The sequence below is a fragment of the Bombina bombina genome, chromosome 1 (assembly GCF_027579735.1).
Source record: "Bombina bombina isolate aBomBom1 chromosome 1, aBomBom1.pri, whole genome shotgun sequence".
NCBI lineage: Eukaryota > Metazoa > Chordata > Amphibia > Anura > Bombinatoridae > Bombina > Bombina bombina.
In genome coordinates, this window is record NC_069499.1 from 1,245,025,003 (window position 1) to 1,245,097,091 (window position 72,089).

Genomic DNA, 72,089 nt, shown 5'->3' on the forward strand with positions numbered 1-72,089 from the left:
TCGCCGCCACCTACCTTAAAGGGACAGTCTACACCAGAATTTTTATTGTTTTAAAAGATAGATAATCCCTTTATTACCTATTTCCCAGTTTTGCATAACCAACACAGTTATAATAATATACTTTTAACCTCTGTGATTATCTTGTATCTAAGCCTCTGCAAACTGCCCCTTTTTTCAGTTCTTTTGACAGACTTGCAGTCTAGCCAATCAGTGCCAGCTCCCAGATTACTTCACGTGCACGAGCACAGTGTTATCTATATGAAATATGTGAACTAACACCCTCTAGTGGTGAAAAACTGTTAAAATGCAATCTGAAAGAGGTGGGCTTCAAGGTCTAAGAAATTAGCATATGAACCTCCTAGGTTAAACTTTCAACTTAGAATACCAAGAGAACAAAGCAAAATTGGTGATAAAAGTAAATTGGAAAATTGTTTAAAATGACATGCTCTATCTGAATCATGAAAGTTTATTTTGGCCTAGACTGTCCCTTTAATTTATTAACCCCTAATCTGCTGCCCCCAATGTCGCCGCCACTATAGTAAATTTATTAACCCCTAAACCTAAGTCTAACCCTAACCCTAACCCCCCTAACTTAAATATAATTAAAATAAATCTGAAGAAAACCTACAATTAATAACTAAATAATTCCTATTTAAAACTAAATACTTACCTGTAAAATAAACCCTAAGCTAGCTACAATATAACTAATAGTAGGTTAGGCGTGACGTAGGTGTAGGCGATCAGGGGGAATTAGCTGGGCGCAGCAGGTTGAGATTAGGTTAGCTGTGATGTAGGTCTAGGCGGTCAGTGGGAGGTAGCGAGGTGGAGCAGGGAAACGCAGCTTAGGCATGATGTAGTTATAGGCGTTTAGGGGGCGTTAGCAGGGCATGCTAGTGGGAGTAGCCTGCACTTTGGTTCAGAGACATCGACACAAGATCAGTATGTTTAAAGAAGTGAAGAACAGGTTACGAGGAGGGTAGTGGCTATGTTTGTCTTGTCAGCTATCAGCTGTCAAGACTACATCACCTAAGCTAGTTAGGTGTAATTAAACTTAGGGCCCCAAAGCAATATTTGAAGTGTGCCTACACAGAAACTATTTTTAGTTTCAATGAGTGCACTGTCTGTCGCCGCCATTGCTCGGACACACCCCTTTTCTTTGAATATTGATGCTTTGAATATCTGGGCCCCAGTGAGGTATGGCCGTATTTTTTCAAAAGAATGTGTGCACATACTCACCAGATGGAGGGAGGTGCTGCGTCCTGTCACAGGTGTTCCTTATTGGTTTCCCAATAGCATTATCATGTAAACTTTTAACACTCTGGCCTTGATGATCAAAAGTGCTACAAAGCGGTGAGATAGTCTAAGGGATCTGCTGCTATGTCGAGTAAACCTAATATTAAAAATATTCCAAACTCCCAACATAGATACTAACAGGCCTCCTTGATGAGAGACATCTACTATACATGCCATTGGTCGACAATGCTGGCGATAGATAACACCCAGCATCACCGCCCATATTGGCGAAGTATAGTAAACTATCCCTTGGAACATAACTGCTGTGCCTAAACACTAATCCTAACACCCCTAAACTGATCACAAACTAACACTACATTAATAAATATTTAAACCACCTCAAGCACCTATCCTGTTAACTCCTATACTGCCACATATCCACCGCAAGTACCCATCTAATCTATAAACCCCTCAACCTCCACATACCCATCTCAAGTATCTATCCTGTTATCCCCTATACTGCCACAGGCCCATCACAAGTACCCATCTAAACTTTTAACCCCTATACAGCCATTAGCCAACTGCAAGTACCCATCTAAACTATTAACCCCTATACCGCTACTAGCACATCACATTTACCCCTTCACTATTAACCCCTAAACTGCTACTAGCTCACACAAGTACCCTACTCTATCAACCCCTAAACCATGAAAAAACCCTATGCAAACTAACCATAGTCAACCTAACCCCCCTCTAAACTAAACCCCCTCAGTTAGAGAAAAATAAAAGAAATTGAAGTTACAGTAAAATAAAAAAAATCTGTTACAAAAATAAAAGACAGTATCCAAAATAAACCCCCCACAAAAGTGTATATAGATGTGATACTGTGTGATGCTGCTCATTTCCTGCACTTCCTTTTATGGCCAGACTGGTGTACATCATCCATGTGAAACAGGATGCAGTCTAAGAATTGTGATGTCATCACTTATTATTTAAAGGGCTACTGTTCAGTATGCTTTGCCCTTGCATTGTCTCAGACTTGTTTGTGAGAGCTAAAGTGTATTACCTGACTGTCTGATGTCCCTCCTAGTTCCTGATTCCTGGCTTGTTCTTGACTCTGCTGTTCTCCTTGTTCCTGATTCCGGCTCATCTGACTACTACTCACTTTGGCTCCTGACTCGGCTTGTCTGACTACCAGCTCTGGTTTTGATTCCTGGCTTGTTATTTAACTTGTGGACTTTTTATTATTTTTTGCTATTAATAAAGGTGTGATTATTTTTGCTCTTCTCGTTTCCTGGGCCATGAATACTGATGGTGCTAATAATCCATCTTTACCTGCCATAATTTCCAGGATGGATGAACAGGATCACCGCTTGGATCAATTTGCACTAGCCCTGCAAACCCTGCTGACTGGCACTGCACATTTGGACCAAAGTGTCCCGCAAGTTATGGCTGTTCCTGTTTCCGCTGCTGCACCTAGTCCTACCAGGAGCATGTCCGGTTCTGCACCTCTACCTCAGCGATATGGAGGCAATCCTAATCAGTGCAGAGGGTTTTTGAACCAGGTGGGCATTTACTTTGAGATGTTACCTCAGGCGTTTCCCTCTGACAGAGCTAAGCTGGGATTTCTCATTTCATTACTATCTGACACAGCTCTTGCCTGGACTAATCCCTTGTGGGAGACTAATAAACCTACCTGTGATTTCAAATTACCCTGAATGTGTGGCCTCCTTTCAAAGTGTATTTGATGTTCCGGCTCGCTCCTCCTCTGCTGCTAAATGATTCATGTCCATTCAGCAAGGTACAAGATCTATTGCTCAGTATGCCATTGAGTTACGTACACTTGCCGCAGAGGTAGGTGGGAACAATGAAGCCCTTGTTGCCATCTTTTTTCATGGGCTCTCTGATGCGATTAAAGACGAAGTTGCTGCCAGAGATTTACCGGAATATCTGCATTGGTGTCTTTTTTTATCCTAAAACAACACAAAACTACTCAGCGCTAGGTATTGATATTATGCCTAAGATATTAAAATACAGAATAATGATATATCAAATTTAAATACTATGCAATTATAATTGATGTTAAAATAGGTATGCAGCTTTCATAAACTCTGCAATATAGTCCTCCATAAAAGAAATGGATATGATCAAAGTCAAATTGGCCAGACAGTACCTTTAGCTCACAAAAATGGAGCAATATTACTTCTGTTGAAATCGTTTTCAGTTATGCTGTCAGCTTCCAAACAGATCCTTGATCTTTTCTTTTCCTCCTCTATGCAGCTCCTTTTAAATCCCTTCTTTCTCAAGGGATTATGGGATCCAGGATCCAGAGTAGATTTAGCAAGAAAAACAAAGCGCAAAAAAAGAGAGAGGATTCAAGTGTAGTTTTAACACAACATAATAGCGCAATAAGTGATAAATCTACTCACCAGATGTAAATGATAAAATGCCTTTATTGGTTTACAAAGATTAAAAACTTTTTTTCCGTGCACAGCACCCGGTGGTCACAGATAACTGGTAACTGGAAGGTCTTTGAAAAGCAGGTCTCAGCCTGCTGCGGGGTTTCCGGACAGCCCGCCCTCAGTGAGTCAGTTCTGTTATCGGGTGCTCCTGACTGGTGTGAACCCCAACGCGTTTCCCCCGGTACTCGCCGGGCTTTATCAAGGGGATATTGTCCAAAACTGATGTTGGGTTGTAGGAACATTTACTCCTTAAATACCCGTATGTATTACAACCGTAACATAGGGGCCGGTCCTCTAACTGATTCGTGATTGGTTTGTATACACCAATAAAAATAATGCATTTCAAGATAGACTCATTTACAATTTCAACAATCATTTCATTAATAACTTAAACAACATTAAAATGTGAAATAAAACCTAGTTGCTGCATATCATATATATATATACACAATACCGGATTTGCTTCATTCTATAAAAATTATCTTATGTGTGTTTAAGAGATCTGTTCATGAACATGTATGCTGTTTAGATGTGCTGGCTGTAATGACGCTACTCTGTGTTGGGTTTTCAAGATATCCCCGCCCACTAAAGAGGCTCGACATTTGGCTCCTTTTGAGGATTGGTAATTTGCATGGCCTCTAATTCTACTCGTTTCGTGATAGGTCCGAGTCACACAGTTACGTGGGTGGGGAGTTTCCCCACCTATTACGATCGTTTGGCCCTACATGTTTGCTGCTACAAATATTGAGTTTAATGAGGAAGAACTTTTAAATATATCTGTACATGATTCCAAAGTTGAAATCAATCATTCAGATTTCAAGGCCCGATCAACTTTCAACCCGGTAGGTTTTCAGGGCAATCAAATTTCAATGTTTTCTAAATGTGTTCTCAGGGATATAGAAAAAGTTTTTGAAAAGGAAGGTTCATTCATTACCAAACATAATGACAATTTAACCATTCTAGAAAGAAAATCACTCCAAAAATTATCACAAGATTCTAATATAATTATACGCTCAGCAGACAAGGGGGGCGGAATTGTGATCCAAAATAAGGTGGATTACCTAAAAGAAGCATTCAACCTACTTGAAGATAAAAACACATATATAGTTATCAAAGATCCAACAGATCAATACATTAAAGATCTGGGCCTATTACTTAAAACAGCTAAAAATGATACCATTATTAATAATGATGAATATAAATTTTTATTTACAACACAACCTAATACTGCCGTGTTCTACCATCTGCCTAAAATCCACAAGGACCCGATATGTCCCCCTGGCAGGCCTATTGTGTCAGGTATCGGGTCCTTGTGTGATAATCTATCAAAATATATAGACTATTATCTTCAACCAATGGTTAAGAACACAAGAGCATATATAAAAGATACTCAGGCAGTAATACGCATGTTTGAAGGAACAAAATGGGAGAACGATATGAGCTGGATAACATGCTATGTGTCCGCATTATATACATCAATCCCCCACCAGAAAGGTGTACAGGCTATCAAAAAGAATTTGATAATTGGAATATACCGGATAGCCATGCAAAGTTTTTATTGGATAGTATTAATTTTGTCCTGAGCCATAATTATTTTTTATTTGAAAGTAAACATTATCTGCAGATTCACGGCACAGCGATGGGGACCACGTTTGCCCCATCCTATGCCAACCTGTATGTTAATGCATATGAGCATGATTACATATGGAATAATAATCCCTTTATAGATAATATCTTAAAATATGGCCGGTACATAGATGATATCATTTTACGGCAGGGTGACACTTCAAAAGTGGATAAGTTTGTTTCTCACATGAATGAAAATTCATATAATTTAAAATTCACCAAACAAACCTCACAGACATCAATAGAATTTTTAGACTTAGTACTTTTTAGTAGTGAAAATTCTAAAAAGGAGAAAAGTATCTGTGTTAAAAATTATAGAAAACCCACAGAAAGAAATGGATATATCGAAGCGACTAGCGCACATAAAAAATGCTGGATAAATAATGTACCTTACAGTTTTTAAGGATAAGAAGAAATTGCACACATTTTTAAAATTATGAAGAGGAAGCTGATATTTTAGAGGGCAAGTTTTTAGCTAAAGGATATGATGTAAATAATATAAAGGAAGCTAGACAAAAGGCTGGTATGAAAGATAGAAAATAATTAATTTCTTCAGAAAAGGTTGGTCACCCAAAAAAGGACAATAACAATGAATGTATAAGATTCACAACTACATTTAATGAAGGTGCAGGGGCAATTAAAAGTATCATAAATAAACAATGGTCAATTTTAAAAGCAGACCCTCTCCTAGGACCACACCTCCAAGATAGAGCCAACATATCATACAAAAAGGGCATGAGCTTAAAAAATTACTTAGCCCCAAGCAAGATACGCTGTAAGATTGATAATAAGAATAAATCTCAGGAAACTTGGCTGAGCACTTGGAAGGGGACACTACGGTGCTCTAAGTCTAGATGCACGATGTGTCCTCATGTAGATAAATCAAAACTCTTCAGTAACTCTAGTAAAACTAACCACTATGAAATTGATTTTAAAAGCAATTGTGAATCTACATATGTAGTCTATCTTTTACATTGTGGGTGTGGCCTAATGTATGTAGGCCGCACAAAACGCCAAATAAGACGCAGAGCCTGTGAACATATTTATAACATAAAAGAAAAACTAATTAAACACAATGTGGCAAAACATTTTTTTGAGTATCACAACAGTGATCCTGTCTCTTTAAAAATACAGGTAATTGGGTGGATTCCGCCAACTAAACATAATAGATTATTGGAATTAAGGAAACTTGAGACATATTGGATATATAAATTAAGGACACTACATCCTCAGGGTCTCAATATTGATATTGATGTGGCTGCTTATATGTGAATAGGAATAAGTTGAAAGTTCATAAGATACATTTGCATTCATAATTTTACTGTTATTTTATTGCAAGTTTTATTACTATTGTCTAGTAATTTTTAGATTAGTTTTAATAATATGTATTTATAGGTACCTAATAGTAATAATAATATCCTTTATAACTTTTAGTATATATTATAATTCACCCTCTGGCCATTTGTTGAAATCCCACCTATCAAGCCATCAGAAATTACACACATCAAGTCATCATAAAGCAGTTAGTCTTCTTCACGCAGTGTCTCTAACAAGTTTTTATTCACAACAAATGCAGTGCAATTTTTAGATTTTTATTGGTATTCTAGTTCAATAGATATTTACATATCAAAACTTAATTAAAACATTATTTAACAGCTTTTGAATATCAGAAGCTGGGAGATTGATACCTGTTTGTGTACTAAAGTAAATATAAAAAAACATGTAGGGCCAAACGATCGTAATAGGTGGGAAAACTCCCCACCCACGTAACTGTGTGACTCAGACCTATCACGAAACGAGTAGAATTAGAGGTCATGCAAATTACCAATCCTCAAAAGGAGCCAAATGTCGAGCCTCTTTAGTGGGCGGGGATATCTTGAAAACCCAACACAGAGTAGCGTCATTACAGCCAGAACATCTAAACAGCATACATGTTCACGAACAGATCTCTTAAACACACATAAGATAATTTTTATAGTATGAAGCAAATCCGGTATTGTGTATATATATATGATATGCAGCAACTAGGTTTTATTTCACATTTTAATGTTGTTTATTTTTATGAATGAAATGATTGTTGAAATTGTAAATGAGTCTATCTTGAGATGCATTATTTTTATTGGTGTATACAAACCAATCACGAATCAGTTAGAGGACCGGCCCCTATGTGAGGAGGACGGTTGTAATACATACGGGTATTTAAGAAGTAAATGTTCCTACAACCCGACATCAGTTTTGGACAATATCCCCTTGATAAAGCCCGTGAGTACCGGGGGAAACGCATTGGGGTTCACACCCGTCAGGAGCACCCGATAACATAACTGACTCACTGAGGGCGGGCTGTCCGGAAACCCCGCCGCAGGCTGAGACCTGCTTTTCAAAGACCTTCCAGTTACCAGTTATCTGTGACCACCGGGTGCTGTGCACAGAAACAAAGTTTTTAATCTTTGTAAACCAATAAAGGCATTTTGTTATTTACATCTGTGAGTAGTTTTATCACTTATTGCGCTATTATGTTGTGTTAAAACTACACTTGAATCCTCTCTCTTTTTTTGCACTTTGTTTTTCTTGCTAAGTCTTTTTTTTATCCTAATTGACATCAGACTAAGTGAGAGGCCCTCTTTCAAGGAGCGCTTGTCTCCTACGTGTTCGTTCCCACCCATGCCTCCCTCTCCTCCCATGCTTCCTGGTCCCGAGTGACCAGGTACTGCTAAACCAATGCAGTTTGGATTCACGCGTCTCTCCACAGTGGAGAGGGCCTTTAGGAGGAGGGAGGGACTCTGCCTCTATTGTGGGTTACGGGGCCACCTCTTGAAGTCTTGTCTTACACGGCCGGGAAACGCTCACACCTAAGGTCCTGTCGGGGGCAGACCTTGGGTGGTTTATCCTCGTCCCTGGAACTGCTAAAGGAGAAACCTTTGGTTATGGTTGTCCTTTCCTGGGTGGACTCCTCCATAGTCACCCAGGCTCTTGTTGATTCTGATGCTATGGGCTATTTCATTGACAGTGCTTTTGTATCAAAGCACTCCATTCCTCTTTTGCCTCGGTCCGTTCCGCTTGCTATTAAAGCCATTTATGACAGGCCCCTTCAGCCCGCACTTGTTACTCACGAAACTGCTCCGTTATCAATGGCTGTTGGGGCTCTCCATTTTGAAACCCTCCAGTTCCAAGTGATAAACTCGCCACATTTTCCGGTTATTCTGGGTTATCCCTGGCTCCAAAAGCACAATCCCAGTCTCGACTGGTGCAGGTCCGAAATTTTGTCGTGGTCTCTGCAATGTATTTCCATTTGTCTTCAGAAACCAGTTAAAGTCTTGTGCACGTCTTTGGTATCTCAATTGCCAGAGAGGTACCAAGAGTCCCTAAACGTTTTGACAAGATGTGTGCCAGTGCGTTGCCCCCTCACCGGTCTTACAATTGTGCCATAGACCTGCAACCTGCAGCCATTCCTCCTTGGGGCCGGGTTTACCCTCTGTCTGTTGCGGAGAATTGTTCTATCGAGGAGTATGTTGCCGATGCTCTGTCGCGGGGGATCATCCGCAAATCTTGCTCTCCTGCAGGGGCTGGCTTCTTCTTTGTGAAGAAAAAGGGTGGCAAATTAAGACCATGCATCGATTATAGGGGTCTTACCATTAAGAATGCTTACCCTATTCTGCTCATAACGGAACTCTTTGACCACCTCAAGGGAGCTACGGTCTTTACTAAACTTGATTTGAGAGGAGCGTACAATCTCATTAGGATCAAGGAGGGCCATGAATGGAAAACAGCATTTAACACCAGGAGCGGGCATAATGAGTATCTTGTAATGCCTTTGGCCTATGTAATGCTCCTGCTGTTTTCCAGGAATTTATTAATGATATCCTACGAGATATGTTGCAACAGTGTGTTGTGGTGTACTTAGACGACATCCTCATACACTCACCCACACTTGAGGCTCATCGTTCCAATGTCACACATTGTGATATCCCTTTAAGGGCTATCCCCTCCCACCTTATTCTCCTCCCTTTATAAGGCGGCATTTACTATCATTCCTTGCCTGAAAATTGAAGTGTCTTGTTTGCTAACACTTGTTAGTTACTAGTCTACATCCTTCAGGTCATTCCTCGACAAGTTAATAACTTGTAACTCTAAAGATTCATTGGATTCAACTACAGTTCCTTCTGAACTTTCTATTTTTGAACCTTATCACTACGCCACCGGATCTTCTTTCTCCGCGTCCCGGAACTAATCCGCACACACACACTGCCTCTGACCGCAAACGGCTGTGAACACGCAGAGCTCCTCTTCAAAGTGGTTGGGTATCGTATACTATACAAGTTAACAACTGGGAACATTTATATGTTTATGCCTGTCATACTTACCTCTGTCAATACGCATACTTTAATCATATGACCGGACCTGCTTTGAACTTTCATAATCTCTCATACAGCAGTACCTGTTACCAAACTCAGTATCGTATCTCAGCTTGCTATAATTCTTACTTAAAGATTTACCTTACATATACTGGATTACTTGGATTGTGTGTTTTGACTGGATTTGTATATATTTTAGTTTGAGTGTGTGTGTGCGTGAAGACAGGAAGTGGAATACCTTAAACTTTGTCTCCGTACCTGAGATTATCATATGTTTTACTGCACAAGCATTCTGCCTATACAGATTCAAACTCCAATCTGAACATTTACTTATGGTCTGTAATAAGATTTTATAATAATTTGCTCACATTGCCTATGCAGGTAATTTAAAACTTTATTTTCTGCTTAGATCATAAAAGAGCAACATTACCTTTATTTCATATCAAGTTACAGAATCTTATTAACAAAGTCTTTAAATTAAGACATAACATAATTTTCAGGCCCGTAAAAGACATAGAAAGTAGTCATCAGGGATAATTCTGTATTACCTGCAAAATGAATCCTCAGGAGGTAAAAACTGAATTAACCCCTTAGTGACCAGAGCACTTTTCCATTTTCTGTCCGTTTGGGACCAAGGCTATTTTTACATTTTTGCGGTGTTTGTGTTTAGCTGTAATTTTCTTCTTACTCATTTACTGTACCCACACATATTATATACCGTTTTTCTCGCCATTAAATGGACTTTCTAAAGATACCATTATTTTTATCATATCTTATAATTTACTATAAAAAAAATGATAAAATATGAGGAAAAATGGAAAAAAACACACTTTTTCTAACTTTGACCCCAAAATCTGTTACATATCTAAAACCACCAAAAAACACCCATGCTAAATAGTTTCTAAATTTTGTCCTGAGTTTAGAAATACCCAATGTTTACATGTTCTTTGCTTTTTTTGCAAGTTATAGGGCCATAAATACAAGTAGCACTTTGCTATTTCCAAACCATTTTTTTCCAAAATTAGCGCTAGTTACATTAGAACACTGATATCTTTCAGGAATACCTGAATATCCCTTGACATTTATATATTTTTTTTAGTAGACATCCCAAAGTATTGATCTAGGCCAATTTTGGTATATTTCATGCCACCATTTCACCGCCAAATGCGATCAAATACAAAAAATTGTTCACTTTTTCACAAATTTTTTCACAAACTTTAGGTTTCTCACTGAAATTATTTACAAACAACTTGTGCAATTATGGCATAAATGGTTGTAAATTCTTCTCTGGGATCCCCTTTGTTCAGAAATAGCACACATATATGGCTTTGGCGTTGCTTTTTGGTAATTAGAAGGCCGCTAAATGCCACTGCGCACCACAAGTGTATCATGCCCAGCAGTTAAGGGGTTAATTAGGGAGCTTTTAGGGAGCTTGTAGGGTTAATTTTAGCTTTAGTGTAGTGTAGTAGACAACCCCAAGTATTGATCTAGGCACATTTTGGTATATTTCATGCCACCATTTCACCGCCAAATGCGATCAAATTAAAAAAAACGTAAAATTTTTCACAATTTTAGGTTTCTCACTGAAATCATTTACAAACAGCTCGTGCAATTATGGCACAAATGGTTGTAAATGCTTGTCTGAGATCCCCTTTGTTCAGAAATAGCAGACATATATGACTTTGGCGTTGCTTTCTGGTAATTAGAAGGCCACTAAATCCTGTTGCGCCTCACACGTGTATTATGGCTAGCAGTGAAAGGGTTAATTAGGGAGTTTGTAGTGAGCTTGCAGGGTTAATTTTAGCTTTAGTGTAGAGATCAGCCTCCCATCTGACACATCCCACCCCCTGATCCCTCCCAAACAGCTCCCTTCCCTCCCCCACCCCACAATTGTCCCCGCCATCTTAAGTACTGGCAGAAAGTCTGCCAGTACTAAAATAAAAGGGTTTTAAAAAAAAAATGAATTTTTTTTTAGCATATTTACATATGCTACTGTGTAGGATCCCCCCCTTAGCCCCCAACCTCCCTGATCCCCCCCAAAACCGCTCTCTAACCCTCCCCTCTGCATTATTGGGGGCCATCTTGGGTACTGGCAGCTGTCTGCCAGTACCCAGTTTACAATAAAAAGTGTTTTTTTTTTCTTTGTTTTTTTTTTCTGTAGTGTAGCTTCCCCCCAACAACCCCCCAGCCCCCACAGACAAACCCCCACCACCTTGCTGATTATTTTAATTTTCGATTTTTTTATCTTTTTTATTGACATAATTTTGGGCAGTGTAGCGGTTCCCACCCGCTCCCTCCCCGTGCACGCGCCCGCCCCCACCCTCCCGTGCACGCGCGCGCCTGTGCGTGCCCCCAGCCACCCCCGCCCACGATCCCGCCCCCCTTCACTTCCACAGGGCCATCGATGGCCGCCACCCGCCTCCCGGTCCGGCTCCCACCCACCAACACAGGGAGCAACCGATCTCCGGTGCAGAGAGGGCCACAGAGTGGCTCTCTCTGCACCGGATTACTTAAAAAGGTTATTGCAGGATGCCTCCATATCGAGGCATCACTGCAATAACCGGAAAGCAGCTGGAAGCGAGCAGGATCGCCTTCCAGCTGCTTTCCACACTGAGGACGTGCAGGGTACGTTCTCAGGCATTAACTGCCTTTTTTCTGAGGACGTACCCTGCACGTCCTCAGTCGTTAAGGGGTTAACCAATGTCTACCAAAAACTTGATTACTTAAATAAAGGTTTAACAGAAGTACAAGCTGAAATGGTTGCACTAAAAGCTTTAATAAAAGAATGCTTTCCTACAAAAACCACAGAATATCCAGAACCTCATATTCAATATCCACAACCATTTTCTGGAAAACGTAATGAGTTTATGGATTTTAAAAATGCATGTCATCTGCTTTTTTCCTTAAGGCCCCGCACGTACCATTCAGAAAGAATTAAAGTGTGTACAACTATCTCTTTTTTACAAGGAGAACCCAGAACTTGGGCTAACAGGTTTTTGAAAATAACAATCCCATTCTAGACTCATTACAGGATTTCTTTTTTGCTATGGCAAATTTATATGAAGATTCAAACACACAAATTACTGCAGAAACCAAGGTACGCTCACTAAAACAAGGGAAACGCACGGTTGAGGAATATATAACCGAATTTCAGATGTGGTCTAATGATTCACAATGGAACGAAATCAGCCTCAGAAATCAATTTCGTTTGGGACTTTCGGAAGGATTAAAGGATGAACTCTCACGTTTAGAGATCCCTGATACTCTTTCAGCTCTTATAAAGCTGAGTACTACGGTGGACCGCAGACTCCGTGAAAGAAAAGCAGAAAGAGCCTGATATGAGACCACACCTAAAAGATACCCTGTCTACTCTCCTTCATATGAAAAACCTTCTGTCTCCAGTACTCCCATGGAAATAGGAGTCATCAAAGGCCCTCTCACTCCAGAGGAGAAATCCAGGAGAAGACTAGAGAAATTGTGTCTCTATTGCGCTCACAAGGAGCATACAGTTGCTACATGCCCTCTACTTCTCAAACAAAAGAAGGGTAAGCATTTTCAAAAAATTCAATTATACAATTTAACATTAGATACCCAAATGACTTTATCTTTCTCATTACAGTGGGATCAGAAAAACATCCAATCTAAAGCCTTGATTGATTCAGGGGCATCAGGAAACTATATTGATACAACTTTTGTTAAAAATAATAAAATTCCGATTGTGTGCAAAGCAAAACCTGTATTTGTTAAATTGATAGATGGTTCACTTACACAACATGGACCCATCACCCATCACACTATTCCACTACTCATAACCACAAAAGATGGGCACACTGAGTATATCACATTTTATCTAATTCCCATTTCATTACACGTTTTTATTCTTGGTTACATATGGCTACAAAAAACATAATCCCAGCATTGACTGGACGGTGAACGAATTAAAGCTAAACTCTCCATACTGTTTAAAGACATGCTATCCACATTGTATTCTAGCTTCATTGGAGAATGCTCTATCCAGACCTTATCAGGATCTGGCAGAGGTTTTCGACATGAAAGAGGCAGAGAGTCTACCTCCACATAGGGAATTTGACTGCCCAATTGATTTAATACCTGAAAGTCAGATACCTCATGGAAAGATATACCCCCTTTCTCAAAAAGAATTAACTTTCGTAAGGTCATATCTAGATGAGAACCAAGTTAAAGGGTTCATCTCTCATTCAACCTCTCCTGCAGCAGCAGGTATGTTTCTCGTTAGAAACAAGGACGGTACTATACGTCCAATCATAGATTATAGAGCTCTAAACAACATAACGGTAAAAAACAGATACCCCCTTCCACTAATACCGGAACTCCTTGAACGGCTACATGGAGCCACCATTTATTCCAAACTAGATTTAAAAGGGGCTTATAATCTAATAAGAATCAAACAAGGTGACGAATGGAAAACTGCTTTCTGAACAAGATATGGCCTTTATCAATACAATGTAATGCCATTTGGGTTAAGCAACGCACCAGCAACCTTCCAACATTTCATTAATGAAATCTTCCGTGATCTAACTGATGTATGCGTTATAATATACTTAGATGACATACTCATTTATTCTAAAAATTTGGATGAGCATGTAAAACATGTATGCTGGGTGCTCACTAGGTTAAAGGAACATAAATTGTATGCTAAAATGGAAAAATGTTCTTTCCATGTTCAGGAGATAAAAATTTTAGGTTATATCATTACACCGAATAAGATACAAATGGACCCAGAAAAGGTAACTTCTATACTTAATTGGCCAGTTCCAACTACTATAAAGGCTTTACAAAGATTCATCGGTTTCTCAAATTTTTACCGAAAGTTTATAAATAATTTCTCAACTATTGTTAAACCACTTACAACACTAACTAGTAAAAAACTAAAATATAAATGGACAGATGAAGCACAGTTATCTTTTGATTCCCTAAAGAAACAATTTACAACAGCTCCAGTACTTGCAATCCCAGACTTCGAATCTCAGTTTATACTCGAAGTCGATGCTTCTAATACTGGAATAGGAGCTATTCTTTCACAGAAGAATAAAGAAAATACAGAGACTCATCCTATCGCTTTCTAACTCAAGCCGAAAACAACTATAGTATAGGAGATAAAGAACTCCTTGCAATAAAATGTTCCTTAGAACAATGGAGACACCTACTTGAAGGATCTAGTCTCCCATTTATTATTTACACAGACCACAAAAATCTTGAATATCTAAAGATGAGCAAGACTCGCTGGTCTATATTCTTAGACCGATTAAATTTGCTTATTAGCTACAAACCCGGTAATTTAAATACAAAGGCAGATGCCTTATCCAGAATATATGATAATAACCATTATATAAAACATGATTCTATAATACCTGAAGAAAGATTCATAGGAGTTCTGACTACTCTAGAAAGAGAAATAAGTGAGGTATTAAAAACTAACATTGAGATACCCCCATCCTGTAACAAGGATACAAAAACTGTATTATATTATCATAACTCTCAACTGTTTATACCCCTAACACTCAGAAGCTCCATCTTGAAACAAACCCATGATGGAACCCTATCTGGTCATCCTGGTATTCAAAAAACCTTTGAAATAACCAGAAGAACTTTCTGGTGGCCAGAGATGAATCACACTATTTACAATTATGTATCTAATTGTGACGTGTCTGCCAATTCCAGATAAGCCATGGAGTACCATTTCCATGGATTTTATTGTCGACCTCCCTAATTCACAACATTTTAGCACAATTTTAGTGGTAATTGATCATTTAACATGTCTTGCACATTTCATACCTTTGAAAGGTTTACCTTCAGCATTAATAACTGCTAAAACATTTCTAGATTATATAGTAAAATTACATGGGTTACCCAATATAATCATCACTGACAGAGGGAGACAGTTTACCTCTTCTTTTTGGAAATCTTTATGCAAACTAATCAAAGTTGACTCTAGATATTCCACAGCATTTCACCCACAGACCAATGGATTAACTGAAAGAGTAAATCAAACATTAGAACAACCTAAGATGTTTCATTACTCACTTACAAGATGATTGGATAACTTATCTTCCAATGGCAGAATTATCGTACAACAATTCTCTTTCAGCTTCCATTAAGATGACACCCTTTTTTGCCACTTATGGGTACAACCCGAACACCATATCTATTACAAAGACTGAGGTTAGTTCACCTTATGTCAAAGAATTTACAAACAACCTTCAGGAAAGGTTAGACATTCTAAAATCTCATTTATCAAACGCAAAGAACTATCAAAAACGTTACTATGATCAACATCACCGGCCAAGTCCACCATACCAAATAGGGGATCAAGTTTTATTGTCTGTAAGAAATCTCAAATTACAAGTTCCTTGTAAGAAGTTAGCTAATCAGTTTATTGGACCGTTTTCTATTGACAAAATTGTTAATCCTAATGCTGTTAGGTTACTATTACCTGAATCTTATAAAATCCATCCTACATTTCATGTATCGCTTTTGAAACCTTATACAGCTGACCCTACTACTCATGGTCAGACTCATCCATCACCTATTCTTGTTAAAAATCAGGAAGAATTTGAAGTTGAGTCTATTCTGGACTCTAGACTACGACGGCGTCGTCTAGAGTATTTGGTTCAATGGAAGGGTTTCGGATCCGAGGATAATTCCTGGCAACCCTCTACTGACATTCATGCTCCCCGATTGGTTAGAAAATTTCACCTACGTTATCCTGGGAGACCTTATTTGGGATCCTCGGGGGTGATTCCTTGAGGGGGGGGAATGTGATATGCCTTTAAGGGCTATCCCCTCCCAGCTTATTCTCCTCCCTTTATAAGGCGGCATTTACTATCATTCCTTGCCTGAAAATTGAAGTGTCTTGTTTGCTAACACTTGTTAGTTACTAGTCTACATCCTTCAGGTCATTCCTCGACAAGTTAATAACTTGTAACTCTAAAGATTCATTGGATTCAACTACAGTTCCTTCTGAACTTTCTATTTTTGAACCTTATCATCTTCTTATCATCTTCTTTCTCCGCGTCCTGGAACTAAGCCGCACACACACACTGCCTCTGACCGCAAACGGCTGTGAACATGCAGAGCTCCTCTTCAAAGTGGTTGGGTATCGTATACTATACAAGTTAACAACTGGGAACATTTATATGTTTATGCCTGTCATACTTACCTCTGTCAATACGCATACTTTAATCATATGACCGGACCTGCTTTGAACTTTCATAATCTCTCATACAGCAGTACCTGTTACCAAACTCGGGCCTAGATTTAGAGTTTGGCATTAGCCGTGAAAACCAGCGTTAGAGGCTCCTAACGCTGGTTTTAGGCTACCTCCGGTATTTGGAGTCATTAAAAAAAGGGTCTAACGCTCACTTTTCAGCCGCGACTTTTCCATACCGCAGATCCCCTTACGTAAATTGCGTATCCTATATTTTCAATGGGATTTTTATAACTCCGGTATTTAGAGTCGTGTCTGAAGTGAGCGTTAGACATCTAACGACAAAACTCCAGCCGCAGGAAAAAAGTCAGTAGTTAAGAGCTTTCTGGGCTAACGCCGGTTCATAAAGCTCTTAACTACTGTACTCTAAAGTACACTGACACCCATAAACTACCTATGTACCCCTAAACCGACGTCCCCCCACATCGCCGCCACTCGATTAAATTTTTTTAACCCCTAATCTGCCGACCGCCACCTACGTTATACTTATGTACCCCTAATCTGCTGCCCCTAACATCGCCGACCCCTATATTATATTTATTAACCCCTAACCTGCCCCCCACAACGTTGCAGCCAGCTACCTACAATAATTAACCCCTAATCTGCCGACCGCAAAGCGCCGCCACCTACGTTATACTTATGTACCCCTAATCTGCTGCCCCTAACACCGCCAACCCCTATATTATATTTATTAACCCCTAATCTGCCCCCCTCAACGTCGCCTCCACCTGCCTACACTTATTAACCCCTAATCTGCCGAGCGGACCATACCGCTATTATTATAAAGTTATTAACCCCTAATCCGCCTCACTAACCCTATAATAAATAGTATTAACCCCTAATCTGCCCTCCCTAACATCGCCGACACCTAACTTCAATTATTAACCCCTAATCTGCCGACTGGAGCTCACCGCTATTCTAATAAATATATTAACCCCTAAAGCTAAGTCTAACCCTAACACTAACACCCCCCTAAGTTAAATATAATTTTAATCTAACGAAATTAATTAACTCTTATTAAATCAATTATTCCTATTTAAAGCTAAATACTTACCTGTAAAATAAATCCTAATATAGCTACAATATAAATTATAATTATATTATAGCTATTTTAGGATTAATATTTATTTTACAGGTAACTTTGTATTTATTTTAACCAGGTACAATAGCTATTAAATAGTTAAGAACTATTTAATAGCTAAAATAGTTAAAATAATTACAAAATTACCTGTAAAATAAATCCTAACCTAAGTTACAATTAAACCTAACACTACACTATCAATAAATTAATTAAATAAAATATCTATAATTATCTACAATTAAACCTAACACTACACTATAAATAAATAAATTAAATACAATACCTACAAATAACTACAATGAAATAAACTATCTAAAGTACAAAAAATAAAAAAGAACTAAGTTACAAAAAATAAAAAAATATTTACAAACATAAGAAAAATATTACAACAATTTTAAACTAATTACACCTACTCTAAGCCCCCTAATAAAATAACAAAGCCCCCCAAAATAAAAAAATGCCCTACCCTATTCTAAATTACTAAAGTTCAAAGCTCTTTTACCTTACCAGCCCTGAACAGGGCCCTTTGCGGGGCATGTCCCAAGAAGTTCAGCTCTTTTGCCTGTAAAAAAAAACATACAATACCCCCCCCAACATTACAACCCACCACCCACATACCCCTAATCTAACCCAAACCCCCCTTAAATAAACCTAACACTAAGCCCCTGAAGATCTTCCTACCTTATCTTCACCATACCAGGTTCACCGATCGATCCAGAAGAGCTCCTCCGATGTCCTGATCCAAGCCCAAGCGGGAGGCTGAAGAGGTCCATGATCCGGCTGAAGTCTTCATCCAAGCGGGGCAGAAGAGGTCTTCCATCCGATTGAAGTCTTCATCCAAGCGGGATCTTCTATGGTCATCCATCCGGAGCGGAGCGGCAGGATCCTGAAGACCTCCGACGCGGAACATCCATCCTGGCCGACGACTGAACGACGAATGACGGTTCCTTTAAATGACGTCATCCAAGATGGCGTCCCTCGAATTCCGATTGGCTGATAGGATTCTATCAGCCAATCGGAATTAAGGTAGGAATATTCTGATTGGCTGATGGAATCAGCCAATCAGAATCAAGTTCAATCCGATTGGCTGATTGGATCAGCCAATCGGATTGAACTTGATTCTGATTGGCTGAGTCAGACGAGCTGAGTCAGGAGCCAAAGCAAATAGTCAGACCAGCCGGAATCAGGAACAAGGAGAACAGCAGAGTCAGGAACAAGTCAGGGATCAGGAACCAGGAGGAATGTCAGACAACCAGGTAATTCACAGGAGCTCTCACAAACAGGTCAGAAACAAAGCAAGGGCAAAGCATACTGAACAGAGGCCCTTTAAATAATAAGTGATGACATCACAATTCTGAGACTGCATCCTGTCTCACACAGATGATGTACACCAGTCTGGCCATAAAAGGAAGTGCAGGAAATGAGCAGCATCACACAGTCAGCAAGAGAGGTGAGTAAAATGGCTGCCAGCAGCATATGGCAAACAGATCAGGGAAAAAACCCTGACAGTACCCTCCCCTCAATGACCCCTCCCCCACGGGAGGACAAAAGGCTTATTGGGGAAACAGGCATGGAAGGCACAGAGGTAGGTGGGAGCATGAACATCAGAGGAGGGAACCCATGAACGCTCCTCCGGACCGTAGCCCCTCCAGTGAACCAAATACTGTTCGCAGCCCCTGGACATACGAGAGTCAATAATGCTGCTGACCTCATACTCCTCATGGTTGTCAACAAAGATAGGGTGGGATGAGGCAACACAGTGGTAAACTCATTACAAACCAATGGTTTCAAGAGGGAGACATGAAAAACATTGGAGATGCGCATTACAGGAGGAAGGTCAAGAGCGTAGTCCAAAGGATTGACCCATCGGAGTATTTGAAAAGGACCAACATAACGGGGAGCCAGTTTATTGGAAGGCACATGAAGGTTCAAGTTGCAGGAGGACAGCCAAACTCTCTCACCAACCAGGTAGGAAGGCGCGGGCAGACACCTATGATCAGCCTGGAACTTTTGGTGCTGCATAGAACGATGGAGGCAATCCTGAATCTGCACCCACATGGAACAGAGTTGCCAGAGATGCTCCTCCAAAGCTGGAATACCCTGAGACATGAATGAATCGGGCAACAAGGATGGCTGAAACCCATAATTCACCATGAACGGGGATAACTTGGAGGAAGCATTAATAGCACTATTACGAGCAAACTCTGCCCAAGGTAACAGTTCAGACCAATTATTGTGGTGATCTGAGACATAGCAATGGAGGAACTGTTCCAGAGCTTGATTAGACCATTCCTCAGCCCCATTGGATTGAGGGTGATATGCAGAGGAGAAGGAAAGCCGGAAGCCCATTTGAGCACAAAAGGAATGCCAAAATCTGGAGACAAACTGGCTACCCCAGTCCGACACTAACTCCTTGGGTAACCCATGTAAATGGAAGACCTCCCGGGCAAAAATTGAAGCAAGCTCCTGAGCGGTAGGCAACTTCTTCAAGGGAATGCAATGTGACATTTTTGAAAAACGGTCAACCACCATAAGGATAACAGTATTGCCATTGGAAACAGGGAGCTTGACAATGAAGTTTATGTAAAGATGTGTCCAAGGATGCTCACCATTAGCAATAGGTTGAAGAAGACCCACAGGAAGACATTGAGGAGTCTTATTCTGTGCACAAACTGAGCAGGATGCAACATACGCAGCAAGATCAGAATGAAGAGCTGGCCACCAGAATTGTCGAGTGACAGACCAAATCATTTGGTTCTTGCCTGGGTGACCTGCTGCTTTAAGATAGTGGTAAGTGTGCAAAAGTTTAGTTTGAAGATTCTCAGGAACAAAACACTTACCACTAGATTTCTCAGGGGGTGCATTGGTTTGTGCAGCCAGGATCTCCTCCCCCAAGGGAGAAGTCAAATTAGTATGTATGGTAGCAAAAATATGGTCAGGAGGTATAACTATAGTAGGTACAGAATCCTCCTTGGACAGAGGCGAAAATTGTTGAGAGAGGGCATCAGCCCTAACAATCTTACTACCAGGCAGGTAGGAGACCACATAATTAAACCGAGACAAAAATAGTGCCCATTTGGCCTGTCGGGGCAACAAACATTTTGCTTCAGATAGATAAGATAAATTCTTGTGGTCAGTAAGAATGAGCATTGCCACACTAGTACCGTCTAGAAGATGCCTTCATTCCTTGAATGCCAAAATTATGGCTCTGTCGCCAATTTCATAATTGCACTCCGCTGGAGACAATTTCTTAGAGAAGAAACCACAAGGCTGCAAGGAACCGTCAGATGTAGGACATTGAGACAAGAGGGCACCTACTCCAGTCTCAGATGCATCAACCTAAAGAACAAAAGGCAGTAAAGGGTTAGGATGAGCCAGAACTGGAGCGGCAGCAAAGGCAGTCTTAAGACTATCAAAGGCCTTAATGGCAGTAGGTGACCAATGGAGTGGATCATTCTCTTTATGGGTCATGTCTGTGATAGGTTTGACCAAGGACAGTACCCTCCCCTCAATGACCCCTCCCCCACGGGAGGACAAAAGGCTTATTGGAAAACAGGCATGGAAGGCACAGAGGTAGGTGGGAGCATGAACATCAGAGGAGGGAACCCATGAACGCTCCTCCGGACCGTAGCCCCTCCAGTGAACCAAATACTGTTCACAGCCCCTGGACATACGAGAGTCAATAATGCTGCTGACCTCATACTCCTCATGGTTGTCAACAAAGATAGGGTGGGATGAGGCAACACAGTGGTAAACTCATTACAAACCAATGGTTTCAAGAGGGAGACATGAAAAACATTGGAGATGCGCATTACAGGAGGAAGGTCAAGAGCGTAGTCCAAAGGATTGACCCATCGGAGTATTTGAAAAGGACCAACATAACGGGGAGCCAGTTTATTGGAAGGCACATGAAGGTTCAAGTTGCAGGAGGACAGCCAAACTCTCTCACCAACCAGGTAGGAAGGCGCGGGCAGACACCTATGATCAGCCTGGAACTTTTGGTGCTGCATAGAACGATGGAGGCAATCCTGAATCTGCACCCACATGGAACAGAGTTGCCAGAGATGCTCCTCCAAAGCTGGAATACCCTGAGACATGAATGAATCGGGCAACAAGGATGGCTGAAACCCATAATTCACCATGAACGGGGATAACTTGGAGGAAGCATTAATAGCACTATTACGAGCAAACTCTGCCCAAGGTAACAGTTCAGACCAATTATTGTGGTGATCTGAGACATAGCAATGGAGGAACTGTTCCAGAGCTTGATTAGACCATTCCTCAGCCCCATTGGATTGAGGGTGATATGCAGAGGAGAAGGAAAGCCGGAAGCCCATTTGAGCACAAAAGGAATGCCAAAATCTGGAGACAAACTGGCTACCCCAGTCCGACACTAACTCCTTGGGTAACCCATGTAAATGGAAGACCTCCCGGGCAAAAATTGAAGCAAGCTCCTGAGCGGTAGGCAACTTCTTCAAGGGAATGCAATGTGACATTTTTGAAAAACGGTCAACCACCATAAGGATAACAGTATTGCCATTGGAAACAGGGAGCTTGACAATGAAGTTTATGTAAAGATGTGTCCAAGGATGCTCACCATTAGCAATAGGTTGAAGAAGACCCACAGGAAGACATTGAGGAGTCTTATTCTGTGCACAAACTGAGCAGGAGGCAACATACGCAGCAAGATCAGAATGAAGAGCTGGCCACCAGAATTGTCGAGTGACAAACCAAATCATTTGGTTCTTGCCTGGGTGACCTGCTGCTTTAGGATAGTGGTAAGTGTGCAAAAGTTTAGTTTGAAGATTCTCAGGAACAAAACACTTACCACTAGATTTCTCAGGGGGTGCATTGGTTTGTGCAGCCAGGATCTCCTCCCCCAAGGGAGAAGTCAAATTAGTATGTATGGTAGCAAAAATATGGTCAGGAGGTATAACTATAGTAGGTACAGAATCCTCCTTGGACAGAGGCGAAAATTGTTGAGAGAGGGCATCAGCCCTAACAATCTTACTACGAGGCAGGTAGGAGACCACATAATTAAACCGAGACAAAAATAGTGCCCATTTGGCCTGTCGGGGCAACAAACATTTTGCTTCAGATAGATAAGATAAATTCTTGTGGTCAGTAAGAATGAGCATTGGCACACTAGTACCGTCTAGAAGATGCCTTCATTCCTTGAATGCCAAAATTATGGCCCTGTCGCCAATTTCATAATTGCACTCCGCTGGAGACAATTTCTTAGAGAAGAAACCACAAGGCTGCAAGGAACCGTCAGATGTAGGACATTGAGACAAGAGGGCACCTACTCCAGTCTCAGATGCATCAACCTAAAGAACAAAAGGCAGTAAAGGGTTAGGATGAGCCAGAACTGGAGCGGCAGCAAAGGCAGTCTTAAGACTATCAAAGGCCCTAATGGCAGTAGGTGACCAATGGAGTGGATCATTCTCTTTATGGGTCATGTCTGTGATAGGTTTGACCAAGGAAGAAAAGTTTTTAATAAACTTTCTATAATAATTGGTGAACCCCAAAAAACATTGAATAGACCGAAGACCAACTGGACGAGGCCACTGCAGAACTGCATATAACTTGTCAGGATCCATGGAGAACCCTGCAACGGAGATAACATAATCTAGGAGGGTTACTTTAGTCTGATGGAACTCACATTTCTTGAGTTTACAAAACAGGTCATTCTCACGTAGTCTCTGAAGAACCTGTGTGACATTAGAACGATGAGCCTCAAGTGTTGGTGAGTGTATGAGGATGTCGTCTAAGTACACCACAACACACTGTTGCAACATATCTTGTAGGACATCATTAATAAATTCCTGGAAACAGCAGGAGCATTACATAGGCCAAAGGGCATTACAAGATACTCATAATGCCCGCTATTGGTGTTAAATGCTGTTTTCCATTCGTGCCCCTCCTTGCTCCTAACGAGATTGTACGCTCCTCTCAAATCAAGTTTACTAAAGACTGTAGCTCCCTTGAGGCGGTCAAAGAATTCCGTAATGAGCAGAATAGGGTAAACATTATTAATGGTAAGACGATTAAGACCCCTATAATCGATGCATGGTCTTAACTTGCCACCCTTTTTCTTCACAAAGAAGAAGTCAGCCCCTGCAGGAGAGCAGGATTAGTGGATGATCCCCCGTGACAGAGCATCGGCAACATACTTCTCCATAGCACAATTCTCTGCAACAGACAGAGGGTAAACCCGGCCTCGAGGAGGAATGGCTCTGGGTTGCAGGTCTATGGCACAATCGTAAGACCGGTGAGGAGGCAACATACCGGCACACACCTTGTCAAAAATGTCTAGGAGCTCTCGGAACTCCTCTGGCAATTGAGATACCAAAGACGTGCACAAGACTTTAACTGGTTTCCGAAGACAAGTGGAAATAAATTGCAGCGACCACAACAAAATTTTGGACCTGCGCCAGTTGAGACTGGGATTGTGCTTTTGGAGCCAGGCATAACCCAGAATAACCGGAAAAGGCAGAGAGTTTATCACCTGGAACTGGAGGGTTTCAAAATGGAGAGCCCAAACAGCCATGGATAACGGAGCAGTTTCATGATTAACGAGTGCGGGCTGAAGGGGCCTGCCATCAATGGCCTCAATAGCAAGCAGAATGGACCGAGGCAATACAGGAATGGAGTGTTTTGATACAAAAGCACTGTCAATGATATAGCCCGCAGCATCGGAGTCAACAAGAGCCTGGGTGACTATGGAGGAGTCCACCCAGGAATGGACAACAGTGACCAAAGGTTTCTCTTTTAGCGGTTCCGTAAACCACCCAAGGTCTGCCTCCGACAGGACCTTGGGTGTAAGCGTTTTCCGGTCGTGTAGGACAAGACTTCAAAACGTGGCCCTGTAACCCATAATAGAGGCAGAGCCTCTCCCTCCTCCTAAAGGCCCTCTTTGCCGTGGAGAGACACATGAATCCCAATTGGCTTGTTCTTGACTCTCTTGTTCTCCTTGTTCCTGATTCCGGCTCATCTAACTACTCGCTTTGGCTCCTGACTTGGCTCGTCTGACTACCAGCTCTGGTTTTGATTCCTGGCTTGTTATTTGACTTGTGGACTTTTTATTATTTTTGCTATTAATAAAGGTGTGATTATTTTTGCACTTCTCGTCTCAGTCTGATTCCTGTCATCCTGAGATTATCTAAACACATAAATACACATGTACACATATTCAGACATAATATATATAGTGTATATATATATATATATATATATATATATATATATATACACACACTATATATATTTATATATACTGTATGTGTTATAAGGAATAAAAAGCTGTTTTCCTTGTTAAACCCGGTGAGTGTCCTCTTTTTTGCAAGTACATGGGATCTTAGAAGTATGTTTGATCGTTTGATGTGCACCCCGGTGGTTCAAAGGTTACCTTGAGTACTAGACCATGCCATAGAAATTATATATGTATATAGATATATCTATATATATAATTGAACCTTTTCTAGTCAAACCCCTTGTCATATACCTATACCTTTAAACCCATTTAAAAAATGTTGTTAATAACATTAGAATTATATTTTTAATTAAAAAGTGTATATATATATATATATATATATATGTGCAGTACTTTATTTTAATGTGTTTTTATGTGTTTTGTAAACTATTATTTTGTAAACTATTACATACTTCTCCATAGCACAATTCTCTGCAACAGACAGAGGGTAAACCCGGCCTCGAGGAGGAATGGCTCTGGGTTGCAGGTCTATGGCACAATCGTAAGACCGGTGAGGAGGCAACATACCGGCACACACCTTGTCAAAAATGTCTAGGAGCTCTCGGAACTCCTCTGGCAATTGAGATACCAAAGACGTGCACAAGACTTTAACTGGTTTCCGAAGACAAGTGGAAATAAATTGCAGCGACCACAACAAAATTTTGGACCTGCGCCAGTTGAGACTGGGATTGTGCTTTTGGAGCCAGGCATAACCCAGAATAACCGGAAAAGGCAGAGAGTTTATCACCTGGAACTGGAGGGTTTCAAAATGGAGAGCCCAAACAGCCATGGATAACGGAGCAGTTTCATGATTAACGAGTGCGGGCTGAAGGGGCCTGCCATCAATGGCCTCAATAGCAAGCAGAATGGACCGAGGCAATACAGGAATGGAGTGTTTTGATACAAAAGCACTGTCAATGATATAGCCCGCAGCATCGGAGTCAACAAGAGCCTGGGTGACTATGGAGGAGTCCACCCAGGAATGGACAACAGTGACCAAAGGTTTCTCTTTTAGCGGTTCCGTAAACCACCCAAGGTCTGCCTCCGACAGGACCTTGGGTGTAAGCGTTTTCCGGTCGTGTAGGACAAGACTTCAAAACGTGGCCCTGTAACCCACAATAGAGGCAGAGCCTCTCCCTCCTCCTAAAGGCCCTCTTTGCCGTGGAGAGACACATGAATCCCAATTGGCTTGTTCTTGACTCTCTTGTTCTCCTTGTTCCTGATTCCGGCTCATCTAACTACTCGCTTTGGCTCCTGACTTGGCTCGTCTGACTACCAGCTCTGGTTTTGATTCCTGGCTTGTTATTTGACTTGTGGACTTTTTATTATTTTTGCTATTAATAAAGGTGTGATTATTTTTGCACTTCTCGTCTCAGTCTGATTCCTGTCATCCTGAGATTATCTAAACACATAAATACACATGTACACATATTCAGACATAATATATATAGTGTATATATATATATATATATATATATATACACACTATATATATTTATATATACTGTATGTGTTATAAGGAATAAAAAGCTGTTTTCCTTGTTAAACCCGGTGAGTGTCCTCTTTTTTGCAAGTACATGGGATCTTAGAAGTATGTTTGATCGTTTGATGTGCACCCCGGTGGTTCAAAGGTTACCTTGAGTACTAGACCATGCCATAGAAATTATATATGTATATAGATATATCTATATATATAATGGAACCTTTTCTAGTCAAACCCCTTGTCATATACCTATACCTTTAAACCCATTTAAAAAATGTTGTTAATAACATTAGAATTATATTTTTAATTAAAAAGTGTATATATATATATATATATATATATATATATATATATATATATATATATATGTGCAGTACTTTATTTTAATGTGTTTTTATGTGTTTTGTAAACTATTATTTAACCCTTACACTTTACTTCAGGTCTCAAGTTTCAGCTTGTGCTCGAGAGAAAACTAAATATTTTGACTTGTAATATGCACGCTAATTAGCGCAGTTGTAATATCCATTGAAAGTGTAAGGTGATCGAGAGCAATGTCTTCAGCACTAAACCTTCTCTGGTAAATGGGATTTACCACGGCGTTGTATTATTAAATTCTGCACAAATGATAGCACGGCACAGCAATAATTATTTTGATGTACACAACTGATACCACTGTATTGTTTAACTGAAACTTAAATGCAAATTGATTTTACTTAAAGTGAATGTAAAGTTTAATGAGAAAGTGCACGGTTTTTCAAAATACTCATAAAAACAGGGACACTTTCATTCATTAAACTTTACATTTAAGCGTTTTTTTAAATAATACTTAACATTGTCCTTATGATAGCAGACCGGTGATCCTCCGCCCGCTTCTCATGCTGTACTTAGAATATCAATGACGAATCTGGCTTCCTCTAATCAGTGCCTTGGCTGATATACTGGATGCCTTGGGGTGCACGCAATGATTGGAGGAAGCCGGATTTGTCATTGCTGTGCTAAGTTCAACAGGAGCTGTGGGAGGAAAATCAATGGTCTGCTGTCATAAGGAAAAAGGTAAGTATTTAAAAAAAAAAAACGCTTAAATGTAAAGTTTGATGAATGAAAGTGCCCCTGTTTTTAAGTAATTTAAAAATATGGGCACTTTCTCATTAAACTTTACATTCGCTTTAAACTTTTTCAGGCAGAAAACCTCATTTCTAAGCTCTGTCACTTCAATATGTTGAAATGCAGTGTTTTTATACATTTTTCATTTGTTTTATTTTTTAGCACTGAATCCCTTTAACCCTTTAATGACCACAGCACTTTTCCATTTTCTGTCCGTTTGGGACCAAGGCTATTTTTACATTTTTGCGGTGTTTGTGTTTAGCTGTAATTTTCCTCTTACTCACTTACTGTACCCACACATATTATATACCCTTTTTCTCGCCATTAAATGGACTTTCTAAAGATATCATTATTTTCATCATATGTTATAATTTACTATAAAAATGTTTATAAAATATGAGGAAAAATGGAAAAAAAAAACACTTTTTCTAACTTTGACCCCCAAAATCTGTTACATATCTACAACCACCAAAAAACACCTATGCTAAATAGTTTCTACATTTTGTCCTGAGTTTAGAAATACCCAATGTTTACATCTTCTTTGCTTTTTTTGCAAGTTATAGGGCCTTAAATACAAGTAGCACTTTGCTATTTCCAAACCATTTTTTTTTTTTCAAAATTATTGCTAGTTACATTGGAACACTAATATCTTTTAGGAATCTCTGAATATCCATTGACATGTATATATTTTTTTTTAGTAGACAACCCAAAGTATTGATCTAGGCCCATTTTGGTATATTTCATGCCACCATTTCACCGCCAAATGCGATCAAATACAAAAAATTGCTCACTTTTTCACAATTTTTTTCACAAACTTTAGGTTTCTCACTGAAATTATTTACAAACAGCTTGTGCAATTATGGAACAAATGGTTGTAAATTCTTCTCTGGGATCCCCTTTGTTCAGAAACAGCAGACTTATATGGCTTTAGTGTTGCTTTTTGGTAATTAGAATGCCACTAAATGCCACTGCGCACAACACGTGTATTATGCCCAGCAGTGAAGGGGTTAATTAGGGAGCATGTAGGGAGCTTTTTGGGGTAATTTTAGCTTTAGTGTAGTGTAGTAGACAACCCCAAATATTGATCTAGGCCCATTTTAGTATATTTCATGCCACCATTTCACCGCCAAATGCAATCAAATAAAAAAAAAATTGTTACATTTTTCACAATTTTAGGTTTCTCACTGAAATCATTTACAAACAGCTTGTGCAGTTATGGCACAAATGGTTGTAAATGCTTCTCTGAGATCCCCTTTGTTCAGAAATAGCAGACATATATGGCTTTGGCATTGGTTTTTGGTATTTATAAGGCCGCTAAATGTCGCTGCGCATCACACGTGTATTATGGCTAGCAGTGAGTGGGTTAATTAGGTAGCTTGTAGGGAGCTTGCAGGGTTAATATTAGATTTAGTGTAGAGCTCAGCCTCCCACCTGAAACATCAGACCCCCTGATCCCTCCCAAACAGCTCTCTTCCCTCCCCCACCCCACAATTGTTCACGCCATCTTAAGCCAGTACTAAAATAAAAGCTATAATTTTTTTATTTTATTTTTTAAAGCATATTTACATATGCTGCTGTGTACGATCCCCCCTTAGCCCCCAACCTCACTGATCCCCCCCAAACAGCTCTATAACCCTCCCACTCTAACTTAATGGGCGCCATCTTGGGTACTGGCAGCTGTCTGCCAGTACCCAGTTTAAAAGAAAAAATGTTTTTTTTTACATTTTTTTAACTTTTCTGTAGTGTAGCTTCCCCCCACACAAAACCAACCCCCACCCCTCCACGATCTCTTTTTGTGCTTTTGCACAAACAAGATCAGGCCACTTTTTACTTAAAACATTTTCCGTAGTGTAGTGGTTCCCACCCGCTCCCGCCCCGTGCACACGCCCGCCCGCCACCCTCCGTGCACGCGCACGCCCGTGCGCGCCCCCCAACGGTCCCGTTCCCGATCCCGCCCCCCTTGAGATCACACAGCACACCGATGGCCACCCACCCGCCTCCCAAGTCGGCTCCCACCCACCAACGATACCGGCCATCGATGTCCGGTGCAGAGAGAGCCACAGAGTGGCTCTCTCTGCATCGGATGTCCATGTAAGGTTATTGCAGGATGCCTCCATATCAAGGCATCACTGCAATAACCGGAAAGCAGCTGGAAGTGAGCAGGATCGCTTCCAGCTGCTTTCCACACCGAGGACGTGCAGGGTACGTCCTCAGGCCTTAACTGCCTTTTTTTTGAGGACGTACCCTGCACGTCCTCGGTCATTAAGGGGTTAACTTGTAGCCACAATATTCTTCATGTATTACATATTTATTGAATAATTCATGCCTTTAGGTTGATTTTTTCATCTCCAATGTAATTTTTTTAGTACCATTACCAATTTAACCATTATTCTTAGTGTGCCATTTACGTCTATGGGATCAATTTATTAAGTGCAAGGTGGACATAATTCGCTGTAACGAAATATGTCCGCCTGGCATTGCTAAACTTGTGAAATGCTTGGGCAATGCCGCCCCCTGCGCATTCGCGGCCACTAGCAGGGGGTGTCAATCATCCAGATCGTATCGGACCGCTGCTTCTTAACTTCTGTTTCCAGCGAGCCGGAAACTACAGGGGTAGATAGCAGCATCAACTGCTTGTCCTTTGTCATTTCTTGATGAATGGCTTTGATCAATTGTATATCCTATTATCTTAGCAGGGAGGCTGCTGCATTCACCCACATATGTTTCCAGTACGATTATTTACCAGTATTTTCTGCCATAAGAAACATTTCAGTGCTCTTATATCTCTTACAGCCTACTGAGTTGAACATCTGCCAAAAAAAGATTATGTTATGTGTTTGATGAGAAAAAGTATGCCCTGGGTATACCTTTTGCTGTAACACATGCATTAGTAAGGGAGAATGTTCCATTGAGATTGCTTCTGTTATAATCAGAAACAGAATTCTCAATAAATAATATGAGACAGCCTTGAGGCAACTTCTCTCAGAGAAACACCATGCTGGCAATCGTATTATGTTAGAATATGCATTTAATACATTTAATTTCCCACTACAACTAGCAAGAAACTTTACTGGTGAATAAGGTTACCAGTTGTTACTGCAAACATGTTTGTTAACTTGTATTAGGTGGGTTCACACAATGGCGCCCACAAAGCTCTGTGCCTTTGACTGCCAGTAACACACAACATTTTTATGACCACCTTAGACTTCCAGTAACATACACAGAACACTATTATTACACAGTAAAAACAAACCACAGAGCATTGATTTTACCCAAGTGGTTACAGATAACACACACAGAGCAGTATTCTAACACCCCAAAGACTGGCAATGCCACATTAGACAGGGATGTTTTTTTGTTTTTATTTATTTCCATTCTTGGCTGCTAGTAACAAATAGAGCAGTAGATGTCCAGTCCATACAAGCTCTCCCCTTATGGAACTGATTATATGGATTACAGCAGTGAAAATCTAGACTGCACGTCCATTTTTAACAGGAATCGTAAAACCCAAAAATGATTTAAATTTGAGGAAATGGGCTCAAAATAAATTATTATTGTAGAGCGCCAACAGATTCCACAGCGCTATAAACATAGGCAGGATATGCAATGGTAGCATTTATAGGGATCTAGGGGTCGATCCGATAAAAATCGTCGCCCGCAAAAGTCGGAGACGCCAATATTTGCGCGGGTTTGGTATCACATATACGGCGTAACCTAGAAGTTACGCGCGTATATTTCTGCCGTCACCCGTAGTTTTTTGGGCCATAGGCAGGTATACCAAACCAGCGCAGTTTGGTATCCAATATACAGCGTAAGGACTTACGTGGCGAAAATGGAGAAATCTTACTCCATTTTCACCTCGCCACAAAAAGCAGCCGTAAGAAGCCTTACGCTGACTATTGGAGCCCCGTAACTCCCTAAACTAGCTGCTAAATAAACCTTACACCTAACGCATGTGCAATGTCTATCTAGCTGTCAACCGCGATCTGCTAAATAAAACCTAACACCTAACCCATGCGCAATGTCTATCTACCTGTCAACCGCGATCCCCCGCCGCAATCCCTAATAAAGTATTTAACCCATAAACCGCCGCCATCGACATAAACTAACCCCCTACTGTGAGCCCCTAAAACCGCCACCATCTAACTGATCTATCCCCTACTGTGAGCCCCTAAAACCGCCACCATCTAACTGATCTATCCCCTAATGTGAGCCCCTAAAACCGCCACCATCTAACTGATCTATCCCCTAATCTGACCCCTTACACCGCCACCAGCTATATTAATATTATTAACCCCTAATCTAATATCCATAAAGTAATAAGCTCTATTACTAGCCCTTAAAAGGGCTTTTTGTGGGGCTTTGCCCCAAAGTTAACAGCTCTTTTGCCCTATAACCTGCCCTCCCTACACCGCCGCCACCTATATTAATGGTATTAACCCCTAATGTAAGCCCCTTACACCGCCGCCATCTATATTAAAATTATTAACCCCTAATTTAATCTACCTACCCCGCCGCCAGCTATATTATCTATATTAACCCTAAGTATATTATAGTTAATATAGTTATTACATTATATATATTAACTATATTAACCCTAATTATATTAGGGTTAATATAGTTAATATAGTTACTATAGTATTTATATTAACTATATTAACTCTATCTAACCCTAACACCCCTAACTAAATTCTTATTAAATAAATCTAATTTATATTATAAACTAAAATATTCCTATTTAAATCTAAATACTTACCTATAAAATAAACCCTAAGATAGCTACAATATAATTAATTATTACATTGTAGCTATGTTAGGGTTTATATTTATTTTACAGGTAAATTGTTAATTATTTTAACTAGGTATAATAGCTATTAAATAGTTATGAACTATTTAATAGCTACCTAGTTAAAATAATTACCCAATTACCTGTAAAATAAATCCTAACCTAAGTTACAAATACACCTACACTATCAATAAATTAAATAAACTACAAATATCTATCTAAAAATACAATTAAATAAACTAAACTAAATTACAAAAAACAAACAAACACTAAATTACAAAAAATAAAAAAAAGATTACAAGATTTTTAAGCTAATTACACCTATTCTAAGCCCCCTAATAAAATAATAAAGCCCCCCAAAATAAAAAAAATTCCCTACCCTATTCTAAATTAAAAAAAGTTCAAAGCTCTTTTACCTTACCAGGTAAAAAGGGCCTTTTGTGGGGGCATGCCCCAAAGAAAACTGCTCTTTTGCCTGAAAAAAAAAACACAATACCACCCCCCAACATTACAACCCACCACCCACATATCCCTAATCTAACCCAAACCCCCCTTAAATAAACCTAACACTACCCCCCTGAAGATCTCCCTACCTTGTCTTCACCACACCGGGCCGAACTTCTCATCTGATCCGGGCGATGTCTTTATCCAAGCGGCAGCAAAGTCTTCTTCCATCCGGCAGCATCTTCCATCAAAAGGCATCTTCAATCTTCATTCGTGGCTCCTCGGACGCAGAGCATCCATCCCGGCCGGCGACTGAGGTACCTTTAAATGACGTCATCCAAGATGGCGTCAGTCGAATTCCGATTGGCTGATAGGATTCAGCCAATCAGAATTAAGGTAGAAAAATCTGATTGGCTGATTGAATCAGCCAATCAGATTCAAGTTCAATCCGATTGGCTGAACTAAAATAATTAACAATTTACCTGTAAAATAAATATAAACCCTAACATAGCTACAATGTAATTATTAATTATATTGTAGCTATCTTAGGGTTTATTTTATAGGTAAGTATTTAGATTTAAATAGGAATATTTTAATTAATAATATTAATATTAGATTTATTTTAATAAGAGTTTAGTTAGATAGGGTTATTATACTTAATATATATATATATATATATATATATATATATATATATATATATATATATATATATATATATATATATATATATATATATATATATATAATATAATAACGATATTAACTATATTAACCCTAATATAATTAGGGTTAATATAGTTAATATATATAATATAATAACTATATTAACTATATTAACCCTAATATAATTAGGGTTAATATAGTTAATATAGCTGGCGGCGGTGTAGGGGGATTAGATTAGGGGTTAATACATTTATTATAGGTGGCCGCGGTGTAGGGGGATGTAGATTAGGGGTTAATGTGTTTAATATAGGTGGCGGCGGTGTAGGGGGATTAGATTAGGGGTTAATACATTTATTATAGGTGGCCGCGGTGTAGGGGGATGCAGATTGTAGGCAAAAGAGCAGTTTACTTTGTGACAAAGCTCCGCCAAAAGCCCTTTTAAGGGCTGGCAAAAGAGCTGAATTCTTTGGGGCATGCCCCGCAAAAAGCCCTTTTAAGGGCTGGCAAAAGAGCTGTTACTTTGGGGCAATGCCACGCAAAAAGCCCTTTTCAAGGCTATTTGTAGGGTTAGACTTAGGTTTAGTGGTAGGGATAGTTTAGTATTTTAGGGGTTAAATAATTTTATATAGATGGCGGCGGGGTAGGGGGATTAGATTAGGGGTTAATAATTTTAAAATAGATAGCGGCGGGGTAGGGGCTCACTTTAGGGGGTAGTTAAGGTAGATGGCGGCGGTGTTAGGGGCTCACTTTAGGGGGTTATAGATTTAATATAGCTGGCAGCGGTTTAGGGGTTAATAACTTTATTAGGTAGCGGCGGGCTCCGGGAGCGGCGGTTTAGGGGTTAATACATATTTTATTGTTAGGATAGTGAGGGGGGATAGTGGATAGAGGGTTAGGCGTGTCGGGCTATGTTAGGGAGGCGTGTTAGACAGTGCGGGTGATTTAGACTTTAGTCAGGTTTTGTAGGCGCCGGCAGTTTCTAACGTGGCGCAAGTCACTGGCGACGCCAGAAATTTGTACTTGCGCAGATTTCTGGACATCGCTGGTTTATCCGATTTACGGCACGTTAGCATCTGACGGCGCCGTATATGGGATAGCTCGAGTTGCGAGCTGAAAATGCGGGCGACGTGGGTTCCCTCGCTTGCGCCGCAAACTACGCCGTTTATCGGATCGCGCCCCAAGTGAGTAGAGGGCTCATACACTTATATGCTAAGGGATGAAAGTATAATGCAATGTTTTATTTACTAATCATATGTAAACATTTAAAATAATAATCTCAAACAATGTAATACCTCCTTAAGAATGTATTACTACCAGGTATTGACCAATAAAATACATTGCTTTAAGGAACTGTCCTCTTGGCTCAGCTTTTATTTCAGAGCCTATCAAGAACAGTGACCTTGTGACACCCACTCAGTACATTCTAGACTGCCAGACTAAAACAAAAATAGAAATGTACAACTCACTCCCTTTTAAGATACCTAATTATATATGTATGCAAAAAGAATGCCAGTGCTAGATTTTAAGTTCTCAGATAAAAACATAAAGGAAGAAAAATAGTTTTTTTTTTTATTAATATACTTAATTAAAACTATATACTACACTGCCTTAAATGAAACTATACCTACTTGAAATCAAGATCAAAGGGCATTTTAGAGATGTTGTTCATATCATACATAATTGCAAGAAAATTACATTTCCAAGATCTCACATAGCTTAAAAATAACCACATTGCATTAACTGTGTGTACAACATAATTATCCACAAATTATAGAACTGGGGTATGCTTGGACAGCAATGATCTTTTATAAAATGATATAAAGCATATAAAAATACTAAGGACCAGATTACAAGTGGAGTGCTTATTAACGCTCTTGTGCTCGTATTATGAATATAAAGTAACCTGTTTTTGCTTGAGCGCTAGCCGATGAGCGCAAAAATCCAGACTTACATGTATTCTTCCATAGAAGTCAATGGAGAAAAAAAAGTGGAAAAAATACCCTAGTCTCACGCAAACCCAATTGCATATTCTCATGTGAGCTAACTTGACATGTAAAAATGAAAATTTCACATTCCAATGTTCTACACATAGTAGAATATGTTCTATTTATTCATAAATAAATATTTGTACATATATCTGATGGTATTTTTTATATCTAACCTATATATATATATATATATATATATATATATATATATATATATAGACACATCATGATTATATATAGGTATAGATAAATGCATGCATATATATATGTATTTATGTGTTTATATATGTAGATATGTTTGTAAATGCATATATATATATATATACACACACAAATACAGTATATATATATATATATATATATATATATATATATATATATATATATATATATATATATATATATATATATATATATATATATATATATATATATATATATATATATATATATATATATATATATATATGAAATGTTTATGTTAACAAGAGAAATCATCCAGGGTAAATCAACCAGGATGAAGAAAGACAGGGATTTCAGCACTCTTTTTGAAAATATTATTTTTTTACTAGCACAATAATAGAAATAGATAACAAGGGAGTTGGCATGGAGGGCCCATCCCCCCACACACACAGTGCAAAAAGTGGAATATATGCAGAACAATTATTCAAATCAATTGCAACATTAATATATCATAATAGTAGTATTAGCTGTATCAAATCTAATACACTAAACCTGAGGCGGAATCAGGAACAAGGAGAACAAGAGAGTCAACCAGGCATAGGTCCAGCCGACCGGATCACGTGATGTGCGTGCTTGTGCCTTGGTGAAAGTAACTTCCAGCACGTCTTAACGGTCCCTTTCCAGGCATTCTAAAGAAACTTTGGATTACTCTTGGTAACACTTGCCGTGGCTACAAAGAAACCTAGCACGGCTGAATAAGTATCTGGACACTGACTGTATCTTTCAGGTCGTATGGTTCCTTATTATTACCTTTGCTTTTAACTGTGCTAATCAGCTTCAACACTGCGCACTAATACTTGGCAAACGCTGCTCTGTCGAGAGGGCGTTCAGATTCATTCAGTAATAATAAAGGACTTTAAACTAAAGAACAGAAACTCAAGCCTGCATACAAATGAATGGATTTACTTAAAGCACTAATATGCTTGCTTGCCTGCTCTAACTGCATGTGCTCATACTATTGCTTGAAATTTACTGTTCTAATTTATATATATGACCGCTTACAATATTACATCCAGATTGTGTGTGACGATTTGTGCATACTATATGTGAAATTGAGTGCTATGCTCACACACTATTGTACATATCCTGAGGGCGTGTCGGCATTGATCACTTAGATCCCACTTTAATAACCTGCCTGGCAATATATACCTCAGCTGATGAGGCGTCGGTAGCAGCAGGGTATAGTTGATCTTTGCAGTGCATTTTCCCTCTGTATATAAGATTCCATTTGTACACATTTACCTGGTATGCCTGACATTATTGTAACGTAATTTTAAGACTGTCATTTCTTTCTTAGATCCCACTTGCCATTTACCTGCCCAGCTGAGACCTCTAATATGGGGTGCTGTGTGCAGTAGGGTATTGAAAGAATGACTTGCCTTATCACTATATCTATGTTGCCTTTTTCTTACTTGTTGATATAAACATTTCTCAAGTAATTTTACTTGCACATCCCCTGACCGGTCAGGTTTAGTGTATTAGATTTGATACAGCTAATACTACTATTATGATATATTAATGTTGCAATTGATTTGAATAATTGTTCTGCATATATTCCACTTTTCGCAGTGTGTGTGGGGGGACGGGCCCTCCATGCCAACTCCCTTGTTATCTATTTCTATTATTGTGCTAGTAAAAAAATAATATTTTCAAAAAGAGTGCTGAAATCCATGTCTTTCTTCATCCTGGTTGATTTACCCTGGATGATTTCTCTTATTAATATAAACATTTCATACTTTTATAAGGGTCTGCACCATCATTATAAAGATAAGGTATAGCCGGTTTAGGCCACCTTTGGAAAAATAGCCTACAGCAAATGCTTCTCTCCTGTATATATTTCTTGATTTTTATATATATATAAAAGCCTTTTGTACCTGCACTCTGCCAATAAACTTGTTTTGAACTAACCTTGGATGTAGCTTCGGTCTCAATCCTTCCCGCCTTTGGGGATTTCTTGCCTGTTATATATATATATATATATACACACACACACACACTGGGGGATATTTATCAAGCAGTCAACCGCAAATACGCTGGAATTCCCCAGCCTAATTGTGGTGAGCTTGATTCGACCTAGTTAACAAAGCCTACAGACAGGCAAATGGTGAAAGCTGTGACGTAACATACGATCCGCAGTTCTTAATCCAACACAGATCAATGCTTACATCATTACAGATGTTCCGAATACACATTCGGCACTAGTTGACACTTTTTAAAGTTATCAAAAAGTTAACCGGTACGCTCACGGCTATTCCGGCCCAGCGTACCTGGTTTTCAATCCGCCACCCTGGAGGCCACGGATGCCATAGGAATCAATGGGAATCTGAAAGCCGTGAAAGCTTATGTTCGATGCTGCCAGATATCCCATTGATTTCAATGTTAGAAAACCAGTAACGTTTACACCTAACACCCTAACATAAACCCTGAGTCTAAACACCCCTAATCTGTCACCTGACATCGCCGCAACCTAAATAAAATTATTAACCCCTATTCCGTCGCTCCCGGATCCCACCGCCACTAAATAAAGTTATTAACCCCTATCCTGCCGCTCCCAAACCCCACTGCCCCTAAATAAAAGTATTAACCCCTATTCCGCCGCCCTCGGACCCCACCGCAACTAAATAAAAGTATTAACCCCTATTCTGCAGCTCCCTGACTACACCGCAACTAAATAAAAGTAATAACCCCTAATCCCCTGGCCTCCCACATCACTACCACTAACTAAACCTATTAACCCCTAAGCCGTCAGCCCCCCACATCGCCATAAACTAAATTTAGCTATTAACCCCTAAACCTAACAACCAGCTAACTTTACATTAAAATTATAATATCCCTATCTTATAATAAATTAAAAATTACCTGTAGAATTAAATTAAACTATATTAAACTATTAATTAACCTACCCTAACTTATGGCTAGATTACGAGTTTTGCGGTATGAGTAAAAAAGCAGCGTTAAGGCTCATAACGCTGCTTTTTTATTACCACTGCTTTTACGAGTCTTGTAGGTACAGCTGTCCCGCACACTTTTTTGGCCGTACCGCAAATTAACTTATGCAATTTTCGCAAAGTCTTTTTTCAATGGGACTTCCATTGCGCCGGTATTACAAGATTTTTTTTTTAGGCCAAAAAGTGAGCGGTACAGCCTATCCCGCAAGATTTGTAACACATTCTAAAGTCAGTAGTTATGAGTTTTACACTACAGAGCTGTAGCATAAAACTCATAACTTAAGTGCTAAAAAGTACACTAACACCCATAAACTACCTATTAACCCCTAAACCGAGGCACTCCCGCATTGCAAAAACTAAAATAAAATTATTAACCCCTAATCTGCCGCTCCGGACATCGCTGCCACTAGAATAAACATATTAACCCCTAAGCCGCCGCACTCCCGCTTCTCAAACACTAATATTAACCCCTAATCTGCTGTCCCTAACATCACTGCAACCTACATTACAGTTATTAACCCCTAATCTGCCGCCCCCAACGTCGCCGCCACTATACTAAATTTATTAACCCCTAAACCTAAGTCTAACTCTAACCCTAACACCCTCTAACTTTAATATAATTAAAATAAATCTAAATAAAACTTACTATCATTACCTAAATTATTCATATTTAAAACTAAATACTTACCTATAAAATAAACCCTAAGATAGCTACAATATAACTAATAGTTACATTGTAGCTATCTTAGGTTTTATTTTAATTTTACAGGCAAGTTTGTATTTATTTTAACTAGGTAGAATAGTTACTAAATACTTATTAACTATTTACTAACTAACTAGCTAAAATAAATACAAATTTACTTTACCTGTAAAATAAAACCTAACCTGTCTTACACTAACACCTAACCTTACACTATAATTAAATAAATTACCTAAATTAAATACAATTAACTAAATTAAATACAAATACCTAAATTACTAAAATAAAAAACCCCACTAAATTACACAAAATAAAAAACAAATTACAATATATTTAAACTAATTACACCTAATCTAATAGCCCTATTAAAATAAAAAGTCCCCCCCAAAATAAAAAATACCCTAGCCTAAACTAAACTACCAATAGCCCTTAAAAAGGCCTTTTGTGCCCAAACCCTAATCTAAAACTAAAACCCACCCAATAAACCCTTAAAAACCTAACACTAACCCTTGAAGATCCACTTACAGTTTTGAAGAGCCGACATCCGTCCTCAACAAAGCCGGGAGAATGCCTCAACGAAGCGGCAAGAAGTCCTCAACGAAGCCGGTAGAAGTCTTCATCCAAGCCGGGAGAAGTGGTCCTCCAGACGGGCAGAAGTCATCATCCAGACGGCATTTTCTATCTTCATCCATCTGGCGCGGAGTGGGTCCATCTTCAAGACATCTGGCGTGGAGCATCCTCTTCTTCTGACGACTCCCGGCGAATGAAGGTTCCTTTAAGTGACGTCATCCAAGATGGCGTCCCTTAGATTCCGATTGGCTGATAGAATTCTATCAGACAATCAGAATTAAGGTTGAAAAAATCCTATTGGCTGATCAGAATCTAAGGGACGCCATCTTGGATGACGTCACTTAAAGGAACCTTCATTCGTCGGGAGTCGTCGGAAGAAGAGGAGGCTCCGTGCCAGATGTCTTGAAGATGGACCTGCTCCGCGCTGGATGAAGATAGAAGATGCCGTCTGGATGAAGATTTCTGTCCGTCTGGAGGACCACTCCTCCTGGCTTGGATAAAGACTTCTCCCAGCTTCTATGAGGACTTCTTGCCGCTTCATTGAGGACTTCTCCCGGCTTCGTTGAGGATGGATGTCGGCTATTCAAAACTGTAAGTGGATCCTCAGGGGTTAGTGTTAGGATTTTAAGGGTTTATTGGGTGGGTTTTAGTTTTAGATTAGGGTTTGGGCAGCAATAGAGCTAAATGCCCTTTTAAGGGCAATGCCCATCCAAATGCCCTAATAACTATTTAGTAACTATTCTACCTAGTTAAAATAAATACAAACTTGCCTGTAAAATAAAAATAAACCCTAAGCTAGATACAATGTAACTATTAGTTATATTGTAGCTAGCTTAGGGTTTATTTTACAGGTAAGTACTTAGTTTTAAATAGGATTTATTTAGTTATTAATAGTAGGTTTTATTTAGATTTATTTTAATTATATTTAAGTTAGTGGGTGTTAGGGTTAGACTAAGGTTTAGGGGTTAATAAATTTAGTATAGTGGTGGCGACGTTGAGGTGGCAGATTAGGTGTTAATAAATGTAGGTTGGTGTCGGCAATGTTGGGGTCAGCAGATTAGGGTTTAATAAGTATAATGTAGGTGTCGGTGATATCTGGAGCGGCAGATTAGGGGTTAATAAGTATAATGTAGGTCTCGGCGATGTCGAGGGCGGAAGATTAGGGGTTAATAAGTGTAAGATTAGGGGTGTTTAGACTCGGAGTTCATGTTAGGGTGTTAGGTGTAAACATAACTTTTGTTTCCCTATAGGAATCAATAGGGGTGCGTTACGGAGCTTTACGCTGCTTTTTTGCAGGTGTTAGGCTTTTTTTCAGCCGGCTCTCCCCATTGATGTCTATGGGGAAATCGTGCACGAGCTTGTACAACCAGCTCACCGCTGACTTAAGCAGCGCTGGTATTGGAGTGCGCTATGGAGCTCAATTTTGCTCTATGCTCACTTCTTGCCTTTTAATGCCGGGTTTATGAAAAACTGCAATACCAGCGCTGTAGGTAAGTGAGCGGTGACAATAATGTGCAAGTTAGTAAAACTCATAATCTAGCCATATTATACTAAAATTACATTAAACTACCTATTAAATTAACTATATTACATATTAAAAGACCCTAACCCAACTCAAATTATTTAAATCTACAATAAGAAATTACTAAATTATAAAAAAAAACTAAGTTACAAAAACAAACACTAAGTTACAAAAAAAACCCCACAATATTAAAAATAAAAACGAATTACACCTAATCTAATAGCCCTATCAAAATAAAAAAGCCCCCGAAAATAAAACCCCCCCTAGCCTACAATAAACTACCAATGGCCCTTAAAAGGGCCTTTTGCTGGGCATTGCCCAAAAGAAATCAGCTCTTTTACCTGTAAAGAATATTACAAACACCCCCCAACAGTAAAACCCACCACCCCCCCAACCAACCCCCCCAAATAAAAACCCTATCTAAAAAACCTAAGCTCCCCATTGCCCTGAAAAGGGCATTTGTATGGGCATTGCCCTTAAAAGGGCATTTAGCTATTTTACTGCCCAGACCCTACTCTAAAAATAAAACCCACCCAAAAAAACTTAAATAAACCTAACACTAATGAGGAGATCCCCTTCAATATGTCTCCGCCGTAAACTGGATCTTGAATGCAAGTGACATCATCCAAGATGGCGTCCCTTGCATTCCTATTGGCTGAAAGGTTCCAATCAGCCAATAGGATTAGAGCTGCTAAAATCCTATTGGCTCTTCCAATCAGCCAACAGGATTTGAGAAGCTCTCATCCTATTGGTTGTTCCAATCAGCTCCTGCACCGCGCCGGATGGATGAAGATAGAAGAGGCCGTATGGATAAAGACTTCACCGGCTGGATGTAAGAGGCCACCTGGATGAAGACTTCTTGCAGCCCGGATGAAGACTTCTTGTCGGCTGGGTGGGTGGTGGGTTTTACTGTTGAGGGATGTTTGTATTTTTCTTTACAGGTAAAAGAGCTGATTTCTTTGGGGCAATGCCCAGCAAAATGTCCTTTTAACGGCCATTGGTAGTTTATTGTAGGCTGGGGGGGGTTTATTTTGGGGGGATTTTTTATTTTTATAGGGCTATTAGATTAGGTGTAGTTTTATTTTTGATATTGTGGTTTTTTTTGTAACTTAGTGTTTGTTTGTTTTTGCAACTTAGTGGGGGGTTTTTGTGGTAACTTACGCCTAGATTTAGAGTTTTATCGGTAAAGACCCACGGTGCTAACGCTGCTTTTTTTTCGAGCTCACCCTTAAGACAACGCTGGTATTTAGAGTTGTCTGAATGGCTGCGTTAGCCTTAGAAAAGGGAGCGTTGAGCATAATTTAGCTCCACTTCAACCCTCAATACCAGCGTTGCTTATGGTAGCGGTAAACTGGAAAAACGTGCTCATGCACGATATCCCCATAGGAATGGGGCTGAACTGGCTGAAAAAAAACCTAACACCTGCAAAAAAGCAGCGTTCAGCTCCTAACGCAGCCCCATTGTTTTCCTATGGGGAAATACTCTCTAAGTCTACACCTAACACCCTAACATGAACCCCGAGTCTAAACACCCCTAACCTTACACTTATTAACCTCTAATCTGCCGCCCCCGCTATCGTTGACACCTGCATTTTATTATTAACCCCTAATCTGCCACTCCGGACACCGCCGCAACCAACATTATACCTATGAACCCCTAATCTACTGCCCCTAACATCGCCGACACCTATATTATATTTATTACCCCCTAATATGCCCCCCCCAACGTCGCCGACACCTACCTACCTATTAACCCCTCATCTGCCGACTGTACCTCGCAGCCACTATAATAAATGTATTAACCCCTAAACCGCCTCACTCCCACCTAGCAAACACTATAATAAATTGTATTAACCCCTAATCTGCACTCAGCCAATCGGATTGACCTTGCATTCTATTGGCTGTTCCGATCAGCCAATAGAATGCAAGGTCAATCCGATTGGCTGATTGGATCAGCCAATCGGATTGAACTTCAATCTGATTGGCTGATTCAATCAGCCAATCAGATTTTTCTTACCTTGATTCCGATTAGCTGATCCTATCAGCCAATCGGAATTCAAGGGATGCCATCTTGGATGATGTCCCTTAAAGGAACCGTCATTCGTCGTTAGTCCGTCGGTTGAAGAGGATGGCTCTGCGTCGGCTGGCTGGAAGACGGCTCCGTTCCATTCCGGATGGATGAAGATAGAAAACTTGGATGACTTGGATGAACACTTTTACCGGATGGAGGACCTCTTCTTGCCCCGCTTGGATGAAGACTTTTACCGGATGGAGGACATCTTCTTGCTCCGCGTGGATGAAGAATTCGGCTCGGCTGGGTGAAGACGACTCAAAGTAGGGAGATCTTCAGGGGGTTAGTGTTAGGTTTATTTTTTTTATTTTTTTTATTTTTTTTTTAAATATATTTTTTATTCACGTCATAAACAGATACAACCAAGGTTATGCCCAAAGTATTTACAGAAAAGTGCAAATACAATATTATTGGATAAGTGTTACAAACAAAACCCTACAGTAAGGGTATAATGTATCCAAACAGCACACGTAATGTTATAGAATTTGGGCAGTTTACAATAAGACTTCAGTTTTATAATAAAGGTAATAACAATAAAACAAAAATAGTCCTCCCTGGGCCATATGGCAGGCAAATTGAAGTTTGCCTGCCATATACAGATACAATTAGGGCCAGGGGGGATTAGCTTCATAGTTTAAAAGGGGGGGGAGGGATGCAGCGGGCAAGAGCCACTCGAAATATAATAGGGGGGGGATGGAGGATGGAGCCAGACGGGATGTCAATCTTGAATTAACTGTTATCGGGACCCTAAGTGAGCATTAGTTTTAGTTGCCAAGTAAACTCCTAAAAATATCTAGACAGAGTATAAACTGGAATACTTAATTAAAGAGATATAGTGGTGAGCTTTCATTAGTCTCATTATAACCTGGAGACAATGCTTTATATACCAGAATGAATCTTAGCACACGGGATATGAAGACTAGAGTAGAATTAAACACATAATACAACGGTATCATGACCAAGATTAGGAATTGACTCTCTATAAAATGGATAGGGGTAACTCCCAGCATTATTAAGTGGGGAGGGGGACATTAGTATGCATGGAACATAAGAGATTTCCAGGTGAGCCCCTCCCCTAGAGAATTACCAGCTATAGGCGATGTGGGAGAAAGGCATAGGGGTATGACCCGCAGGCAACCAGTACCGGCGGGAAAGGGAGGGGAGGAGCCCACCAGAGACAAGTAATTTAGTATTAATAAAAAACTCAGCATAAGCAATGCCATATCCTAGGAACATAAATATAATAAAGCATAAGCATAGTATGATTCCATAAGTTGGAACTAAAGGATTATTGCTTGATATAGACATTACCATACTCATCCAATATATGATTCTCCTGTAGATGAAGCCTGAAACCAGATATACACAAGCTAAAACCATCAGTATAATTCGAAAGTGGCAAGTTGTACTCTACAAAGTTGTATAGTGTGGAGGGGGGATATTAGATTATTTGGGGCCTGGGGAACCTCAGGCTGAGCCCCTCTCCTAGGGGAGTGCCACCTATAGGCAGTGCGGGAAAAAGGAGGGGGGATATGACCCGCAGGCAACAAGTACCAGCGGGAAAGGGAGGAGAGAGGCTCAACCGGAACAAATAATGTGTATTAATAATGTGGGCATGACCATAGAGAAACTAGGGATGATATACATACAGCCGTAAATAATGATAACATATAACGTGTAGAATAAAAATAACACAGCCTTTAGGGAACAGAAAGAGATACCTATACAACTGAATGTGTCAGAATGTAAAGTAGATGATACCCATATAGAAGGGGCAAAGCAGCATATTAAAACATGCAAATATAATAAGTAGCAACAAACTATTGTTAGAAATGACCAAAAGGAGGTAATAGTATTATCTAGAGTTATGGGATTAGATATATTCCCCTAATGCATAGGCTTGTTGCTCATCCTAGGATAATAGCAGAGGTATAAAAGAGGCCATTCTGCAGGGGCTTAGTTTGAATGAGCTATTAAATGTTATATAAATTATTAGGTGACGTCCAGTATGGAGCACCATAAGGTCAACACATAATACAACATTCTGCCACAATCACTATGTAGTAATTAGATATATGCAGACATTGCATTGATCCAGAAATAGGCATTTTTTCTATAGGATAAGATAAGCAGAAGCTGGCCTAAACCCAAGCAAAACACTAGTAAGGCACATCAGTTAGCCCGTAACGAAAACACCAGCTTGCATTAGTGTTACTTTGTCTGAGATGTGTACTCTGGCTATATAAGGCTGGACCTGGGAAAGTGACAAAGGAGGTAGGTTAAAAGTGAAACAGCTCCATCACTTGGCATGCAAACGTATATAGTACATACCATACAGATAAATCCTCTCTATTTATACTTATATCATATGTCTCAGAATTCTAACTTCATTCAGCTTCAGATGTAGTGGGGTAGAGCAAAAGAAAAGCGAAATAATAAAAGATAATAAAAACAAGTAGCTCCCACAGTTTGCTTAATAAGGGAAACAAATACTAAACTTAAGTGAAAGGGATGAAGCAATCTAGAGCTTCTGTGTAGTATGAGAAAGATAACTTAGTGTTGGACTTTTAAACCCTATATAACAGTGGGGAGAATGTGAAAATACATATTGATTTCAAAATCAGAGGAGCTTTAAGAGTGTGTATCAATACTCTAAGAAGTAAACCTTGTAACTTATATATATGTTACCTATAAAGGTCTTCAAGGAGTAAACAAGTAGATGATCCCCCGTGCATATATACAAAGTAATTATTGTCCCTATTTCAAGGGGGCATAACTGCATAGAGGCAACCTTCAAGGGTAAACATAACTGCTGTGAAGCATCTCACACAATAACTACTGAGGAAGTAACAAAGAAAGATCCACCAGAGGTCAAAAAGAAGAAAAAAAGAAAAAAGAAAAGAAAAGAAAAGGCAAACATGTAGGAGCCATTAGACTAACAACCTAAATCTCTACAGCATGTATAATTTTTTGTCTAATTTAGCCTGAACGTATAACAGAAATCCCAAAGTCTAGTATGCAGGGCAAAGAGGCAAGTTCATTGTCTGTCACAGTGATATCTCTTGATATGATTGAACGTTCTGGCCGCATAGCGCTGCACTGTACTCAAGCATTTAACAGTGCTACAGTCCTAAGTAAGTGTGTAATAATGATGAAAGCCAACTCTTTAGTAATCAGACTATATTGTCATCACAGAAATGATTGTTTCCAACCAAACTAAGAATATGGCTTATTAAACTGTCAGTCCGTGTGATCATCTCAGGACCAAGTAACGTCTATCGGATCACATAATGTGTCAGCTCCTGCCGAAGTTAAGTTAGCCCATACCTCTCTTCTGTAATCTAAAATATCCGGCAGTGTGGCTTATAGGGAACTCTACTAGGCTATCTCCCGACTCAAATCTTTTGCGAGTAACTGTAAGTAAGCTAGAATCACATGGCCGTTCCATGGATAAACAGTGTATCTCACTTTCCTCCCCAGTTGCACTACCCCTACAAGATGAAACCAGGGATCTTCTCTTCGTGAACAGGGTTTCAGCAGTCACAGCGTGAGAGGAGATGCTAGTTCTCGGGTGCGGGCTGCAAACTTGAATTGGTCTGCACCGCAAAGTCTGGGGAAACCCCAGACGCCCCGCGGATGACTGCTCTGGTCTCGTGAGCAGACAAGAAGGCCGCAAGGCACTGCTCAGCCTCCCTGTGTCTGTCCGCTCCACTGTATCTACACTGAGGCTCTCTGTGTCAATCTGGCTCGTCTGGCATGTCCCCTCCAACTCCTGGAGTAGATCCCCGCTCCGCTGCGGTAAGTCTGGTTCATTTTCATCGGTTATTTCCCTGGCATCCTTTAGTGGTACGGTAGGTAGAGATGGGCTTCTAACTTCTCTCAAGTCTGCAGTAAGCGCCTGGTGTTGTATATCCATAGAGCGCATAAGTTGATGCAGTGCCCAAGTGACTTGTCTTTCCATGATGTAGCAATTATGTAGAAGCTTAATCGCTATCTGATAGGAAGGTGCGCAGAAATCTTCAATAATGGCAACGGTCGACCTCCACGATGTTGTGGTCTCACTTAACTGGAGGCCCTCATGTAGTTATGGTATGGTTCGCAAGAAACTGATATCGCAAATCATGTAGCTTCTGCTCTAGTACATATGAGGAGCTGGATAAAATAGCTAATTAATGCCAAACGTGCCATAAGTTTATATCTTATTGATCATACTTTAGGAGCTCTGTTATGGCACGTCTGGCTGCTTCGGTTGTAGGCTCCGCCCCCCCGTGTTATTTTTATTTAAGGGGGTTTGGGTGGGTTAGGGGGTTTGGGTGGGTTAGAGTAGGGGTATGTGGGTGGTGGGTTTTAATGTTGGGGGGGTTGTATTTTTTTTTTACAGGTAAAAGAGCTGATTACTTTGGGGCAAAGGCTAATCGTGGTTAATTTATTTAATTAATTTATTGATAGTGTAGTGTTAGGTGTATTTGCAACTTAGATTTGGATTTATTTTACAGATAATTTGTAATTATTTTAACTAGGTAGCTATTAAATAGTTATTAACTATTTAATAGCTATTGTACCTAGTTAAAATAAATACAAAGTTGCCTGTAAAATAAATATAAATCCTAAAATAGCTACAATGTAACTAATAGTTATATTGTAGCTATATTAGGGTTAATTTTATAGGTAAGTATTTATTTTTAAATAGGAAAAATTTATTTAATGATAGTAAATTTATTTAGATTAATTTAAATGATATTTAAGTTAGGGGGTGTTAGGGCTAGGGTTATACTTAGGTTTAGGGGTTACTAACTTTATTATAGTAGCGGCGACATTGCAGGCGGGAGATTAGGGGTTAATAATTGTAGGTAGGTGGCGGCTATGTTAGGGAGGGCAGATTAGGGGCCGACTGTACCTCGCCGCCACTATAATAAATGTATTAACCCCTAAACCGCCTCACTCCCACCTAGCAAACACTATAATAAATTGTATTAACCCCTAATCTGCACTCAGCCAATCGGATTGACCTTGCATTCTATTGGCTGTTCCGATCAGCCAATAGAATGCAAGGTCAATCCGATTGGCTGATTGGATCAGCCAATCGGATTGAACTTCAATCTGATTGGCTGATTCAATCAGCCAATCAGATTTTTCTTACCTTGATTCCGATTAGCTGATCCTATCAGCCAATCGGAATTCAAGGGATGCCATCTTGGATGACGTCCCTTAAAGGAACCGTCATTCGTCGTTAGTCCGTCGGTTGAAGAGGATGGCTCTGCGTCGGCTGGCTGGAAGACGGCTCCGTTCCATTCTGGATGGATGAAGATAGAAAACTTGGATGACTTGGATGAACACTTTTACCGGATGGAGGACCTCTTCTTGCCCCGCTTGGATGAAGACTTTTACCGGATGGAGGACATCTTCTTGCTCCGCGTGGATGAAGAATTCGGCTCGGCTGGGTGAAGACGACTCAAAGTAGGGAGATCTTCAGGGGGTTAGTGTTAGGTTTATTTTTTTTATTTTTTTTATTTTTTTTTTAAATATATTTTTTTATTGAAGTTATAAACAGATACAACCAAGGTTATGCACCAAAGCATTTACAGAAAAGTGCAATTACAATATTATTGGATAAGTGTTACAAACAAAACCCTACAGTAAGGGTATAATGTATCCAAACAGCACACGTAATGTTATAGAATTTGGGCAGTTTACAATAAGACTTCAGTTTTATAATAAAGGTAATAACAATAAAACAAAAATAGTCCTCCCTGGGCCATATGCAGGCAAATTGAAGTGTCCACTCAGATACAATTAGGGCCAGGGGGGATTAGCTTCATAGTTTAAAAGGGGGGGGGGGGAGGGATGCAGCGGGCAAGAGCCGCTCAAAATATAATAGGGGGGGGGTGGAGGGCGGAGCCAGACGGGATGTCAATCTTGAATTAACTGTTATCGGGACCCTAAGTGAGCATTAGTTTTAGTTGCCAAGTAAACTCCTAAAAATATCTAGACAGAGTATAAACTGGAATACTTAATTAAAGAGATATAGTGGTGAGCTTTCATTAGTCTCATTATAACCTGGAGACAATGCTTTATATACCAGAATGAATCTTAGCACACGGGATATGAAGACTAGAGTAGAATTAAACACATAATACAACGGTATCATGACCAAGATTAGGAATTGACTCTCTATAAAATGGATAGGGGTAACTCCCAGCATTATTAAGTGGGGAGGGGGACATTAGTATGCATGGAACATAAGAGATTTCCAGGTGAGCCCCTCCCCTAGGGAATTACCAGCTATAGGCGATGTGGGAGAAAGGCATAGGGGTATGACCCGCAGGCAACCAGTACCGGCGGGAAAGGGAGGGGAGGAGCCCACCAGAGACAAGTAATTTAGTATTAATAAAAAACTCAGCATAAGCAATGCCATATCCTAGGAACATAAATATAATAAAGCATAAGCATAGTATGATTCCATAAGTTGGAACTAAAGGATTATTGCTTGATATAGACATTACCATACTCATCCAATATATGATTCTTCTGTAGATGAAGCCTGAAACCAGATATACACAAGCTAAAACCATCAGTATAATTCGAAAGTGGCAAGTTGTACTCTACAAAGTTGTATAGTGTGGAGGGGGGATATTAGATTATTTGGGGCCTGGGGAACCTCAGGCTGAGCCCCTCTCCTAGGGGAGTGCCACCTATAGGCAGTGCGGGAAAAAGGAGGGGGGATATGACCCGCAGGCAACAAGTACCAGCGGGAAAGGGAGGAGAGAGGCTCAACCGGAACAAATAATGTGTATTAATAATGTGGGCATGACCATAGAGAAACTAGGGATGATATACATACAGCCGTAAATAATGATAACATATAACGTGTAGAATAAAAATAACACAGCCTTTAGGGAACAGAAAGAGATACCTATACAACTGAATGTGTCAGAATGTAAAGTAGATGATACCCATATAGAAGGGGCAAAGCAGCATATTAAAACATGCAAATATAATAAGTAGCAACAAACTATTGTTAGAAATGACCAAAAGGAGGTAATAGTATTATCTAGAATTATGGGATTAAATACATTCCCCTAATGTATAGGCTTGTTGCTCATCCTAGAATAATAGCAGAGGTATAAAAGAGGCCATTCTGCAGGGGCTTAGTTTGAATGAGCTATTAAATGTTATATAAATTATTAGGTGACGTCCAGTATGGGAGCACCATAAGGTCAACACATAATACAACATTCTGCCACGATCACTATGTAGTAATTAGATATATGCAGACATTGCATTGATCCAGAAATAGGCATTTTTTTCTATAGGATAAGATAAGCAGAAGCTGGCCTAAACCCAAGCAAAACACTAGTAAGGCACATCAGTTAGCCCGTAACAAAAACACCAGCTTGCATTAGTGTTACTTTGTCTGAGATGTGTACTCTGGCTATATAAGGCTGGACCTGGGAAAGTGACAAAGGAGGTAGGTTAAAAGTGAAACAGCTCCATCACTTGGCATGCAAACGTATATAGTACATACCATACAGATAAATCCTCTCTATTTATACTTATATCATATGTCTCAGAATTCTAACTTCATTCAGCTTCAGATGTAGTGGGGTAGAGCAAAAGAAAAGCGAAATAATAAAAGATAATAAAAACAAGTAGCTCCCACAGTTTGCTTAATAAGGGAAACAAATACTAAACTTAAGTGAAAGGGATGAAGCAATCTAGAGCTTCTGTGTAGTATGAGAAAGATAACTTAGTGTTGGACTTTTAAACCCTATATAACAGTGGGGAGAATGTGAAAATACATATTGATTTCAAAATCAGAGGAGCTTTAAGAGTGTGTATCAATACTCTAAGAAGTAAACCTTGTAACTTATATATATGTTACCTATAAAGGTCTTCAAGGAGTAAACAAGTAGATGATCCCCCGTGCATATATACAAAGTAATTATTGTCCCTATTTCAAGGGGGCATAACTGCATAGAGGCAACCTTCAAGGGTAAACATAACTGCTGTGAAGCATCTCACACAATAACTACTGAGGAAGTAACAAAGAAAGATCCACCAGAGGTCAAAAAGAAGAAAAAAAGAAAAAAGAAAAGAAAAGAAAAGGCAAACATGTAGGAGCCATTAGACTAACAACCTAAATCTCTACAGCATGTATAATTTTTTGTCTAATTTAGCCTGAACGTATAACAGAAATCCCAAAGTCTAGTATGCAGGGCAAAGAGGCAAGTTCATTGTCTGTCACAGTGATATCTCTTGATATGATTGAACGTTCTGGCCGCATAGCGCTGCACTGTACTCAAGCATTTAACAGTGCTAAAGTCCTAAGTAAGTGTGTAATAGTGATGAAAGCCAACTCTTTAGTAATCAGACTATATTGTCATCACAGAAATGATTGTTTCCAACCAAACTAAGAATATGGCTTATTAAACTGTCAGTCCGTGTGATCATCTCAGGACCAAGTAACGTCTATCGGATCACATAATGTGTCAGCTCCTGCCGAAGTTAAGTTAGCCCATACCTCTCTTCTGTAATCTAAAATATCCGGCAGTGTGGCTTATAGGGAACTCTACTAGGCTATCTCCCGACTCAAATCTTTTGCGAGTAACTGTAAGTAAGCTAGAATCACATGGCCGTTCCATGGATAAACAGTGTATCTCACTTTCCTCCCCAGTTGCACTGCCCCTACAAGATGAAACCAGGGATCTTCTCTTCGTGAACAGGGTTTCAGCAGTCACAGCGTGAGAGGGGATGCTAGTTCTCGGGTGCGGGCTGCAAACTTGAATTGGTCTGCACCGCAAAGTCTGGGGAAACCCCAGACGCCCCGCGGATGACTGCTCCAGTCTCGTGAGCAGACAAGAAGGCCGCAAGGCACTGCTCAGCCTCCCTGTGTCTGTCCGCTCCACTGTATCTACACTGAGGCTCTCTGTGTCAATCTGGCTCGTCTGGCATGTCCCCTCCAACTCCTGGAGTAGATCCCCGCTCCGCTGCGGTAAGTCTGGTTCATTTTCATCAGTTATTTCCCTGGCATCCTTTAGTGGTACGGTAGGTAGAGATGGGCTTCTAACTTCTCTCAAGTCTGCAGTAAGCGCTTGGTGTTGTATATCCATAGAGCGCATAAGTTGATGCAGTGCCCAAGTGACTTGTCTTTCCATGATGTAGCAATTATGTAGAAGCTTAATCGCTATCTGATAGGAAGGTGCGCAGAAATCTTCAATAATGGCAACGGTCGACCTCCACGATGTTGTGGTCTCACTTAACTGGAGGCCCTCATGTAGTTATGGTATGGTTCGCAAGAAACTGATATCGCAAATCATGTAGCTTCTGCTCTAGTACATATGAGGAGCTGGATAAAATAGCTAATTAATGCCAAACGTGCCATAAGTTTATATCTTATTGATCATACTTTAGGAGCTCTGTTATGGCACGTCTGGCTGCTTCGGTTGTAGGCTCCGCCCCCCGTCTTATTTTTATTTAAGGGGGTTTGGGTGGGTTAGGGGGTTTGGGTGGGTTAGAGTAGGGGTATGTGGGTGGTGGGTTTTAATGTTGGGGGGGTTGTATTTTTTTTTTACAGGTAAAAGAGCTGATTACTTTGGGGCAAAGGCTAATCGTGGTTAATTTATTTAATTAATTTATTGATAGTGTAGTGTTAGGTGTATTTGCAACTTAGATTTGGATTTATTTTACAGATAATTTGTAATTATTTTAACTAGGTAGCTATTAAATAGTTATTAACTATTTAATAGCTATTGTACCTAGTTAAAATAAATACAAAGTTGCCTGTAAAATAAATATAAATCCTAAAATAGCTACAATGTAACTAATAGTTATATTGTAGCTATATTAGGGTTAATTTTATAGGTAAGTATTTATTTTTAAATAGGAAAAATTTATTTAATGATAGTAAATTTATTTAGATTAATTTAAATGATATTTAAGTTAGGGGGTGTTAGGGCTAGGGTTATACTTAGGTTTAGGGGTTAATAACTTTATTATAGTAGCGGCGACATTGCAGGCGGGAGATTAGGGGTTAATAATTGTAGGTAGGTGGCGGCTATGTTAGGGAGGGCAGATTAGGGGTTAATACAATTTATTATAGTGTTTGCGAGGCGGGAGTGCGGCGGTTTAGGGGTTAATACATTTATTATAGTGGCAGCGAGGTCCGGTCGGCAGGTTAGGGGTTAATAAGTGTAGGTAGGTGACGGCGACATTGGGGGGGGCAGATTAGGGGGTAATAAATATAATGTAAGTGTCAGCGATGTTAGGGGCAGCAGATTAGGGGTTCATAGGTATAATGTAGGTGGCGGCGATGTCCGGAGCAGCAGATTAGGGGTTAAAAAATATTATTATAGGGTTTGCGATGTGGGGGGGCGTCGGTTTTGTGATTCATAGGTAGTTTTATGGGTGTTAGTGTACTTTATAGCACAGTAGTTAAGAGCTTTATGTTCCGGCGTTAGCCCATAAAGCTCTTAACTACTGACTTTTTTTGGCGGTAGGAGTCTTGTCGGTAGAGGCTCTACCGCTCACTTCTTCCAAGACTCGTAATACCAGCGTTAGGCAAATGCCATTGAAAAGATAGGATACTCAATGATGTAAGGGGATCTGCGGTAGCCTCGAGTAGCGGAAAGAAAGTGAGCGGCAGACCCTTTCCAGCCTGACTCTAAATACCAGCGGGCGGTAAAAAGCAGCGTTAGGACCCCTTAACGCTGCTTTTGACGGCTAACGCCAAACTCTAAATCTAGGCCTTTGTAATTTCTTATTGTAGATTTAAATAATTTGAGAAGGGTTAAGGTTTTTTAATATGTAATATAGTTAATTTAATTGGTAGTTTAATTTAAGTTTAGTATAATAGTTAGGGTAGGTTAATTAATAGTTAAGTATATAGTTTAATTTAATTCTACAGATAAGTTTTAATTTATTATAAGAAGATAGGGATGTTGTAATTTTAATGTTAAGTTAGCAGGTTGTTAGGTTTAGGGGTTAATAGCTTAATTTAGTTTATGGCGATGTGGGGGGCTTGCGGTTTAGGGGTTAATATGTTTAGTTAGTGGTACTGATGTGGGAGGTCAGAGGTTTAGGGGTTAATAACTTTTATTTAGTTGCAGCGGAGTCCGGGAGCGGCGGGATAGGGGTTAATAACTTTATTACAGTTGCGGTGGGGTCCGGGAGCGGCGGGATAGGGGTTAAACATTTTAGTTTAGTGGTGTCGTTTAGTGACAGGGTATAAATAAAGTTGGTAAAAAGCCGAATAGCATTGAGATCGATGACTGTTAGTTAACAACAGTCCGCTGCTCATCGCCCCATATTGGTGCGCAGCTTTTTGCCGTTTTTTTTTTTTATAAATATGGAGATCGTATTCAGGTCCTTAACCACGATGTTAGACGATGTTAGGCGAGCGTATTGGTGCCATCGAATGCAACAAAGTTGATGGCTTGATAGATAGGCTCCACTGTGTATGTATATATATATATATATATATATATATATATATATATATACAGTGGGGCAAAAAAGTATTTAGTCAGCCACCAATTGTGCAAGTTCTCCCACTTAAGAAGATGAGAGAGGCCTGTTATTTTCATCATAGGTATACCTCAACTTTGAGAGACAAAATGTGGAAACAAATCCAGACAATCACATTGTCTGATTTGGAAAGAATTTATTTGCATATTATGGTGGAAAATAAGTATTTGGTCACCAACAAACAACCAAGATTTCTGGCTCTCACAGACCTGTATCTTCTTCTTTAAGAGGCTCCTCTGTCCTCCACTCATTACCAGTATTAATGGTACCTGTTTGAACTTGTTATCAGTATAAAGGACACCTGTCCACAACCTCAAACAGTCACACTCCAAACTCCACTATGGTGAAGACCAAAGAGCTGTTGAAGGACACCAGAAACAAAATTGTAAACTTGCACCAGGCTGGGAAGACTGAATCTGCAATAGGCAAGCAGCTTGGTGTGAAGAAATCAACTGTGGGAGCAATAATTAGAAAATGGAAGACATACAAGACCACTGATAATTTCCCTCGATCTGGGGCTCCACGCAAGATCTCACCCGTGGGGTCAAAATGATCACAAGAACGGTGAGCAAACATCCCAGAACCACACGGGGGGACCTAGTGAATGACCTGCAGAGAACTGGGACCAATGTAACAAAGGCTACCATCAGTAACACACTACGCCACCAGGGACTCAGATCCTGCAGTGCCAGACGTGTCCCCCTGCTTAAGCCAGTAGATGTCCGGGCCCGTCTGAAGTATGCTAGAGAGCATTTGGATGATCCAGAAGCGGATTGGGAGAATGTCATATGGTCAGATGAAACCAAAGTAGAACTGTTTGGTAGAAACACAACTCATCGCGTTTGGAGGAGAGAGAATGCTGAGTTGCGACCAAAAAACACCATACCTACTGTGAAGCATGGGGGTGGCAACATCATGCTTTGGGGCTGTTTCTCTGCAAAGGGAACAGGACGCCTGATCCGTGTACATGAAAGAATGAATGGGGCCATGTATCGTGAGATTTTGAGTGCAAACCTCCTTCCATCAGCAAGGGCATTGAAAATGAAACGTGGCTGGGTCTTTCAGCATGACAATGATCCCAAACACACTGCCCGGACAACGAAGGAGTGGCTTCGTAAGAAGCATTTCAAGGTCCTGGAGTGGCCTAGCCAGTCTCCAGATCTCAACCCCATAGAAAACCTTTGGAGGGAGTTGAAAGTCCGTGTTGCCCAGCGACAGCCCCAAAACATCACTGCTCTAGAGGAGATCTGCATGCAGGAATGGGCCAACATACCAGCAACAGTGTTTGACAACCTTGTAAAGACTTACAGAAAACGTTTGACCTCTGTCATTGTCAACAAAGAATATATAACAAAGTATTGAAATGAACTTTTGATATTGACCAAATACTTATTTTCCACCATAATTTGCAAATCAATTATTTCCAAATCAGACAATGTGATTGTCTGGATTTGTTTCCACATTTTGTCTCTCATAGTTGAGGTATACCTATGATGAAAATTACAGTCCTCTCTCATCTTCTTAAGTGGGAGAACTTGCACAATTGGTGCCTGACTAAATACTTTTTTTCCCCACTGTATATATATATACACTGTGTGCAGAATTATTAGGCAAATGAGTATTTTGACCACATCATCCTCTTTATGCATGTTGTCTTACTCCAAGCTGTATAGGCTCGAAAGCCTACTACCAATTAAGAATATTAGGTGATGTGCATCTCTGTAATGAGAAGGGGTGTGGTCTAATGACATCAACACCCTATATCAGGTGTGCATAATTATTAGGCAACTTCCTTTCCTTTGGCAAAATGGGTCAAAAGAAGGACTTGACAGGCTCAGAAAAGTCAAAAATAGTGAGATATCTTGCAGAGGGATGCAGCACTCTTAAAATTGCAAAGCTTCTGAAGCGTGATCATCGAACAATCAAGCGTTTCATTCAAAATAGTCAACAGGGTCGCAAGAAGCGTGTGGAAAAACCAAGGCGCCAAATAACTGCCCATGAACTGAAAAAAGTCAAGCGTGCAGCTGCCAAGATGCCACTTGCCACCAGTTTGGCCATATTTCAGAGCTGCAACATCACTGGAGTGCCCAAAAGCACAAGGTGTGCAATACTCAGAGACATGGCCAAGGTAAGAAAGGCTGAAAGACGACCACCACTGAACAAGACACACAAGCTGAAACGTCAAGACTGGGCCAAGAAATATCTCAAGAAACTTTGGGATGGATGAAGATATATATAAAACAGCGCTTGGACTTAAAATACTTTTGCCTCTCTCTATAAACCCCCTTCCTGGTCACGAAATTAAAATGAATTGTAGTTGAGAGTGGCGCTACTAAAAGCTAAAAAGTATTAAAAACTAGGATATGAAATTAATATGTTACCTACTGATTTTATGTATATATTTTACCCAAATTAATAAAAAATCAAATTTCCTTAAAAAATACGTATACCTCTGATAGATTATGAATTTAGAAAAAACACAAATGTTCTATTCATATAAATTTCAAATACATTTTAGTATAATCAAAAGTTTTTATTAAATTACAATCATATGCTAAGAATAAACTAAAATTTATCAGATAAAATACACAGCTGTATATCTATATATATAAAATATTCCACTAATGACTCACAAAGTAAAAACAGATATTAATGTGATAAAATATGGATGAGAGAGCCCAGATAATTTTGAGTCTTTCCTAGTAAAGTAACGATGTCCACAAATATTACTTAGAGATGTGGTCTGTATATTGAAACAAAAGGATTTGTTGAATTTGTTGAAAAGATCCTTTTAGTACTATAATTGTTTCAAACAGTTCATATAGTGTCCAAGTTCAATTGATAAAGTATCAAAGCACAGATGATTAGGGTGGCAGAATTCCCAAATAAATGTTAAAAATCCAGTGTTTAGCAGGGCAACAGTCTTGCTTGTGTGTTATTTACAGTAGACTTAAATGACACTTTATGAGGTATATAACTTTAAGAGGTGTATCTTAGCCGCTATATAAGTGGTCTTACCTCCTCCTTCACGAGTTAACCCCGCTTCATGGGTGGTCTTACCTCTTTATGAATGGATTTGAAGTCTCTAGGCTTACCGGTCTTTTTAGTTTGGGTAAGCGTAGCGATGCAGCGATTCGGTTTTCTTCAGCTTGCGCAAGCTCTCCTATAAACCGATAGCTTCTTCACCTGCTCTTAGTACACTGGTGTACGCAGGTTTAGATCTGTGTGAGGTCCGTTAATCTTCCTGCACTTAGTACTCTTTGTACGCAGGTTCCAGACAGGTGATTGGTTTCTTTAGCTCCGACCAGTATGATAATACACCTTTTTGTAATGGGTTCCACAGTCTGGGTTGGCAAAGGGATTCCTTGTAATACAACTTTTTATCACAGTTTTCTAAAAACGCGGAACGCGGGTGAAACGCGTAGAAAACTGTGATAAAAAGTTGTATTACAAGGAATCCCTTTGCCAACCCAGACTGTGGAACCCATTACAAAAAGGTGTATTATCATACTGGTCGGAGCTAAAGAAACCAATCACCTGTCTGGAACCTGCGTACAAAGAGTACTAAGTGCAGGAAGATTAACGGACCTCACACAGATCTAAACCTGCGTACACCAGTGTACTAAGAGCAGGTGAAGAAGCTATCGGTTTATAGGAGAGCTTGCGCAAGCTGAAGAAAACCGAATCGCTGCATCGCTACGCTTACCCAAACTAAAAAGACCGGTAAGCCTAGAGACTTCAAATCCATTCATAAAGAGGTAAGACCACCCATGAAGCGGGGTTAACTCGTGAAGGAGGAGGTAAGACCACTTATATAGCGGCTAAGATACACCTCTTAAAGTTATATACCTCATAAAGTGTCATTTAAGTCTACTGTAAATAACACACAAGCAAGACTGTTGCCCTGCTAAACACTGGATTTTTAACATTTATTTGGGAATTCTGCCACCCTAATCATCTGTGCTTTGATACTTTATCAATTGAACTTGGACACTATATGAACTGTTTGAAACAATTATAGTACTAAAAGGATCTTTTCAACAAATTCAACAAATCCTTTTGTTTCAATATACAGACCACATCTCTAAGTAATATTTGTGGACATCGTTACTTTACTAGGAAAGACTCAAAATTATCTGGGCTCTCTCATCCATATTTTATCACATTAATATCTGTTTTTACTTTGTGAGTCATTAGTGGAATATTTTATATATATAGATATACAGCTGTGTATTTTATCTGATAAATTTTAGTTTATTCTTAGCATATGATTGTAATTTAATAAAAACTTTTGATTATACTAAAATGTATTTGAAATTTATATGAATAGAACATTTGTGTTTTTTCTAAATTCATAATCTATCAGAGGTATACGTATTTTTTAAGGAAATTTGATTTTTTATTAATTTGGGTAAAATATATACATAAAATCAGTAGGTAACATATTCATTTCATATCCTAGTTTTTAATACTTTTTAGCTTTTAGTAGCGCCACTCTCAACTACAATTCAAGAAATATCTCAAGACTGATTTTTCTAAGGTTTTATGGACTGATGAAATGAGAGTGAGTCTTGATGGGCCAGATGGATGGGCCCGTGGCTGGATTGGTAAAGGGCAGAGAGCTCCAGTCCGACTCAGACGCCAGCAAGGTGGAGGTGGAGTACTGGTTTGGGCTGGTATCATCAAAGATGAGCTTGTGGGGCCTTTTCGGGTTGAGGATGGAGTTAAGCTCAACTCCCAGTCCTACTGCCAGTTTCTGGAAGACACCTTCTTCAAGCAGTGGTACAGGAAGAAGTCTGCATCCTTCAAGAAAAACATGATTTTCATGCAGGACAATGCTCCATCACACGCGTCCAAGTACTCCACAGCGTGGCTGGCAAGAAAGGGTATAAAAGAAGAAAATCTAATGACATGGCCTCCTTGTTCACCTGATCTGAACCCCATTGAGAACCTGTGGTCCATCATCAAATGTGAGATTTACAAGGAGGGAAAACAGTACACCTCTCTGAACAGTGTCTGGGAGGCTGTGGTTGCTGCTGCACGCAATGTTGATGGTGAACAGATCAAAACACTGACAGAATCCATGGATGGCAGGCTTTTGAGTGTCCTTGCAAAGAAAGGTGGCTATATTGGTCACTGATTTGTTTTTGTTTTGTTTTTGAATGTCAGAAATGTATATTTGTGAATGTTGAGATGTTATATTGGTTTCACTGGTAAAAATAAATAATTGAAATGGGTATATATTTGTTTTTTGTTAAGTTGCCTAATAATTATGCACAGTAATAGTCACCTGCACACACAGATATCCCCCTAAAATAGCTATAACTAAAAACAAACTAAAAACTACTTCCAAAACTATTCAGCTTTGATATTAATGAGTTTTTTGGGTTCATTGAGAACATGGTTGTTGTTCAATAATAAAATTAATCCTCAAAAATACAACTTGCCTAATAATTCTGCACTCCCTGTATATATATATATATATACATATATATACACACATATACATCTTTAGACATGTACTTTATATGTATGTATCCCTATGTTAAAGCCCTTTGCCTGCCTTTTTTTTTTCTAAGACCTGGGACCTCATATCTTTGAGCCCTTTAATATTTAATTGCAATATTTTTTAAAAATAATTTTATTAGCTAGTGTTATTATGAGTGTAATTGAAACTTGTTTTCTATTTCTGATGTGTCTTGTGCAACTAGAGTTCTGAAGTTTGGGGAAATTATTCTAGCGCAAATAGTACATTGCTTTCAATCGATCATGTTAACTTTCAACTCATAATACGAGTGATAAGCCCGACGAGCACAAACCCCCTCGATAAGCCCCTTATCGCTTGGGCTCCACTTGTAATCATGCCCTAAACAGATTTAATTGTACAGAAATTAATAAAGTAATATTTGTTTAATTTTGTAAAACATATATGTAAAAAATCAAGATGGAAGTAATTATTTTCTAAAAATTTCAAACTCACTTTATAGTTCCATATTGAACATTTCATCTTCTCAAAACAGCCAAATTGGTGAAAATAATACAAATATTGTTCAAAACAAATTGCTAATTATAAATGAGAAAAAAATATTTGTAGTCACCCAGCAACCTCTTGCAATTTATACTGAAAATAAGGACTAAATTATGTAAACATAAACATATTAAATAAATTATAACAAAAATTATGTGTTTTTTTTTACATGTATGCATACTCTTTCTCCTGTCAAACGTCAATAATAATAATAAAAAGACTTACATAAAATACTTCAATCAAAAATCCACTATAAAGAATTTCCACAAATGGTATCTATTTTTATGCTCAACAGCTTCTGTGACTTATAAGCATACGTCCAACTTTTAACAAGCTAAGAGAAATGAGGACCTATGAACCATGACAACACATTGTGGATAATGGCTGCTTCTATGTAATCATTATGATTTTACTATAACAATTAATTGACAGCTAAAGGGGAATTAAATTACTCATATTAATGGTGGTCAAAAAAAAAATCTTTAGAGTTATAAAAACCTCCAATACTGATAGGTATTTGTCATTGTTATGACAGTCACCTCACATCCTAACAAATGATGAACCACTCTTTTGAAAAAGGAGGAATACCTCTTTTAAGTAAATGGCGTCACAAACTGTGTATTGTGGAGTTCACAGAGTGGCTACGGCCTTTTTGTTCCATATGTATATGGTTTAATTAGGTAATTACTGTTGCCATGGTAAACAACCGATAGCAACCTGAGCATATGACCCATCATTTAGAAAAGGGTCCTCTCTTGTTTTAAAGTGCCACCTGCCCCATTTTTAATGTATATATACTTGCTACCTGGAAAGGCTTGACAAGACAAGAGTAACCATCTATTTCATATAAGTTGTGTGTATGATTTATACCCTGCCTTAAAGGAAAACGGCATCCTCTCTTTCCAGAATATGTTCTTGTGCTTTTTAAGTGACTTATATGGTTGACAGGGAATCTTAGAAACCCATCCTAGTGACTAGTTGGCTAGTTGGGTAGGCAATAATCATTACCATGGCAATCACCTGCAAATTGCTTAAAGGGACATAATACTCATATGCTAAATGATTTGAAACTGATGCAGTATAACTGTAAAAAGCTGACAGGAAAATATCCCCTGAGCATCTCTATGTAAAAAAGGAAGATATTTTACCTCACAATTTCCTCAGCTCACCAGAGTAAGTTCTGTGTAAAAAGTTATACTCAGCTGCTCCCAGCTGCAGGTAAAAAAAAAAAAATGAAGAAATGAGCAGCAGCCAATCAGCATCAGCAGTGCTGAGGTCATGAACTCTTTTACTGTGATCTCATGAGATTTCACTTAACTCTCATGAGATTTCATTGTTACACTGAATAGGGAAATAACATGATAGTGCACAAAGCTCATCCTTTCAGTTGTCCCGAGACAGACATACTGATTTGCTGCTTAAAAATCCTTTACAATGGGATGTGGCTACTGAGGAACTTTTGAGGTAAAATATCTTTCTTTTTTACATAGAGATGTTCAGGAGATATTTTCTAGCCAGCTTTTTATAGCTATGCTGCATCACTTTCAAGTGTTTAAACATTTGGGTATTATGGCCCTTTAAAAGAGAGTAATTTAATATTTTAAAAATTAGTCTTATAGACCTCTAATAAAATTTTAGGGTTGATAGGGGCTATGCAACAGCCTCCACCACCCTATATAGGCAGGTTATCACCGCTTATTGAAAAGGGGTGTGGGAAAGCAGCCCCCCTATTTCCAACAATGGGTTAGAGTGGATCAGTATTTTGCATCCCCGCCCACATGTTAACTCCACTAGAAGTAAGATTTTTCAGCACGTCAGGTAGTGCGCACATTACAAGTTGAAAGTTTTTGTACAAAGCTCTAATCTTATGTGCGCAAAAAAGCAGAACTTTGAATATCGTGATCGCTTTATCATATTCCCCCATAGACTGCAATTGAGCACAAAAAGTGGGGAAAAAAACCAGATAGCATTTACACAAACCAGATAGCATTTTGTCAAACATATATAATGTTTCACTTTCAAATGTTCTTCACATAGAAGAATATGTTCAACTTATTCATAAATATATATTTCTACATACATCCAATCAGCTAGATTACGAGTTTTGTGGTAAGCTTAAAAAGCAGCGTTAACAGGTCCTAACGCTGCTTTTTTATGCCCGCTGCTATTACGAGTCTTGCAGGTATAGGTGTACCGCACACTTTTTTGGCCTTACCGCAAACCAACTTATGTAAATTTCGTAAAGCCTTTTTTCTATGGGACTTCCATAGTGCCGGTATTACGAGTTTGTCCTGTGAGGCCAAAAAGTGAGCAGTACAGCCTATACCGACAAGATACGTACCGCATTTTAAAGTCAGTAGTTATGAGTTTTATGTTACAATGCCATAACATAAAACTCATAACTAAAGTGCTACAAAGTACACTAACACCCATAAACTACCTATTAACCCCTAAACTGAGGCCCTCCCGCATCGCAAACACTATAATAACATTTTTAACCCCTAATCTGCCGCTCCGGACATCGCCGCCACTATAATAAACATATTAGCCACTAAACCGCCGCACTCCACTGAAGGGAAAAAATCTGCCTCCAAGCGAAAAATAGATGTGGATTCTGATGGATGGGAAAGTCCTAATTTGAATCTTCCAGTCATTAAGGGTGCAGATCCAGATACTACAAGTGATGCTGACTCTTTAATTTCAGAGTTTCCTTCTGTCTCTACTAAAGACGTTCCTTTTGACTCAAGCCAGTGTATGGGTGACTTTTCTGATGCCTCTTCTGTTGGTTATCTAGATAAAAGAGATGTGAACCAACTTGCTGAAGTTACTGGTTATGAGGCTGGCAAGGGGGAGCCTAGGAGGTCGGAACGTCACAGAGGCAGATTTAAAGAATCTCCTTTGAGTCCTAAGAAAAAGAAAGGAAAGAAGAAGTCCTGATGTTTTATTTTTTTTTTTCTTTAATTTATTTTTGTGATGTTTCTGACCATTTCTTCCCTTAATGTCAGATGTATGACAACTATAGCAAGGAGAGCTGCAATTTTTAAATTATTAACTGTATGTTCTGCTAATATTTTTTGTTTGCAGGAATGTGGTCTCTCTGAACATCCTAAATGTGCTGACTGGGAATATGGTCCTAAAGTATGGTCTTGTTCTTCTGATAGGAATGGGGGGGGGGGGGGGTGGGAGTTTTGTTTAAGGGGTTTAGTTTTTCTATCCTTAATGTAGTTCATATTGTCCCAGGTCGGGTACTTTTGGTTAGTTTTAGTTTTTGTGGGACTGTTTTTCGTTTGTTTAATGTATATGCTTCTCCAAATAGGGTAGAACGTTTGCTTATTTTTGAAACTTTAAAGTTTTTTCTGCCAGGTGGAGAGCCAAATTTTTTGGTTGGGAATTTTAATTGTATTATTAAGAATGGGGACAGAGAGGGTGGGAGTGATTGTAGGGTGGATAGCTCAGGGAAGTTTTTACTTGATTTGCTTAAATCTTTCGGTTTGAAGGATGCCTTCGGGTCTGTTTCTTTTTCAGGGGAGGGTTTTACTTTCTTTAGTGATAGTGGTGGGATAAAATCTCGAATTGATTTTTGTTTTTTATCTAAATTTTTATGTGTTGATGATTTTTCTTTAAAGCGCATGCCCTTTACGGATCATGCCCTTTTGATGTGTAAGGTGAATTGTGATTTGAAGATCAAGTATGGTAAGGGTGTTTGGAAACTGAATGTGGATTTTTTAGAAGATGAGAAGTTTAAGCGTCAGTTTGTTTGGATGTATGAAAGGTGGCGTGAAAGAAAATGTGATTTTAGTAATGTTCTTATGTGGTGGGAATGGTTGAAGGTGGAAATAAAGAGTTTTTTTTATTAAGAAAGGCTGTGAGAAAGCTAGAATGGAAAGGGAGTTGTATGATAAATGGTATCTGAGGTTGTTGTATTTGTATGAATTGAGAAATTGTGGTATTGATGTGCATGAGGAAATTGCTGAAGCAAGAAAGATAATTAAAAAGTGTATGCATGAAAAAGGAAAGAAAATTGTTTCTATGGCAAGATTGGAGAAAATGGAAAAGGATGAGTCTTGTAGTAAATATTTTTTTAAGAAAGCTTTTGAAGGAAAGACTGGTTTTGTTAGTGTTTTTGATAAGGTTGAGTGTGAAGTTAATGGTACGGATGGTGTTTTGCGTGAAGTTCATGAGTTTTCAGTGAGTTGTATAAAAAAAAAAACAAGAGATGTTTTATTGGAAAATGAGTTTTTGGAAAACATTGAGGTTAAGTTGGAAAAATATGATAATGATTTGTTAGAAAGGGATCTAAGTTTGGATGAGATTGCAGAGGTTGTTAGGAGTTTTAAGAATGGGAAGGTACCTGGTTGTGATGGTTTGCCTGTTGAATTTTATACTTGTTTTTGGAATTTGATTGGGGTTGATATGTTGGATGTTTGTAAGTTTGTTTTTAGAATGAATGTTTTGCCTGTTTCAATGAGGAAAGGTTTGATTGTTTTGTTATTTAAAAAGGGTGATAAGAGAGATTTGAGGAATTGGAGGCCGATTACGTTGTTGAATGTTGACTATAAAGTTATTGCAAAGGTGTTGGCAAATAGAATGCGTGGAGTGATTGGTAAGGTTGTGGGTGAAGAGCAAGTGTGTGCTGTTCCTGGGCGTCAGATTTCTGAAAGTTTGTTGTTACTACGTGATGTACTGTGGTATGTGAGGGAGAGGATGAGGTCTGTTGCTGTTGCTATTGTGGATTTTGAAAAAGCGTATGATAGGGTAGTGCATGATTTTATGTTTCATGTTTTAGAACGTTTAGGTTTTTCTGGTAAGATTATTGGATGGTTTAAATGTTTGTATAGTGATATTGTTAGTCAAGTCCAGGTTAATGGTTTTTTGACTGAGGAATTTTGTGTTAAATCTGGAGTGCGTCAAGGATGTCCTTTGTCTCCTGTGTTATTTGTATGTGTCATTGAGCCATTATTAACTAGTTTGTGGAAGGATAAATTAGTTAGAGGTGTGAGTGTTCCTGGTAGTAATGGAAGGTGTTTAAAAGTGATTGGGTATATGGATGATGTGAGTGTGGTATGTGAGACTCAGGCTGGTTTGAGGAGGATGAAAACTTTAGTTGAATGTTTTTGTATGGCAAGTGGTTTCAGAGTTAATTGGAATAAGTGTAAAGTTAAAGTTTTTGGTAATGATAGGGAGATTGATTCCTGTGGATGGCCTGTGACTGAAGGTGCAATTGAGGTGTTGGGTGAGAAATTTGATGTGGATTTGAAAGGCTTGGAAAGTTGGGAGAATGTTTTTGATAAAGTGAGTAGAAAACTTCAGTTTTGGTCTTTAAGGACTTTATCTTTGGAAGGAAAAATGTTAGTTATTAAATCGGTTTTGATCCCTATTATGTTATATTTGGCGTTAGTTTTTCCGCCACCTGAGAGGATTTTTCGGAGAATTTTGAGAGTGTTGTTTTCTTATTTCTGGAGTTCTGGTATGGAGCGTTTGAAAAGAGATGTTGTTGTTAAGAGTAAGAATGTTGGTGGTAAGGGTTTTCCAAATGTGGAGAGATTTTTGGCTGTGAAATATGTTAGTAGGTGTGTGGTTCTGAGTGGTAAGGATAGCATGGCTGGTTGTATGGTAAAGTATGCTTGTGGAAATGTTTTAAGACGATATGGTTTATTTGAGATTAATAGAAAGAAACCGGTATGTTTTGCTGTTCCGTGGTTTTATGTAAGGGTGGAATGTTGGATTAAAAAATATGGTTTGGAGAATGTTAGTAGGGAGATGTGGTGTGCAAACAGAATGGTGTTGAAAATGTTGGAGAAGAAGGAAGGTCTTGAGTTGATTGGGGGTTTGAATGAAAATTAATGTGTGTTGGTATGGAAAAATGTGTGTAATAAGTATTTGATGAATAGGCAGAACGATATTAGTTGGATGAGTGTGCATAAGTGTTTGCCAAAAAGGGATTTTCAGAGAATGCGTCGTTTAGTGGCTTCAGAAGTGTGTCCTAGAGATGGTTGTTTTCAAAGCGAGAGTGTTAATCATTTGTTTTGGAATTGTGAGTATGCTAGGGATGTTTGGAGAAGTTTGAAAAGGATGATTAAGGGTTTGACTGGAGTGCAATTTTTTACTTTTAATATGATGATGTATGGTTTGTGTGGAAGTGGTGTGGAAAAGGAGAAAGCAAGATTGATATGGTTGTTGTGTGAAGGAGGTGTTGTGGGATGTGCGTAATATTTTTATTTTTAAGAAAGAGGTAGTTACTGTAGATAATTGTGTGGGTATGATCCGTGGGAAGTTGTTTTTGTATTTTTCTTTTGATAGGAGGCGATATGGGGAATTAGATTCTGAAGGCATCTGGAAGACAAAGAAGTGGAAGGATTGGATTATTTAGGTTTTTTTTTTTTTTTTTTTTTTTTTTGTATTTTTTTCCTCCAGTTTGTTTTTGTCTCTATTTGACATATGTTTAATTTTATTTTGTGTGATTATTTAAGTTTAATGTTTGCATTTTGATTTTTTTCTGATGACAAAAATTTGGGTCAATATTTCAGTTTTGTAACAAGAGATATTTTGTTTGCATTTGTTATTATGATTTTATTTTGTATATATGCTTATATGATTATTTTTCTAATAAAAGAATTACGAAATGATCATTTGGGGTTGCCATGTTCCTTGTTCAGAGGAGAATTGCCTGGTATTTCAGGGCTGGACTGACCTTACTTGGCGGGATCAGACATATACTACAGGAAAGTTTTCCTCTGTGAAAGCACACTGGTCTAAAAGAGGCTGCTCCCAGTGGTAAATCGCCATAGAACTAGCTGATGAGCTGTTGTTCGTATCTGGTAGAGCGCTTCTCTCTTTGTATGCAAATTATTATGAATAAATAGAACATATTCTGCAATGTAAAGAACATTGTAATGTGAAATATTCATATTTTCATGTTGAGTTAGCCACATATGTTATGGGGTTTACGTGTGAGTAGGTTTTTTCCACTTTTCTTGCTCCATTTACTTCTATGGGGAATACGTTATCACACGCAATATTCAAAGTTTAGCTTTTTACGCGCATCAGGTTAGCACTCGTGCGAAAAACAGTTTACTTTCAACTTGTAATACAAGTGCTACCCGAACGGGCACAAAAAAACTTACTTCTAGGAGAGATAGCACTCTAGTGGGAGAGTTAAATATCCCTACTCTTGTAATCTTGCCCTCTATCATTAGTTTAGAAAAAGAGGATGCTTACTCTAGTTTGTTGTTTTAATAAAGTGTTTAATATACAGTACCAATACCATCCTTCATACAATTCTTTGATCCAAACATTGCAGAACTTCTCTGCGCTTGTATTAGCCAAGTAACTTAAATTATTAATATGTAAGAATGGCAGTAGACACAGATTCTATATATATATTTGCTCCCAGCAAATAAATAAGAAACAAGGAGTGTGACAACATCCATCACACATGCATACACACATACATAACATACACAGATATAGACATGCATGCTGCATACACTCATACACTGTATACACACAAACACACGTATACATACACATCCATACATAAAAAACATATAGACATGCACACTGCATACACACACATTGTATACACACACGAAAACACGCATACATACACATGCACACATACACACATATAGACATACTCGCTGCATACACACACACTGTATACACACACATATGCTATGTACACACACAAACGCACACACACACACACATGCATACACACACATATACACAAACATGCATATACACATATAGCAACATATGCTGCACACACACACACACACACACACACAGACTGTATATACACTCAGACATATGCTGTATACACACACAAACATGCATACACACACACGCATGTACACACATATACACAAACATGCATACACACATATAGCAACATATGCTGCATACACACACACTGTATTTACAATCACACATATGCTGTATATACACACACAAACACACATGCATACACACACATATACACAAACATGCATACACACACATGCATACACACACATATACACAAACATGCATATACACATATAGCAACATATGCTGCACACACACACACACACACACACTGTATATACACTCACACATATGCTGTATACACACACAAACATGCATACACACACACGCACACACATATACAAAAACATGCATACACACATATAGCAACATATGCTGCATACACACACACTGTATATACAATCACACATATGCTGTATATACACACACAAACACACATGCATACACACACATATACACAAACATGCATACACACACATGCATACACACACATATACACAAACATGCATATACACATATAGCAACATATGCTGCACACACACTGGATATACACTCACACATATGCTGTATACACACACACAAACATGCATACACACACACACATACATGCACACACATATACACAAACATGCATACACACATATAGCAACATATGCTGCATACACACACACTGTATATACACTCACACATATGCTGTAGACACACACACACACAAACATGCATACACACACATTTACACAAACATGCATACACACACTTAGAAATGTATGCTGCATGCACACCTAAACTCATGCATATACACACATACACACATATAGACACGCACGCTGCATACACACCAACACTGTATATACACTCACACAAACGTGCTGAATACAATTTAGCTTTATGAAGACCTCAGGCTAGATAATCACAGCTACATAATAATAATAATCAAAGTTCATTTAATTCCTAGTTAATGCAGTTGCACAAAAGAGGGCACTAAAGCACTGCTTGAAAACACAAAGAAAATATCATCCGCTGGATATTTCACGCTCTGACAGGTCATCTCTTTTGATATGAAAGCTCCTTTAAAGTGAGACTGAAAAAGTCATAATAATCTGTTTTATTCCTGTACAAGAATACAGATAACATCTTTAAAAATGTTTTTATTCTGAAGTCTAAATTATCAATAATTTTAACTGAATTAATGTTACCTCTATCTCCATGTTTTTCACTCTATCTCCATTTATCTACTTAATTGGTCTCCCCTTTTTAATTATTTTTTGCCTTTAGTTTATCCTGCTCTTATACAGGGCCAGGTTATGAGTAGAGTGCAAACGTTTGCACAAACGTTTGATAGCGAGCAATAATTATAATTATAACAGGTGCGTGCACTTGTCGCGCTTACCACTGGTATTACGAATTGAAAGTAAACGAGATTGCTTGAGTGTAATCTCGATTTACGCTAGAAAGATTACCTCATACTCAGAGCTCTGGTTAACTGTTTCCCAAAAAAAGTTGCACAAAACACATCAAAAATACATTACAAAGTATAGTTACACTTATAATAAGACCATCTGATTAAAATTATTGAAAACCAATATTGCACACAAAAGTTATAAAGGATCAAAGATATGATCTCAAAAGGCAGGCAAAGGGCTTTAACATTGAGTTATACACACACACACACACACACACACACATATATATATATATATATATATATATATATATAAAACAAAGTCATAGATAGGATTGCACAATCATACTTCCAGTACTGCCAAGGTGCACTGCTGACATCAAATCCAACGTATTTCCAAAAAGCAGACACTTACTGGACTTTACTTTAAAAAATATATATTTATTATCAAATCCTTAAAAGACAAACGTTTCGGCACTACATTGTGCCTTTGTCAATGTCATAGCAAAACAAACATACAAACAGAGTGCAGCTCCACACCCCAAAATCAATATTTACATGTTAAAAACAATACCCCTTAAATACTACCTTAATTACCTGATGAAACCCCGCCAAACATCTCAACACGCCACTCCAAATCCACATGGTCCTGACGTCACGCTGACACACTAGTCGTGCCTAGCGTGATGACGCATGGCACGGCGTTGCCATAGCAATGTCAGAGGCGTCTCATCGGCGTTTATGTAGAGTGATAGAAGAACTTCCTGATCAGCTGTGCGCATGCTCTTCACTTTACGCTATAGGCTGGCATAAAGTTGCCCTTGGTGATAGTGGTATACAAACCACATATAGAGCATAGCAGCAAGCTATAAGGATGTTACATAAGTATGGTCAAAGGGGAATTAAACCGCTAATAGCACCAAAGACTCAGAGTGTTCACTCTTAATGCGCTATTGCTTAAAGTGCATAAAAAGCGCACACTTTGCAAGTAGCAACTATCAGCTATACACTTTATATATATATATTTATATGTATATATATATATATATATATATATATATGTCTAAATATGTATATGTATATATGTGTGTACATATTTATTTATGTATTTATATGTGTATATATGTGTTTACTGACATATATGAACATATAAACGCATAAATACATATGCACACATATAGATATATGTGCATTGGAGCCTTATGCAGTTAAGTAGATGAAAACATGTAAAAGCATATTTATTCAATATTCATATTTAATAAAGTGTTATACTGTGTATTTACTGTAAATATTTCAAATGCCCATGTTCTGCACATTGCAGAATATGTTCTAAGTATTTTTAAATAGATATTCCTTTATATCTCTGTGTATATATATATATATATATATATATATATATATATATATATATATATATATATATATATAAATATAAAAGTATATGTAATATATATATTGGTTTAGATATATATATTATATATATATATATATAAAAGTATATGTAATATATATATATTGGTTTAGATATATATTGTACCAAAAAATCGTCAG